The sequence below is a fragment of the Schistocerca piceifrons genome, chromosome 5, assembly GCF_021461385.2.
Source record: "Schistocerca piceifrons isolate TAMUIC-IGC-003096 chromosome 5, iqSchPice1.1, whole genome shotgun sequence".
Taxonomy (NCBI): domain Eukaryota; kingdom Metazoa; phylum Arthropoda; class Insecta; order Orthoptera; family Acrididae; genus Schistocerca; species Schistocerca piceifrons.
The window spans coordinates 301,972,761-302,044,849 of NC_060142.1; the positions used below are offsets into that span (position 1 = coordinate 301,972,761).

Consider the following 72,089-nt stretch of genomic DNA (forward strand, 5'->3'; position numbering starts at 1 on the left):
ACGCAGTATGATTCAGACCGGCTGCCTTGACTATCTTTTATCAAGAAATCGTTATTGGCCTGGTCAGTTTCTTTATTAAAATCAATAAAGAGCTAGGCCCCAGAGACAGAAGTCTCTGCAGCCACCGACACGACAACCCAGCATTCGACTATAGAAGTCAGAATCGTGAGCACAAGCACACAGCTTTGGTGAACAGCAAGAATTTTCTTTAGCAATATCGACAAACCTGGGTGACAGCTTTGTAATCGAAATTAAATAGTGTGATCCTGTGGATTTTATCAACATCCGGACGTCTCCCACGGATCACCTCATTCACCAAAGACGCAATGGTGTCAACTACAAGAGGTCAAAAATATACACAAAATTACTTAGGAATACCGTCGAATTCCAGCGATTTTTGAGATGATGGACCAAGAGTTAGGCGATATATATTATCTCGAGTAAATTCACTTAGAAATTCATCACTAAATGCGGGAGTAGCCACGCGGTGCAAGAGAGGATTACATCCAACAGGAACAAATGTATCAGTAACAAGGACATCATAAAGGTCGGTAAAGTAATTATAGTTCGCTCTGGAAATGTCGTGTTCGGACGTCAGTAGGTGACCATAGGTATGAGTGAGGGACGCGATACATGCTCTTTTTCGACGCGTCCGCAACAGGCTGAGGTGGTATAAGGAGGTCAGTTTATCCTGTAGGAATGAGCGGATTTTATTGCACCCTGAGTCCTTCCATTTGTTGTTTCTTTAAACGAAGAAGCTTCGATTTCACATGGCGGGCATCCATAATCCGTAAGGCAGCTTGTCTGGCACCTCCATGAAGTTGTCGCAAGACGGAATAATAAAATTCCTGTGCCCGACGGATATACGTTGCCCTCACACCACCGTAACACATTAACCCTTTTCGGTGCAACGGTTTTGCATGCCCTGACTGCCATTCCACAGGAGGAAGGTAACAGTTCCGTGAACGTAATCTAAAGGCCAAAACCTCTAGAACGATAATCTCGAGGGAAGGATCCATTAAGAGAGATGTGTTCAACATCGGGTGGAGGGGATACTGTTTCACTCATTCCGGCACATGGTTTAAGGTTACAGTTACGATACAGTGGTCAGTGAGGCAAGTGGGTATCACGTCTATCGCTAACGTTTGTCCACATAAAGAATCAGAAAGATAAAAGCGATCGAGTCTGCTGCTGGAAGTAAGTGTAAAATGCCTTCCCCATGAGGAGAATGGGACGGTGACAGATCAAAGCATCGCATGTTCGTGAAGAGTGCACCAAATCATATAGTTCCTTATGGAAATTATAATCAGGGCGCTGATCCATAAGACGCAAACTTAATTAAAATCTCCGCCCGACCGAAAGTTCTGGGGAGTTTTACAAATTAAACGAATTATATCCTCTTTATAAAAACGCAAGAATCTGTGGAACGGCCAGACCCTGAGAGGCATATAGAAGAATTAAAGTAAGGTCACGAAATGTGCAGCCGATTCCTCGACCGTTATCAAGAACTTCGAAATCAGTCAGTGGTACTCCCTCTCTCTGAAATGGAGCAGTACCGGAGACCCCTCAAGAGCCACACCGAAGAAAGTGTAAAAGAGGAAAATGATTCAAATGGCTCTGAGCACTATGGGACTATCTGAGGTCATCAGTCCCCTAGAACTTAGAACTACTTAAACCTAACTAACCTAAGGACATCACACACATCCATGCCTGAGGCAGGAGTCGAACCTGCGACTGTAGCGGTAGCACGGTTCCAGACTGTAGCGCCTAGAACCGCTCGGTCACTACGGCCGGCCTCGTGTTGCCCCTCACAAACTTGGTTAGGCATAATGACTACGACTTGGGAAATCGGGTCTGATAAAGTTAGCCTTTTACGGTGCCCATAATTGGAATTTAGGTCCGTGACACGAAGCGGGTAATTTGTGCGGAGGTGTCCACACTCATTACGCATAAAACAGGTCCCTTCTTGTCCTGTGTAAATTATATATACCCAGTATCCACACACTTGCAAATGAGAGGAGATATTCGATTTGACAACCATGTCAACGGATCGAATTCCACTACAAGTGGACCAGCGTTCCCAACATATATTCCGTACGTCCCCGAACGAAAGCACGACCGTCTTGAGGAAACCGTCATCATCTTCATGTTGAAGGTTAAACACTCTAACAATCGTATATTTCACCTCCGTGTTCTCCAGAATAACCATTTTATTAGAGCCATAGATATGACTGAAAGGGATTTACACAAAAGACTTGTTGTCCGTGCCGCAAAAGGAGCAGTCTGTCTGAAGCGGGTCAAGAAACTTGAAATAAAACAAAATCGGTGTAGAATCGAAGTAAGCTGGGTGAACCTGTTACTTAGTTACCGTGATCGCATCTACAAGCCAATCACGAATTTCTAACTAATTTTGCTAATCGCGTTGCGTGGGCTTGCCAAAACTAAACCCGACGGTACCTGCGCGAGGAATGTACCTGAGAGCCACGGACATCACGGCTCAAGACAAGGCCGCGTGCCGGCCGTTTGGCCGAGCAGTTCTAGGCGCTACAGTCTGGAACCGCGCGACCGCTATGGTCGCAGGTTCGAATCCTACCTCGGGCATGGATGTGTATGATGTTCTTAGGTTAGTTAGATTTAAGTAGTTCTAAGTTATAGGGGACTGATGACCTCAGAAATTAAGTCCCATAGTGCTCAGAGCCATTTGAACGATTTTGAACAAGGCCGCGTCAAAACTGAGTCTCAAACACGAGACGCTGAGAGACAAACAACGATGTGACGCACACAACGACTCACAAGACACTGAAGACAAACAAGAAACCTCTCGCATCGCTAAGATAGAGGCAAGAACTGACAGTACCTACTCACTTGGCGTGCGAAGCAGGTATGTGAAGCTCGGTTCCGGGCTATTTGAGCCCTATCCACCCTACAAAACATATAAGCGCGCGTGAAATTTTCGAACTCGATTTTTTCGCAAACGGTTGAGAGTTGTGTTTTCCTGTTTACATGTGTTGAGTTCCAGTCGTGCCCTACACATCCTGTCAGTATGTATTGAATCAGTGAGGGCAAGTTCGTGCGGTCACCTGCTAAGAACAAAAATAATCTGCACTAATCAGTAGCACCCGTAAAAGCAAATTAAAAAGAATGGTTACAGAGTACTATCAACGGTACTGGTGCTAATATCAAGTAACATGAGTTACGTGACAAACGGTTTGTAAGAAAGTAAGTATAAATTAACAAAGTAATGGCTGGTCTAAATAAAAAATAGTATTAAGAGAAATATATCAGTAAGTGCATGAGTAAATTATGGCCAACTATGTACTACAATAACATTACAGTCACAGTGACAGAACCGGTGCCTTGAGTTGACAAGTTCTTAGCTTCTAAAGTACAGACCTTAGAGTTCATTTTCGCTGCTAACTGATCTTCTTTCCAGCACTTGTCCGCACCATTATACTTCCAACACTTGTCACTCGTTTTTTAACCTAAATTCGCATATCACACAGTTAAAAATTTTTAATCTTTCAGCAGTGAGATGCTTACATATTGTCAGAGCTGTCTTCTCTAATTTATTCGTCATTATGAAGGTTTATGACCTTTTCCTATGTGACACAAATTTCTCCATTGTGAGTCTAGGTTTCACAGATCAAACATCGTCCTACATCCTACACTACAACTTCTCATTATAGAATGTGCTTCATGTATACTGTTCTCACTTGAAGCTTTCAGTATTTAAAAATTTTGTCTTGATGGTAAGTATTTTCATTTTTCCGACGTACTTTTCAGTGCTGCAGGGCAATATGTCAATCACATAGTCTTCGCCTAGAAGAACTACAGCCGATTTATGGTATCGTTTTACCAAAATTAAAATGCCGTTACTGTCTACAGCCAGTTTCTTTGCCTTCTGACTCCACAAAAAACATAAAAACGACATCTGACATCGAAGTACTCAACAGTACTTTACAGTACTTCTGGAAAGCTGAGTATCAGAAAACCGATCAAGATCGCCGTCGACCGATGCAGAAATTGTAGAAATCATTTCCACTGAACTGTCCTCACTGTTTCCATTCCACCTTGGGTGCAGATACCCTCCAAGGAAGGCAAACTGAGTCTCAAGCCGTATCCAGCCCGTCGCTGTCGTCTGTTTCTCGATGAAGTCCTGATTTATTTCCTCTTACGAAGCCCTTATCCCCAACTGCTTTTCATTTGCAATAAACAACAAGTAAATTTTTTTAATATTATAAGGCCAATATATGGCACTAGATGGTCAACTTTTAAAAATGATTTGCAGAGAATACCATCCTTTCTCTATAAGTGGAGACTCAGAGAGTGAAGAATATATACATACTTCATCGAAAACGTTGTCAAACTCTTTCAACACTAGTGTTTATCACGAGTTATTTTACAAAATTAAGAATTATTTGCTCACTGCACAGGAGTTTTCCCTTACGTCTGGTCCTTGGACGAGTATAAAAAAATATTTGTGTGTGTGCACACATTGCACATTTCACAGACGAGAAGAGTGAACTAAGGACATACCTTTTCCAGCGCTTACAGTTTGCAAAAAGACACACTCTAGAATAATTGTTGCTGCTCTGTTTTACATGCAAAATAGATCACGGACCGGAAGATAATATAACAGACTTGACAAATTTTAAAAGTTTCCAATGAGGTAACTAAAACAATGTCTTCAGAGAAAACAGGGTCAAGATGAAAATCCTGCCAAGATTAATGGGACGGCAACTAAAATGTTTTAAAGATAAAATTAAATAAAGTCCTCAAGAAATAGATTCATTTGTTCATAATTTGCCCGAAGTGTTATAAGAGCGACATTGTATTATCTCCAGCAACGAACTGATTAGTCAGGTAACTTCAGTGGTCTCCATATTCAAAAGACATGGATTTGCATGTGGCAAATCATTACAGAACTGCTGCACTTAGGTTATTGGAGGAATGAAAGCGTTTGTTGTTCAACAAGAACAAACAATCCTAATTTCTCAAACAGATAGCACCGCAATTCGTGAGACTTCTTCCATCTGGGAGGAGTTCGATGAAACTCAGTTCCAAGAAAGTCACGACCTGTGCGTGCTCCAGATCAGCGGTCAACGAGACAACGAAGCATCAGCACCAAAGATAACACAACAATCAATCCAGGAAGAGAGAAGCTAAAAACACGTCAGATGTTAACACACAGTCAGATGTCAAATGACATTTGTCAACACAAAATTTCCAAGTACAAACACTTAAAGTGTGTCACGTGGATTCATATCAACTTTCGGTTTATCCCTTTTATGATTCTCTCGCAGTAACTCAGTAGATTAAAATTACCTTTGTGCTATAGATAACCATTTCGATGCAAGAACTTTAAATAATTTCTAATCTGACGAAGTGTGTTGACATAGTGATTTACATGTAAGACACTAGTTGTATTACATTATTACTCAGCTGACATAACAGCAGTGAAGTGTGAAGAATGGTTTCTACAAAATTGTTGGAGGCAGACTGCTTCCTCGCTTTATAGATACCTACCCACATTCACAAAGACATATATCGTCTCATCAACACTTAATCTCAATATTAGTATACACTTTACAATTTGTGTGAATAACTTATAAGTATGTAGTCATTTTGTGTATGGTATTTGTGTTTTGTTTGCACAATTCCGATCAGGTTAGCCGCGTGGTCTGAAGCGCCTTGCCACGGTTCGCACAGCTCCCCCCGCCGAAGGTTCGAGTCCTCCCTCGGGCATAGGTGTGTGTTGTCCTTAGCGTAAGTTAGTTTACGTTAGATTAAGTAGTGTGTAGGCGTAAGAACCGATGACCTCAGCAGTTTGGTCCCATAAGAACTTACACCACACAAAAGGACAACCACCGTCAAAAGAGCTGACGAAGAATTGAGAAATTATGGATGTTTACTTGCTTGTAGTCCCCTGTGGAATACGACGCATAGCTTGGCTACAGCAATATTAACCTTTCATGTAACTATCTGCATCTGATAGTAACAGCAATAGGAACCAATTAAAGGGAATTAGAAAAAGTTACGATCGTTATGCATTCGAGGAGTTATTCGAGAGAATTGACATCAAATCCAGTTCTAATTTTTCTGAACGACGAGAAAAAATTGATCTTGTCAACAGACATATCGGTTGGTAGATTAAAACTGTGTGCCGGACCGAGTCTCGAACTAGGGACATTCGCCATTCGCGGGCAAGCACTCTACCAACTTTCTTTCTTTTTTTTTGTGACCTGAGAGAAGGGTCGGGGGTAAAGATGGCAGGGGTCGTCTTCCGAGGCCTGGCCTCAATGTCCCATTTCCGCCCTCCCAGAGTCAAAGAAGGAAAGCGGTTCAATAGGATCAAGAGAACTTTCCTGGATAAAAGTCATATATATATATTGAACTCGTTTATGTTTATATTTTTGTTTTTGTTTTTTTTTCTCTTGTTTTTGTGATTCTTAACTGAATTATACAACCGCAAACAGAATCTTCCGAGTCGTCTTCGCGTAATGGTTCAAAATGGCTCTGAGCACTATGGGACTTAACAGCTGTGGTCATCAGTCCCCTAGAACTTAGAACTACTTAAACCTAACTAACCTATGGACATCACACACATCCATGCCCGAGGCAGGATTCGAACCTGCGACCGTAGCAGTCGTGCGGTTCCGGACTGAGCGCCCAGAACCGCTCGCATAATGAATGTAAGGGGGACACCCTCTTAACCGTTTTCTCAGAGGATCAATCGTGTTCCGTGAATCATTTACAAGTGTTCCTTCTGGTACTCGGAACGCCCCAATTGGCAGAAGGATCCCCGTATAATGGAAATAAATAATTCGATAGTCGCGTGCGGTACAATGCATGATGGGGGAACGGTTCATGAGTCGTCGTCAGTTGGACCCACAAGTCCAGAGCGCTTTTGGGCGCAGCTTGCAAAATGTGATACAGCACCATGCCCTTCAGCCAGTTGACGGTGTTGATTCTGGTAGTGGGAAAGTAAACGGTATCTGGGTGTAGGAGTTCGTCTGGCGTGATAGACTCTGGCTGTTGTCGCAACAGGAGCGCCAGCATACGTTGTGCAAGATCCCAGCAGCTGCCTGTCACAGCACACATCAGGCCGTGCGCGTCCGAAGCGACGACTGCACAGTGCGGACACAAAGGGCCGTCAGTGAGATGGATGGAATGGAGGCGCTGGCGTGTGGCTAATTTGCCGTTCACCACCACACACCTTAAGGAACGAGCGCACGTGGACAGGCATGGGGTGTGGACATCAGGCCACAACCTGGTCCAGCGGATGGTTGGGTGTGGTTGTTCGACGTTGTTACGGGATTGTCGTGCTTTATGGATACGGTAGTAATCTCTCGTGCTCGGCGCCCTCGTCGCCGTCATATCCTCGGTCATGTAGCTCATTTCGACCAGGAAAACGTGGATATGGCCAAGAGACGGTGATAAGTGGCCCACGGCAACCGGTGGACGAAGATGCGGCGCGACGATCTGTAGCAGCGTCCTCGTCAACCTGTTGTTGGCCGCGGTCCATGCGAGCGGCATCGTCCGTAGGTAGAATGTCCGAGCGCGGTTGTGCACGTGAGTCACCCGCAGGCCCACTGCCAGGGAGGCCTCGTTAAAGTAGTAAAGCGAACTTTGAATATATGACCTGCACTCGCAAATTGTCCGTAAGCCACCTGGAAATTGTGGGCCATGGCGACTGTTAGCGGAAGAATGTACGCAAAATAATCAAGTTTTTACGGTAGGTAAGTGGTGACGTAACGCGTTCGGAGAATCATATCCATATTGCGGAATCTGCTATCACAGAGCAGCACCGTGTCCTCTGTAGTAGCCGGCGATATGTGGCTCTCGCAGATCGGAGAACCATACTGGAGAACTGCACCCCCAATGCTTTCAGTGAGGAAACCTTGTGGAAGGGGTTGGCCGTCTGGTGTAGAAATCCTCTCCCGGCATCCAAGTATGTCGTCTTGCACATGTTGATGACGCTGCCCGATACCGCGCCGTAGTGACACAACCACTGACGCGTCACTTGGATTTCGTCACCCGACCGTACCAAGAGCACCACGTCGTCAGCAAAGGCAGCACATCGGAAGGTCACGTCTCGAATTCAGATCCCTTCCAGTCGTTGACGAAGGCCGTGCAGTGCAAGTTCGAGGGCCTCCGCGAATAACACTCCTGATAAAGGACATCGCTGTAGCACCGACCGATCAAGAGAGATGTGTTCAGTCTGGTGGCCGTTGACCATAATCCAGGAGCGCGCCCCGTGAAGTAAGTGTAAGATCACCCTTTATTTTTTTTTGGTCATCAGTCTACTGACTGGTTTGATGCGGCCCGCCACGAGTTCCTTTCCTGTGCTAACCTCTTCATCTCAGAGTAGCACCTGCAACCTACGTACTCAATTATTTGCTTGACGTATTCCAATCTCTGTCTTCCTCTACAGTTTTTGCCCTCTACAGCTCCCTCTAGTACCATGGAAGTCATTCCCTCATGTCTTAGCAGATGTCCTATCATCCTGTCCCTTCTCCTTATCAGTGTTTTCCACATATTACTTTCCTCTCCGATTCTGCGTAGAACCTCCTCATTCCTTACCTTATCAGTTCACCTAATTTTCAACATTCGTCTATAGCACCACATCTCAAATGCTTCGATTCTCTTCTGTTCCGGTTTTCCCACAGTCCATGTTTCACTACCATACAATGCTGTACTCCAGACGTACATCTCAGAAATTTCTTCCTCAAATTAAGGCCGGTATTTGATATTAGTAGACTTCTCTTGGCCAGAAATGCCTTCTTTGCCATAGCGAGTCTGCTTTTGATGTCCTCCTTGCTCCGTCCGTCATTGGTTATTTTACTGCCTACGTAGCAGAATTCCTTAACTTCATTGACTTCGTGACCATCAATCCTGATGTTAAGTTTTTCGCTGTTCCCATTTCTACTACTTCTCATTACCTTCGTCTTTCTCCGATTTACTCTCAAACCATACTGTGAACTCTTTAGACTGTTCATTCCGTTCAGCAGATCATTTAATTCTTCTTCACTTTCACTCAGGATAGCAATGTCATCAGCGAATCGTATCATTGATATCCTTTCACCTTGTATTTTAATTCCACTCCTTAACCTTTCTTTTATTTCCATTATTGCTTTCTCGATGTACAGATTGAAGACTAGGGGCGAAAGACTACAGCCTTGTCTTACACCCTTCTTAATACGAGCACTTCGTTCTTGATCGTCCACTCTTATTATTCCCTCTTGGTTGTTGTACATATTCTATATGACCCGTCTCTCCCTATAGCTTACCGCTACTTTTTTCAGAATCTCGAACAGCTTGCACCATTTTATATTGTCGAACGCTTTTTCCAGGTCGACAAATCCTATGAAAGTGTCTTGATTTTTCTTCAGCCTTGCTTCCATTATTAGCCGTAACGTCAGAATTGCCTCTCTCGTCCCTTTACTTTTCCTAAAGCCAAACTGAACATCACCTAGCGCATTCTCAGTTTTCTTTTCCATTCTTCTGTATATTATTCTTGTAAGTAGCTTCGATACATGAGCTGTTAAGCTGATTGTGCGATAATTCTCGCACTTGTCAGCTCTTGCCTTCTTCGGAATTGTGTGGATGATGCTTTTCCGAAAGTCAGATGGTATATCGCCAGACTCATATATTCTACACACCAACGTGAATCGTCGTTTTGTTGCCACTTCCCCCAATGATTTTAGAAATTCTGATGGAATGTTATCTATCCCTTCTGCCTTCTGTCTTCTAAAGCTCTTTTAAATTCCGATTCTAATACTGGATCCCCTATCTCTTCTAAATCGACTCCTGCGTCTTCTTCTATCACATCAGACAAATCTTCTCCCTCATAGAGGCTTTCAATATATTCTTTCCACCTATCTGCTCTCTCCTCTGCACTTAACAGTGGAATTCCCGTTGCACTCTTAATGTTATCACCATTGCTTTTAATGTCACCAAAGGTTGTTTTGACTTTCCTGTATGCTGAGTCTGTCCTTCCGACAATCATATCTTTTTCGATGTCTTCACATTTTTCCTGCAGCCATTTCGTCTTAGCTTCCCTGCACTTCCTATTTATTTCATTCCTCAGCGACTTGTATTTCTGTATTCCTCATTTTCCCGGAACATGTTTGTACTTCCTCCTTTCATCAATCAACTGAAGTATTTCTTCTGTTACCCATGGTTTCTTCGCAGCTACCTTCTTTGTACCTATGTTTTCCTTCCCAACTTCTGTGATGACCCTTTTTAAAGATGCCCATTCCTCTTCAACTGTACTGCCTACTGCGCTATTCCTTATTGCTGTATCTATAGCGTTAGAGAACTTCAAACGTATCTCGTCATTCCTTAGTACTTCCGTATCCCACTTCTTTGCGTATTGATTCTTCCTGACTAATGTCTTGAACTTCAGCCTACTCTTCATCACCCTTAACGGTGCCTGTGAGAGGCCCATGCGTTCGAGCACGGCGTGAAGGAAACTGTGGTCGATACGATCAAAGGCGTGATCCAAATCGTCGGCGTCAATGGCGCCTCGGAGGCGGAAGGCTGCTGCCAGCGCCGTGACATTGCGGTAGGCGCCAAGTGCCCTGTTGATGTTGTTGTCACCGCCTAAACATGTCTGGTCAGGATGCATCATGTGTCCGATGGTGGTCTGACGTCGTGTGCGGAGGATGCGGGTGAAAAGTTTATAATCCGCGTTCAGGAGCGTGAGAAGAAGATTTGGAAACTGGTGTCATGATGCCTTCGAGGAAATCCGTGGGCACGGTAAAATCGTCACGGAGGAGGTCTCGAAACATATGAATCCACTGAGCACCCATCAGGGGATAGAAGGCGCCGTAAAGTTCGTTTGGTAAGCCTTCGGGCCCCGGTGACTTGTTCTGGGTGCCGCGTGCCAAGGCCGCTTCTGCAGTTATGGCAGCCAGCATGGCGTCGTGCTGGGCGACGACTTTGTGGTCAGGCAGACCACATAGGATGTCTCGCTAACAGTCTGTGAGTCCTCGGCACAAAACGTCCTGTAAAGCTGGGCGAATGCCGCAGCGATGGCACACTGCGAGTCGACGCGTCCAGCCTCTACTGCCTCTACTGATGTTATAAGGTGGCACTTGAGGTGGTGTCTCTCTCGGATAACGTGGTATACGGATGCCATTTCGGTTGGGATGGTATCCTGCACCATCGCCCGGACTCGGGCTCCGTCAAACTGTTCCGCGGTGAGACGGAGTAGGCGAGCTTTGAGACGATTAACCGCTGTCTGCCATTCACGTGATGGCGGCTGGGTCGTTGGTTGTCTCAGCGCAGTGTAATAAAATTCCGACGTCGGCCGACACCATCACACTCTGTCACGGCCATATCCCATGAGTGTCCGTCAGAGGGCCGGCTTGGCGCCGTCGAGTCACCAATGTAAGGTGGAAGGATGTGCGTGCAAAGTCCGGAGGCAGTGGTCCCACGTAGCAGCGATCTCCCGCTGACATGTTTCTTCATACAGGTAGAGAGCGTTCAGTGTCCATGGACCACGGCTGCGGTATGTGAGCTGTCGGGGGAGTGTGACCGAGCAGATGTATGTCAAATGGTCGGTGAAGGCTGTCGGCCACAGTTCCGCGTCCCTAGTCGCGGTGCGGAGTCCTCGTGAGACGTATATACGGTCCAGGCGGCTTGCAGAGTGGTCAGTGAAATATGAATAGCCACGGCGGTCCCCGTGAAAGAGACGCCACGTGTCGTGTAGCGCCAGATCTTGCACGAGTGGCCGCAGTGCTGGATATGTAAAGTAGTGCGGTGTTTGGTCTGCTGGATCCAAGACGCTATTAAAATCGCCGCCTATGATGTACTGTTCCGTATTCCCATTCATGAGTGGCGCAATTTCGTCGGAACAAAAGTGCCCCTTTCTTTGCGACGTGATGACCTGGAGGGCGCGTAAAGATTGACAATGGTGACTGCTCCCACCGTGACGGTAACACTTCGAGCAGATATCAGATACGTAACTTCCGATACCTCGATGCCGTCGCGTAATAGGATGGCGGTTCCGCCGGTACCGTCGCTTTATGGGATGCTGTAGGCTATCTATCCACAAACGTTCAATTGCAGCCTCGACGAGCAAGTCGCCAAAGTGGCGTCAAATCGAAAGACTTGCGCGCCTGGAGAACGGTCTACCTGACGGCCCTAGTCACACGACATAAATAAAATTGCAGCTCTGGTTGGACTTCTTGAAGGAGAGTGACATCCAGGTCCGCCGCCAATCCAGGTAGAGAGCGCATTCTCACATCGGACGATAGCGAGAGTAAACCATCCACTTCCAGTACTCCCTGTGGGAACGTCGACTGAAATTAACTCGACATCCACGGAAAAAATGGGTCCATTCAATATCACACTTTGTGCAGTTGCATTTGTGCCAAGTTTATCCTCCAGGCTTATTATGTGTTTGTAGACTGACATGCGATGGCGACGTTGACGATACACACGTTGACGAGACATAAGGCTTCAATGCTGTTGCGGATATAGATGTGGGGCGTTTTGATGACAGAACGTATGCCGTTAACGTTAACGGTAGGATTGGGACATCTAAATGCTGAGTGTCTAGATGCAAATGGCGGCCTCTCGGTGATAATGGTACCTCTTGGCTACCCATCCTTGCGGCAAGTATCTTTAACGGGGCCCTTCTGCGGGTGTTATGCTCTGCCCATGTGGGGCGCCGGTCCCTTGTGACGAAGGAGTGTCAAGGGCGTCTGGTGCGTCTTCTGCCTCCATTTCAGCAGCCCAGTCACCGAGCGGGGAAGGGGTCGGTGACGGAACGCCGTCATGGGCAGTGGGCTCTATCACTTGGTCTTTGTCCTGAGAGGCTTCAGTCATGGGATCGCCTGGGTCGGCTGAGGCCACTGCCCTGTCCGTGGTGTCAGATGTTTGCCTTGGGGCGGTGCTGGTGAGTTCCGTCGGCAACGACGCATCTGAGACGTCGTCGGTAGCGTGCTCCCCGTCTCTGCCCTGTTGGTCGTCTTCCGTCGAGAGGCAGCGTTTCTTATGACGCTTCGTCAACCGTTGTATCCTCCTCCGTGTGTCCGCTCCCGTCGACGGGCTGGTATCAGTACCCCTTGTTGTGTCTGTCAAAAGGCGTCTCGTCGTGCGGAACCGCAATCACGGCGTCGTTGGCGGCTGAGACCGCAATCACGTGGGACTGCAGCATGGGCGCGGCATCTGTGCTCACCGGCCACACTGCTTCCAAGTACGTAAGCGGTAATGCGGTGGGCACAGCTGTCTTTACTGGATCCGCACGTGCCAACTGGACAAGACGGCGCTGGAGGCAGTTGGATCGCACGTGGCCCTCCTGTCCACACCCGGTACACTCCCGCGGTTTTCCGTCATAAATAATGATGGCTCGGCAACCTCCTATGAACATGTAGGACGGCACGTGTTTGCGGAGTTCTATGCGTACCTGTCGGACGCCACTGAGCACACAATACGTTTCAAAGGTGTTCCACTTGTCTTGCATGTAGCTTAGGACCATTCCACACGGCCGCTCTAAGGCGTTGCAGTCATGGACTGTGCGGCTGGTCCCGGCGGAGGTTCGAGTCCTCCCTTGGGTACGGGTGTGTGTGTGTTTGTCCTTAGGATAATTTAGGTTACGTAGTGTGTAAGCTTAGGGACTGATGACCGTAGCAGTTAGGTCCCATAAGATTTCACACACACTTGAACATTTGAACATGGCCGCAACGCGTCAGTAACAAGCGCTGCCGGGACTTCGAACGGCAGTTCGAATGTGAGCACCGCGCGCACACCCATACCCGCGTTGCCCACGGTTACCGTGATTACGTTACCAACAGTGTGGCGAAAGCGGTAGCCGTAGGAGGAACGTAGGAACAGGTTGTCACATGGCTCTTCGTTCTTCATATTGAGATTGACTGTACTGTAAGTGATAGGTGTATGGCTATCAGCTAGTGCGGATCGACATGTATGTCGTCCCTCAGACACCATGCAATTTCATAAGCATTTGGACAAGCGTAGCAGCAGCCGAAGGTGAGTTTCAACGTCGCCTGGCGGTAAGAGAACGCCATATGTAGTGAGAGCTCTAAATCAGACAGCGAACGCAGTGCCTCGCGCAGCGAGTAAACAAACACGAGTAGAACGCTGCTCAGCGCGCCGCACGTCCAAGTCGCGTCACGGCTACATGCCGACTGCTAAACATTTAAAGTGTGTCAGGAGGATAAATGTCAGCTGTCAGTTTATCTTTTTTATGATTCTCTAGCAGTAGCTCAGCACATTACAATTACGTATGTGCTATAAATGACAATTTCGATGCAAGAACTTTACATAAGAATCATCTGACGAAGTGTGTTGACATAGTGATTTACGTGTAAGACACTAGTTTTACTACTTTATTACTGCGCTGACATTACAAAAGTGAAGTGTGAAGAATGGTTTTTACAATACTATTGGAGGCAGACTGCTTCCTCGCTTTATTGATACTTTGGAACACTGCCTACCCACATTCACAAAGACATATATCCTCTCATCGACACTTAATCTCAGTTGTTAGTATACACTTTATAACTTGTGTGAATAACTTATAATAATGTATTCATTTTGTGTATGGTATTTGTGTTTTGTTTGCACAATTCCGTCCTGGGTAGTCGCGCGGTCTGAAGCGCAGCTCCCCCCGTCGGGGGATCGAGTCCTCCCTCGGGCATGGGTGTGTGTGTTGTTCTTAGCGTAAGTTAGTTCAAATGGTTCAAACGGCTCTGAGCGCTATGGGACTTAAATTCTGATGTCATCAGTCCCCTAGAGCTTAGAAATACTTAAACCTAACTAACCTAAGGACTTCACACACATCCATGCCCGAGGCAGGATTCGAACCTGCAACCGTAGCGGTCGAGTGGTTCCTAGTGCCTAGAAGGGTCGCGCTGTTCCAGACTGTAGCGCCTAGAACCGCTCGGCCACTCCGGCCGGCGTAAGTTAGTTTACCTTAGATTAAGTAGTATGTAAGCGTAGGAACCGATGACCTCAGCAGTTTGGTCCCATAACAACTCATAAAAAAAAAAAAGAATTGCACAACCACTGTCAAAAGAGCTGACGAAGAGTTGAGAAATTATGGATGTTGGCTTGCTTGTAGTCTCCTGTGGAATATGAGGCGTAGCTTGGCTACAGCAATATTAACCTTTCATATAACGGTCTTAATCTAATAGTAACAGCAATAGGAACCAGTTAAAGGCAATTAGAAACAGTTACGATCGTTATGCATTGGAGGTGTTGTCGAGAGATTGACATCAAATCCAGTTCTAATTTTTCTGAACGACGAGAAAGAGTTGATCTTGTCAACAGATATTTCGGTTGGTAGGTTAAAACTGTGTGTCGGACCGAGACTCGAACTCGGGACCTTCGCCTATCGCTGGCAAGCATTCTACCAACTGAGCTACCCATGCACGACTCACGACCGCTCCTCACAGCTTTTCTACCAGCAGTACCTCGTCTTCTACCTTCCAAACTTCAAGGGTGCGCTCCTGCGAAACGTGCAGAACTAGCATTCCTGGGAGAAAGGATATTGCTGAGACATGGCTTCGCCACTGCTTGGGGGATGCTTCCAGAATGAAATTTTCGCTCTGCGGCGGAGTGTGCGCTGGCAGATTAAAACAGTGTGCCGGACCGAGACTCGAACTCGGCACTTTGCCTTTCGCGGGCAAGTGCTCTATAAACTTTTTTCCCTTCGTTAGGGTCTCTCATCTCCCCTTCCAGCTCGTCCTTCCTTTCTCCAAATTTGCCTTCCTTGGCTAGCTTGTCTCGCTACGTTCGACAGTGTGGTAAGGCATAGTCTGTAGTAGTTCTCTTCACTGGAATAAACAGTGAGGTTCTTCTCTGATGTAAAAGAAGGTGTCTTTTCAATTCATAAGAAATTTAAATAAGATGTCTCTTCCGAAACTAAACGGTATTCCTCTTCCGAAGAATAAAGAACTCCTCTTTTGAAACAAGGATATGTCTTCCTTCATAATAAACATAAATCTACTTCTAAGAGCAAAGAGCTTCTTCTTCTATAACGATCGTTTCTCCTTTTCTAAAACAAAAAATTCTTTGTTGCTGTTGGAAAACGGGCTTCCCTTGAGCAACGACGCTTCTTTCAAATCAGCGCAGCTCAGGAGAAGTCCTCTGCAGGAAAAGAAATAATGATAAATAAAGAGTACTACTGAGAAAGACCATTTGGAACTTGAACGGAATAATCGTTAATGTAAAAAAGATTATAATAAACGGAAGTGAAGTAGTAGATAAATATCTTCTAACATTTTGGAGGTACCTCCTTCTGACGTCTAACAAAGTTAGCTAGCCTGTTCAAGCACTTCTTGCAATACTTCTTCAGGTTTCTGCTGAGGCCTCCACGGTTCCCTTAGCGGCCTCGTGGCCCACGAAGTCCCTACCTTACTTCACCTCCAGCAGCAATCCCCTGCCTCATCATGCATCTATCGTTTCCTAGAATCTGTCATCCGGTTCCCTGATTTTCAAAAAGCGTCTGTAGCATATTCCCTAACTGTTCTTGACTATTTTTTCTGTGTATTTTGTAGTATTGTGTTCGTAAATATTGATAATGTTCCATGACTTGCTGGCGCCTTTTTGTTAATGACATAAAGAACGAAACTTCCAGATAACGCTACGTTTCTCTTGAGGAGACCATACGTTTTATGGCAGAAGTATGGTATTAATCGTTAAGCCTCGGCCATAAATCCTTTTTAGGAAGGCTATTTGTTTCCGTACATAATCCCAGACCGTTTGGTTCCCGTTGCAGGTGAAACGAAGATTGAAACAATCAGCTGAATTACATTTCTGACGCGAGTTTGTGTTACTTAAACCTATAGAACAAGGTCCGTCATTCGTGAAAATGATGTTTTTTTCAATCTTATACTACGCTTCTTGTACGTCTGTTGACAAGACTTTGTTGTGGATATTGCACCAGATGCTTTTCCAATTCTGGCTCGGATATTTAAGTCCCATTGTATTTTGCTTTCGATTAGTTGAATGTTTACTATTATATATCTGCAAGTTCGTTTGTGTTTCTCCACGATGGTGCCCCCAAGTAGTATAGCTCTACATAAATCTGTCGGATATGCTATAACTTGTAGTTTATTTTACCGATGTGTGTAGGTGGTTTTAAACTTTCTGGTGTGAGTATGTTGAATAGCTTGGATGTTATACTATTTTGCTAGTTCTAATTTAGCCGAACAATTCATTTAAAAAACAGGCCGTATTCTTGCGACGAATATTGGTCAACCCTACGCCTCCCATTCCAAGTTTTAGGGTGAGTGTATCCACAGCCACTCTGAAACTCTCGCCTTGCCCGATGGATTTGCAAACAATTATCATGATGTTTTTTTGATATTACATAAGATATTGGTAATATTTGTCCATTGTATATAGCTTCGGAGAGAACAGCATAGTTAATTACTCTAATTTTTTTGGGTCAAATTTAAATCTCTGATGCGTTTTAGAATTAAAGCCCCTCGAATATTTTCTAATAACTTCCTCCAGTTGAAGGTAGTTGTTTTTAATGGATCTCTGTTAATGGTCACACCTAACGCAATGTGATTTGCCACCTATTTCGCCCGCTGTAGGTCTACGCGTCGAAAGCCATTGAGATTTAAAAACGAGCCTCTAGTATCATTTATTTTGGCTCCTGTGGTGCTGGAGCAGAGCCGAGTCAGTGCTGTTAGTCTTTGGATATCCCCGTAGCTTCCAACAACTACTCCGACACCAGCTGGGAAAAATACTTCAAAAGGTTCAAATGGCTCTGAGCACTATGGGTCTGACCATCTTAGGTTATCAATCCCCTAGAACTTAGAACTACTTAAACCTAACTAACCTAAGGACACCACACACACTCATGCCCGAGGCAGGATTCGAACCTGCGACCGTAGCAGTCCCGCGGTTCCGGACTGCAGCGCCTAGACCGCACGGCCACTGCGGCCGGCGATATTGCTATACTCTCAAGTTCGTTATTCAGCATTGGTCACTCGATGTTCACCTGATATTGTTATACCCTCAAGTTCGTTATTCAGTCTACACAATAAAGGGTCTAAAGCTACGATGTATAAAAGCATTAACAGTGGACTTCCCTGAAGGACGCCATTTTTAATCTCGATCGGTCTTGAGTAATGAGCGTGGATTAAAACTCTTGTTTTTATTCCCTGCAGGAGAGTTGTTAAAATAACAGTAAAATTTACCAGTAAAATCCATTTCTGTAATTGTATTGATTAAATATTCGTGGCTGAGTCCGTCAAAGGCTTTCGAAAACCGATGTACTCACAGACCGTTTTAAAAATATTCTGGCCAGCGAGACATGTTTGATGGAAACCAATTACTGGCCTGAGTCTATCTATCACCGCCCTAGCAGTTATTTTATAATCGAAGTTCATGAAAGTATCTGGCATCATTTTGGTTATGTGTTTTAATTCCGTATTTACTTTCGTACTACACGAATATGTAACAAAAATGGGGGTTTCTATTTTATAAAACGCAGTTGATATCCGTTTGACCTATGGCAGCGCCATCTAGCGGGCCGACCATAGCGCCATCTGGTTTCCCCCTTCAACCTAGACAAGTTTCGTTCTTTGTAGAATTTTCGTTTGAAGCTTATTTCGTGAGACATTTGGCCCGGTCACGATCAATGGACCACCCTGTATATACGGACTATCCTACTTTGCGCATAACTTCTGAAGATTGTATGTCTTACAGACAGGGGGTATTTTGTTTTCCCATACGTCCTTCCCTTGTTTCACTAGGCCCTCCAATTCTTTGGAGTTATTAAAATTTGAGTGTTGATCTTTCCTGTGTATGACACAGTTCCAGTTACCGCCAATAATAACTTCCGCAGGATTTTATTTTAGTAAATACACAATATCATGTTTGAAAGAAATTGGTCCTACCACGAGGTGCACTGTTTCTGGAAGGAACGTAAACATTAACGACAGTTACGTTTAAATGTATTCACCTGATGCCGCGCCCTGAGTCTAAGAAACAAATTTCAGTGACCTCTATTCCTTCCTTGAAGAGAACTGCAGTGCCACATGCCCTTTCTGAGACCATATTTAAAATTTCTCTGTATCCTGCACTAGAAAAGCTTTGAAAATTGACTTCTTGCACTAGCACAACTTCTGTATCAGACTGATCGAGTTAAGTCCTTGAGAGCGGCCGTTTATGTGTCGCATCGTACCTTGTATGTGTTTATAGTAGTAACGTTATACATTTGATCCACTTTAACAGGCTATTCTCACAATAAGATGAAATTCGAGTGGTATCTTCTGTTCTATTACACTGTTCGTTTCTGTGTTCTTACGTACATTCACGTTAGTATTCCTTAATATTCCATTTCAGTTGCCCTACTCGGAGATAGATCATAGCTCTTGTGAGTTAACAAGCATTTCGCTCTCATTTAAGTACATACACAGTGATACGTTCACTCCTACGAAATATTTGAAAGCAGTTTCCTGAACAAGTTCTGGAGTGAAGCGAAGCAAACGCGACTCCAAAATGAGTTTCTGAACGGGAAAACATTTAAATGCGGGCACAGTCGATGCGAGAATTTCGTAAACGTGAACTTGCGAGATGAATGCATGTGAAATGTCCATTGCGAGTGCTTACTGAAATTACGACGTTGAAAAGGCGATTACCGGAAAATTTGCTGTGGAATCCAGTCCATAGTCCTAGCAACTCAATAGATGAACTTTCGGACTTTGTAGAAAAATTTGAACCGGCGCTGAAATTTAAATCGCCAAGTAAGCAGACAAATAGTTTTCAGAGTGGAAGTCATAACTACGGTGAGAGTGATTACTATGAAAGACATCCGGGAAGTTATCAACGGAACGCAAACAGCAGTTTTGATAAGGGAAACGGTAACAGGAACACATCCAATGATAAATTTCAAAGGGGTAATGGGAACGGATACTTTCGTGACAGGGACCGACACCAAGAACGTAAATCTGAGTGACTGGTACCTGGAGAAATGAACCATCGTAATAGGAAATCGGGAAACTGTTTCGCCGCATCTTGGGTCCGGAGATGGCAAAATAAACCGGCGATGAATAGGACGCGAGCAAACGGAAATGTGATAGGTGTTAATAAATCGGTAGAAATGCGTCAGAATATTCAAATGACATTAGTAAGAGATGAGAATCAAATAGGTGAATTTTCAAATCAGATCGTACGTCAAGGGCGTAATCCTAAGATAATGAAAGATAACAATAAAGGCAATGACAACGATTTAGGGCTAAATGATTCGTTTTATGAATGTGGGACAAGAGTGTGTATGAATGTTAATACAATGAAAGGTTCTATGTGTCAAAAGGAGGCTAGGGTGGAGCTGAATTTGGTGGAGTTAGATGGTATAGAAAATTCTTAACAGGTACTAAGCGGCGGTAACGATTATGGTGATGAAGGTGATGATGTTTCAGGTGATATTGTGACAGCGAAAGTGGTTAAGGAGGTTAATAAGGGCGGCGTAGCATTAGTCACCTGTTGATGAATTTGTGTGTTTATCGGCAGATATTGGTGAATTATTTTTGAAGGAAGGTATTAACGATGTTTTATGTGCTGAAGCTACGGAAGTTGAAGCTGCTGATATTGATACTTCAGAGGAAGAAATCTGTGCGTATCTTTCCACTAATAGAGGTGAACTCGAAATTCTGGATCGATCTGTGGATCTCGAATGTCTGTTTGAGAATGAATGTGGATCTGAATTTGATGTGCGATATGAAATTAATGTGGCGCAGGTGCATGTAGGAGAGGAAAAGCTATTGTGCTCAGGTTTAAATTAAAACGCAGCGGCATTTAATGGTAGTGTTGATTCTGAAATTGCACGACGCTGTAGCTATAGTTCATGTGATGTAACGGTAGAGGATGGTGAAACTGTGAACGGTTTAGCCTTCACTTTTTGCTACGTTTCCTCGGTTTTCTGGGTGATCTAGATCTCTCTGAGGACGAATCTGGGAACTTTTCAGAAGACTCCGGTGATGAGGTCGTCAAAGGAAACTTCTCCTCTTTTCCAACATATTTTCTGCTATCGTTCGCCATTCCTTGCCAGGAGATTGCTCCCTACTTGGGAACGACTGACACGTCGAAAATATTGTCTTTCTCTGCTCGTTGTTCAGTCTTAGCGTCTTTCCCTTCAACTCGATGGCTGTAACATCAATATGCGTCCCGTTCCTAGCTCCTACTTGGTTTTGCACCATTACTTGTAGTATTGTCGCATTGGTCTCCCTCAGGTGAGGTCTGGGTGGTCTCCACATCACATCTAGGTGGTTTTTGATCCAAAATGGTAGAGTGACCTGTACTAACAGTAGTGTTCTATTCATTAGTGACGTTTTCTATGGCGTCATTGGACACCTTCAGAGACAGGGTATGGCTAACTACAGTTTTATTTATTTCCGTAATGTAGTGCCAACGCCCTGAACCAAATAAGGTTCCCCCTACTCCTACTAAATCTGTTCCATCTGTCGGGAACGTGATATGACAGCCGCATACGTTATCTTCATCTGAACAACAGGCCCTGCGCTTTTACCTTCAGCACTTGATAATTGCGGGACCCTTCTTCTGCTGTTTTCAGCTCGAATGTGCTCCGTCGAAATACATAAAGCACACGTCCTTAGTTGAACGTCATATATAGCTAGCGCTCGTTAACCGCAGACACCAAAATGCGATGGAATGTGCCTGTGAAGCTCAATTTTTATCTGGCGTACACCATTAAGAAAAGGGAACATCTGGGTTTCTGACCAGTTTTTCTGCGCCTTTTTATAAACTCCTGCCGTAGGGTCTAAGAAAAATGTCACTTTCATCAGCCGACATCTCAAAAGGAAGTTCAAACACCTTGACTGTCCGTATACCCTACCCAGCAAGAGAGACAAGAGCACCAACACTAACAGTGTAATCTGAGTAGTTGGAGCTAGTTATGCCATCGCATTTTTCAACAATGGAAACACACAAATCTACACTAACCGGTTTTACTTAAGCAGCGATAATCACAAAAAAGAAATGAAGACCAACAACATCTGCTTCGGACAACATCTGCTTTGACTCGCGAATGACCATCTGAGCTGCCCAGGCGTGACTCGCGACCCGTCCTCACGGCTTTACTTCCACCAGTAGCTCTTCTCCTACCTTCGAAACTTCACAGAAGCTCTCCTGTGTAATTTCCGAAACTAGCACTGCTGGAAGAGAGGATGTTGCGGAGACACAGCTTTGCCACAGCCTGGGGGATGTTTCCAGAAAGAAATTTTCACAAGTTTCGGAGGAGAGCTTCTGCGTAGTTTGGACGGTAGGAGACGAGGTACTTGCGGAAGTAAAACTGTGAGAGTGGGTCGTGAGTCGTGGCTGCGTAGCTCAGACGGTCAGCCGGCTCTCAGCCATGGTGTGAATCGTAAGTGTTAGGGGCTCTGTGCTGCGCTCCGTTCTGGTGCTGTAGCGCAAACAGATCACCTCGTACGGAGGTGGCGCTTTGGTATAGAAAGCACGCACTACCTAAGGCATACGAAGTAAAGCTTTTCCTGCCTGAAGTAATGCACGTCGATCCACAGGAACATCTCAGTATACATCTTTCGATCACCTCCAGCACAGTTCACCTGAAATTTGTCGTCCAAGCAACGTGCGAACGGCTTATTCGCCGTTCCACCGATGGATATCGTTTCCACCGTTCGCACGGAAACGTGGGTGTACTGACTGTCAACCATGCTGGATGTGACCTCTCAATGTCATTCAATACAATCATGACGACACCGCTCGATCGACGTTAGCACTCGTGGTGTCACTCGCCTTCATAAATGGCAGTGGATGATTGAAAATTCGTGACGCTAGCTCAATGGTTTTCAATTGATTTAAATGTTATTCCCGGCTGACTCTTAATTCAATTACTGCCACGGGGGTGAGGAGAAAGAACACATCCTGGTGATACCAGAATTATGCGTATTTAGATGTTCGATTAATCTGAATGGTTTGCGATGTTCAAAAATGGTTCAAATGGCTCTCAGCACTATGCGACTTAACTTCTCAGGTCATCAGTCGCCGAGAACTTATAACTAATTAAACCTAACTAACCTAAGGACATCACAAACATCCATGCCCGAGGCAGGATTCGAACCTGCGACCGTAGCGGTCGCTCGGATCCAGACTGTAGCGCCTAGAACCGCACGGCCACTCCGGCCGGCTTGCTATGTTCCAGCGATTCTATTCGAACTCTATGCTGATGTACCGACAAGGACCATTTTCGCAGATAAACATGCAAGACGTAATGGATGTTCAGTTTCTCAGTATAGTTCGTCGCACTCACACATTATACATCCGCTGTAACAACACTTTCATGCAATCACATTTTATTGGTGTCTTGGTTGGCTAAGTATTATGACGATACATTGTATACAACTTCCACAGATATTGTTTATCATGTAGTCAAGACTACGTAATGAAGCCAAAATCGGTGATAAAATTGAAATGTAGTTTGTTTATTAACAAATTTCTTTTCACTAACTAAATATGAAATATGAATCGGGATTTGGGGTAATGATCCTATCCTTCTTTTCAGTATTAAAATGCTCGATATCGTTTTCTGAATAACGCGTGTCATATAATGTCCCAATATCGACACGACCTAGGCTATCAATTCGGCACTTAAATGTCTATTCTTCGCTCTCTAAATGTTCGATGTGATTGTCTTTCACACGCAGGGTTCAATTTAACGGCGTATGCACTGTTTTTAGTATTTTAGGTCCCCGTTAATTAATATCTGGTAGTTAATAAGCGAACTATTTTTATGCTGGCGTGTTGTTTGTATCAGTTACCCCCGCAACCGTCCAAGGAGAAGATTCACAATTTCGTAAAATGCAGAATTACGTAAACGATAGCTTTCCGTTGCGTACAACTTTCGTGGGTTCCACAACCATAATAGTTTCCCAAGAGTATTTTTCCCGGTGTGGCCGTGCGGTTCTAGGCGCTTCAGTCTGGAACCGCGTAACCGCTACGGTCGCAGGTTCGAATCCTGCCTCGGGCATGGATGTGTGTGATGTCCTTAGGTTAGTTGGGTTTAAGTAGTTCTAAGTTCTAGGGGACTGATGACCTCAGATGTTAAGTCCCATAGTGTTCAGAGCCATTTGAACCTTTTGAAGTATTTTTCCCAGCTAACACTAAGTTCGAATTATGTTGTTGGAATCATTTTCACTTCACTCGACAATAAACGTCTCTTATCAATTCGTCACACGTATTGTACTTTAAACGTGCTTGAAGAGTCTTTAAATAATCTCCTTAACGAATTTCGCAATCGCGTACTACTTTTTCATCGACTAGCCCGATCGCGATAACTGAAGGTAGAGAGCTCAATAATGTGTTACATGTTCTTTTATATGTATTAAAAACAAACGCGCCCCTATATTTTTCTGTCCAGCTTGGTCTTTGCAACTTTGATTTTTATTAGTTTTCATCATATTGCTTCTTAGTAATACTGTGCAGTTATTAAAGTTTCGTATTACTTTCCCCTTTTTAATTCTTCCAAAATAAAGTCTATTTATCCCCGATTTTAATTAATATGATGATAATTGACACGTCTGCCCGCAAAGTACCGTTATAAGGACTCGGCGTTCGGAACATACGGGACTTCCAGCTGCCATTTGATGTTCCGGTCACGTTTGTCGTGATCACGATGCGGCCTTACTTACAAGTACTAAGTGACATGGACGAAAAGTGACGTATGGTCGAGACGTATCCTGTTCTGAACGGAGTGCGTCAGGTGTGAACCGAACTGCGCAAACACATCCCGTAGTATGTGACCGCTGGTAGCTGTCGAGCGATCGTCATTTATGACGGTCAACCACGGCCTTGCCTGGGGTTCGGGCAGGAAGGGCATGTTCGCTCTGAATGCCTGCAGAGATGCCTTGTACCGTTGACGTCGTAACCGTTGACGTCGCCTCTTACGTTGATCCTGAGAGGAACATCGTGGACGAGTAGGTTGTTCTGTTCCAGTTACCGATACCTGCGGGCCCGGTTTCCGAGCGCACGACTACCTGCATCGGAACAGTAGATTTATCGACAGGAGCGACCATGTCTACTCTCCAGCCGTGTAGTACCAGAAGATCGATTCGAGTTTGACACTGAGATGCGGGAGGTGCCTACTGTTTGTTGTGGATCCACAGGACGTGGATACGCGTTCCCGCAAGCAGAAGTCCCCCAAACGACGAAAGAAGAGGAGTCTGTCCGCATGGACTGCTTCGCGAGATGGTGACACGTTGTAAGCGGATGAGGAAAATACCTATGTGGCCCACGCTGTGGACTTCCCTTTAACGGTTCCTGGTTCCCTGCTGACAACGTCCGCCCAAGGCCAAAGACAATTGACGGTGCTCCACCCACCGAAGCGGATCGAACCGTCCTACTTCGCCTATATCAGTCGATCGTCCGCTCCAAGCTGGATTATGGCAGCTTTGTATACTCCTCTGCACGGCCGTCCATCTTACGCCGCCTCAACTCTATACAACATCGGGGGCTACGTCGTGCGATTGGAGCTTTCTATACTAGTCCCGTCGAGAGTCTTCAAGCTGAAGCCGGTGAACTGCCACTAACCTACGGCGCGATATACTGCTTTGTCGGTATGCCTGTCGGCTATTATCAATGCCCGACCGCCCGTCTTGTCTTATCGTTATCTTCTTGATGGCTCTCTCGACCGTCAATACGGGTTGTATGTATCTGCCCTGCTACCCCCTGGAGTTCACTTTCGTCGCCTCCTTCAGCACCTTGATTTTTCACTCCCTGCAACCTTTAGAGTGGGCGAGAGCCAAACGCCACCTTGGCTCCAGGCTCAGGTTCGTATTCACCTTGACCTCAGCTCGCTCCCAAAGGAGGTTACCCCAGCTTCGGTATACCACTCGCGGTTTGTCGAACTTCGTTCAAAGTTCACTAATACGATCTTCATTTATATAGATGGCTCTAGGACCAATGACGGTGTCGGGTGTTCTTTTATTGTCGGGGCACACAGTTTCAAATACCGGCTCCATGGCCATTATTCGGTCTTCACAGCTGAACTATTTGCCCTCTATCAGGCTGTTCTTCACATCCGCCGCCACCGACATTCTGCTTATGTCATCTGCTCTGATTCCCTGAGTGCCATCCAGAGCCTCAGTGATCCGTATCCGGTTCACCCTTTCGTGCACCGGATCCAACGCTCTCTTCAGTAGCTGGCGGACGACAGTTCTCCGGTTACCTTTATGTGGGTTCCTGGCCATGTCGGTATCCCTGGGAACGAAGCTGCAGATGCCGCGGCCAAGGCTGCGGTCCTCCAGCCTCGGACTGCTTCTTGTTGTGTGCCTTCATCTGATTTTAGCAGGGTCATTTGTCAGCGCATTTTATCGCTGTGTGCGGTAGCGTTCTCGCTTCCCACGCCCGGGTTCCCGGGTTCGATTCCCGGCGGGGTCAGGGATTTTCTCTGCCTCGTGATGACTGGGTGTTGTGTGCTGTCCTTAGGTTAGTTAGGTTTAAGTAGTTCTAAGTTCTAGGGGACTGATGACCATAGATGTTAAGTCCCATAGTGCTCAGAGCCATTTTTTATCGCTGTGGCATGCCGATTGGTCTACACTTACTGAAAACAAGCTTCGGGCCTTGAAACCTCTCCCCACGGCTTGGACGACCTCTTCACGCCCTTCTCGGCGGGAGGAGGTCGTTTTGGCCCGGTTACGGATTGGACACAGCCGGTTCAACCACCGCCATCTGCTGAAGGCTGTGCCGGCGCCGTTCTGCCCATGTGGGCAATTGCTGACGGTACGCCACATTTTAACGTCAGGTCCGAATTTTAATACACTGCGCATTGATCTTGGCCTGCGTTCTTCGTTTTATCCACTCGACAAATCTGTCTAAGCGCATTTGATTATGTTGTTTTCCTTTAATCCCTTGCCTGTTAATGTGCGTTTTATAGTGCTGTCCTTTTTAGTTGCTGTTTTACCATTGTGCCTCGCAGTGTATTCATAATTTAGTCTGGGCGCTAATGACCACTGTAGTTGTGCGCCCTAAAACCACAAAAAAAAAGCACCGACGAGCCCCATGACCATTTTGCGGCTAAGACACCAGATGAACGTCATCCGTTCGCTAACGTACCACACCTCCAGCTTGGTGGTTGGGAGTCCCTGGTGGAGATGGAAAGAATGATGTCAGACTCGAGCGACTGATGCCCGCGTTTGGCGGATCGTCGGACTGACACCTTGTCTCTGCCGATCGGTAATAAATATGGTGCTGTGACAGGCACGGTCAGAGGAGGGACGTGTCATTTACTGGCTTAAACGACTGCACAATACGTCATCGTACTATCCAGTGACCCAGCTGATCGGATAGGTACAGTCAATGTTAATGGTATTAGCTCCATGATCGAAACCCAGCTGTTAAAGGACATGATTCGGATGGTGGACTTTGATTTCGTGTTTCTTCAAGAGGTATGGCCTAATCTGCATCTGGATATTTCTGGATACGTCCTATATCAACTCAGCTACCGACGGTGGTGGTGGTACGGCCATACTATTACGCAATGGCATAGGACCAACGGATATTCAGTATTTGCCATCAGCGCGAAGGGTTGCACACCATCGGCGCAGTCCGCCTAATGAATCTGTATGTCGCATCTGGTACTGTGAAGCGTCGAGAGCGACGCTCTATTACTCTACTGAGATAGCTCCATTATTTCAATGCACTGCAGAGCACTTCATGGTGGGCGGGTGAAACGCCCCCTTAGAAAAATTATAATAACTGTGCTTAAACTGACACACAATATTTTTAGCGCAACGCAATCTGACTTTCAGTAATCCTTACAAAAGAATGGCGCTGAATAACAATAAGCTATACCTTTCATGAATCACTTACCTCACAAAAATCTACGTTACTCGAACTACTGCAATACAGCGAGCGCCAATACTGCCAGCTAAATAAAGGATTCTAAGTACTGAAGGCACTAACTACTGATAGGCATAGTTAGCAAATGAAAGATTTTGGTAAAGAACAAGCAATGTATTTACCTTAGTAGTGTTCAAAAGTCATAATATACAGGGTATTACAAAAAGGTACGGCCAAACTTTCAGGAAACATTCCTCACACACAAATAAAGAAAAGATGTTATGTGGACATGTGTCCGGAAACGCTTAATTTCCATGTTAGAGCTCATTTTAGTTTCGTCAGTATGTACTGTAATTCCTCGATTAACCGCCAGTTGGCCCAGAAGAAGCAAGGTATTGTTGACTTCGGTGCTTGTGTTGACATGCGACTCATTGCTCTACAGTACTAGCATCAAGCACATCAGTACGTGGCATCAACAGGTTAGTGTTCATCACGAACGTGGTTTTGCAGTCAGTGCAATGTTTACAAATGCGGAGTTGGCAGATGCCCATTTGATGTATGGATTAGCACGGGGCAATAGCCGTGGCGCGGCCCGTTTGTATAGACAGATTTCCAGAACGAAGGTGTCCCGACAGGAAGACGTTCGAAGCAATTGATTGGAGTCTTACGGAGCACGGATCATTCCAGCCTATGACTCGCGACTGGGGTAGACCTAGAACGACGAGGACACCAGCAATGGACGAGGCAATTCTTCATGCAATTGACGATAACCCTAATGTCAGCGTCAGAGAAGTTGCTGCTGTACAAGGTAACGTTGACCACGTCACTGTATGGACAGTGCTGCGGGAGAACCAGTTCTTTCCGTACCATGTACAGCGTGTGCAGGCACTATCAGCAGCTGATTGGCCTCCACGGGTACACTACTACGAATGGTTCATCCAACAATGTGTCAATCCTCATTTCAGTGCAAATGTTTTCTTTACGGATGAGGCTTCATTCCAACGTGATCAAATTGTAAATTTTCACAATCAACATGTGTGGGCTGACGAGAATCCGCACGCAATTGTGCAATCACGTCATCAACACATATTATCTGTGCACGTTTGGGCAGGCATTGTTGGTGATGTCCTGATTGGGCCCCATATTCTTCCACCTACGCTCAATGGAGAACGTTATCATGATTTCATACGGGATACTCTATCTGTACTGCTAGAACATGTGCCTTTACAAGTACCAGACAACATGTGGTTAATGCACGATGGAGCTCCTGCACATTTCAGTCGAAGTGTTCGCACGCTTCTCAACAACAGATTCTGTGACCGATGGATTGGTAGAGGCAGACAAATTCCATGGCCTCCACGCTCTCCTGACCTCAACCCTCTTTACTTTTATCTATGGGGGCATTTGAAAGCTCTTGTCTACGGGACCCCGGTACCAAATGTAGAGACTCTTCGTGCTCGTATTGTGGACGGCTGTGATACAATACGCCATTCTCCAGGGCTGCATCAGCGCATCAGGGTTTCGATGCGACGGAGGATGGATGCATGTATCCTCGCTAACGGAGGACATTTTGAACATTTTCTGTAACAAAGTGTTTGAGGTCACGCTGGTACGTTCTGTTGCTGTGTGTTTCCATTCCATGATTAATGTGATTTGAATAGAAGTAAAAATATGAGCTCTAACATGGAAAGTAATCGTTTCCGGACACATGTCCACATAACATATTTTCTTCTTTGTGTGTGAGGAATATTTTCTGAAAGTTTCGCCGTACCTCTTTGTAACATATATATTGAAGGGTCTCTGTTGGACTCCTTTCGTGTTAATTTCTGAAATCTGTTGTCATTTACGACATAAATTCCTCTTCTAAATTTACTGTGGTGTTTCTGACTATCTGGGAGGAGACTGAGCAGTGAAACGTGTTACTTTTACACATAAATAAGAACGATGTGTCACACTACTACACTTTAAAACACAGTTTATATGTAATTCATGTCACACTGTCTCATATGGAACCTACATCCGCTTTCTTTTATATACTGTATATGATAAAATACTGTCATCCCCCTTCCCTTCTGTGTGAGAGGATGAATGAGCAAATGTATTTCTAGTTGCATGCTTGATGGTAGCAGACAAGCTTGTCTGCTAGAGAACAGTAGGACCAACGTCGGAACAGGTAGCTATGCTTTCTGAAAGCAGAGAGGTTTCTATTCTTAGTATGGTCCTGTCCGTCCCTTGTCATGTTGGTATAGGAAGCTGCGTCTCTGCTCACTTCCGTTTGTATCTGTGAGGCACCCTCAGGAAGGGACCATGAGAGTCTGTCCGCAGCGAGCGTCTGAAGCGGTAAGATCTCCGGCTAAGCGTGTGTCTGCTAAGTCCGTAGGACAATGGATTTCTTAAGTTCAGCCTAACTGAAAACTTAATCACCTTTATTTCAAGTTTAGCTCTAAAATATCTAATGTTATTTTAAATTGCAACGTAGTGTGATACGAGTGTGAAGTTCAGAATACCTTCCGGTAGTTGATTTGTCACTACTTTGTGAGTAGAGTGGAACCACGTGTTGATCAGTAACTCTAACTAAGACCATCAATCTTAAATGCGAATGTGCGTGAGATTATAACGTCTCGTCTTGACAATATTTTTCAATATAGCAACTTTTCTTTATGTTCAACCCACGTGGGGTTGTGAGACCAGTACCATGTGCCTATACAATTGTTTGACTCATCACGTTAGTAGTAAGACGATAGTAACGAGTTCGAGGTTTTTCTTTTATAAATTGCGTTTCGATGTAATTTATTTTAATTATCAAAATTATTGTGGAGTTACGCTCTTTGTGTAAACCAAGTTGACCACGTGTAGCATGTGGTGTAATCATCAAAGCAGCCCTCAGCTATTCTTTTTGGGAAGATTTCACAGAGAGTTAGTATGAATTTAGTATACCAGTGTGTGGTAATTTCATGACGAACAGGATTGCGCTATGAACGTAACTTCTTTGGGTGAAAATTGAATCGGTTGGTTGTGGTTAATTTCCTTTTGCATATGTTTCAACGTCCTTCGTGTGTTGTTTTATGAATGCAGTGTTGTATGCAGTCTCCCAATCTTGGCTCCGTGTTTGATGTGTTCCGTAAGATTACAAACTCACATTTTCACAATCCTAAATAAGGCACCAGTTTAGTTGTGAATCAAGTTTAATATGCTGAAATTTTAACGGAACAATGATCAATGTTAAAATAAATGTCCAAATGTAAACTGATTTATCTCTTTTTATTTTAATTCTCTTTCTATATATATATATATATATGTCACCGGTTGTCAAAAGATGACTATTAAAAGATTATAAATTATGTTAGTCTGGTTGGAAATTTGGTAAGCTAGACCGGATACCTGATGAAACAGTTACTCAGTAATGCAAGGTTAACTTCCCCAGATAGCTCACGGCTTTTAACCCGCTTTTATTGTCTTGAATATCAGCACCGCTTTCAGAACAAATTAATGCAACTCCTGGAAATTGAAATAAGAACACCGTGAATTCATTGTCCCAGGAAGGGGAAACTTTATTGACACATTCCTGGGGTCAGATACATCACATGATCACACTGATAGAACCACAGGCACATAGACACAGGCAACAGAGCATGCACAATGTCGGCACTAGTACAGTGTATATCCACCTTTCGCAGCAATGCAGGCTGCTATTCTCCCATGGAGACGATCGTAGAGATGCTGGATGTAGTCCTGTGGAACGGCTTGCCACGCCATTTCCACCTGGCGCCTCAGTTGGACCAGCGTTCGTGCTGGACGTGCAGACCGCGTGAGACGACGCTTCGTCCAGTCCCAAACATGCTCAATGGGGGACAGATCCGGAGATCTTGCTGGCCAGGGTAGTTGACTTACACCTTCTAGAGCACGTTGGGTGGCACGGGATACATGCGGACGTGCATTGTCCTGTTGGAACAGCAAGTTCCCTTGCCGGTCTAGGAATGGTAGAACGATGGGTTCGATGACGGTTTGGATGTACCGTGCACTATTCAGTGTCCCCTCGACGATCACCAGTGGTGTACGGCCAGTGTAGGAGATCGCTCCCCACACCATGATGCCGGGTGTTGGCCCTGTGTGCCTCGGTCGTATGCTGTCCTGATTGTGGCGCTCACCTGCACGGCGCCAAACACGCATAAGACCATCATTGGCACCAAGGCAGAAGCGACTCTCATCGCTGAAGACGACACGTCTCCATTCGTCCCTCCATTCACGCCTGTCGCGACACCACTGGAGGCCGGCTGCACGATGTTGGGGCGTGAGCGGAAGACGGCCTAACGGTGTGCGGGACCGTAGCCCAGCTTCATGGAGACGGTTGCGAATGATCCTCGCCGATACCCCAGGAGCAACAGTGTCCCTAATTTGCTGGGAAATGGCGGTGCGGTCCCCTACGGCACTGCGTAGGATCCTACGGTCTTGGCGTGCATCCGTGCGTCGCTGCGGTCCGGTCCCAGGTCGACGGGCACGTGCACCTTCCGCCGACCACTGGCGACAACATCGATGTACTGTGGAGACCTCACGCCCCACGTGTTGAGCAATTCGGCGGTACGTCCACCCGGCCTCCAGCATGCCCACTATACGCCCTCGCTCAAAGTCCGTCAACTGCACATACGGTTCACGTCCACGCTGTAGCGGCATGCTACCAGTGTTAAAGACTGCGATGGAGCTCCGTATGCCACGGCAAACTGGCTGACACTGACGGCGGCGGTGCACAAATGCTGCGCAGCTAGCGCCATTCGACGGCCAACACCGCGGTTCCTGGTGTGTCCGCTGTGCCGTGCGTGTGATCATTGCTTGTACAGCCCTCTCGCAGTGTCCGGAGCAAGTATGGTGGGTCTGACACACCGGTGTCAATGTGTTCATTTTTCCATTTCCAGGAGTGTATATATATCAGTTCCTGACATCCAGTCTTACAAATTTACTGTCTGTGATGGACACACGCCCAGATCATCCGCTCTCAAAACTCCGCCATCTCTCTCCCCACATCCACCACTGCCGGCGGCTCACCTCCAACTGCGCAACGCTACGCGTTGTTAACATCCAGCTGCCCAAAACTACAATAGCAAACAACAATGCAAACCAGCCACAGACTGCACACAGCACAGCCAGTGATTTTCGTACAGAGCGCTACGTGGCGTTACCAACATAAAAACCTAAACAGCCTACTTACACGGGGACTTAAACAGCGTCTTACGCCCTAAGGATCAGATCTCTCACCATGCAGGCTGTCCAGCCCATCAAGCTATGCTCAGGGACCTCGCTTTGCATGATGCATGGACACAAATCCACGATGACCGACGCAGATATACACATTTCACCAGCCACTCGGCCGGCGGGTTGGGCAGGATTTCCGTTTCCCGAGGTCTTTGGACAACGACTGTTGGTGCCGAGCTGTGCTCCACTGTATTCACAGACCATCAGGCCTTCACCTGCACCGTGGCTCTGCCACGAGAACAGACGAGCCATAGTAGAGGACGCTGGGCTTTTAACGTCAGCGTCTTTGGGAAAGGGCTTGCCGTGTAGCTGTTACTGGTACCTGGCACAAGTGTGAGCGACGGCATCATACCTATGATTCCGCGACACGATGGTGGACACACTGCTCCAAACGAAGGACGACACCGCGCTCTTCGAGGCCGTCACGTGGGAAGAAATGCGCATGGCTCTATCGCGGGGACTTGATGGTCTTCCGCTTGAATTTTATAGCACCTTTCTTGATCTGATGGGGGAAGTGGGAAGTTTCGTGGCAGATGTGCTGCGAGCTCTGGATCCAGGCTTTCGCGTCCTCCCCACCCCCCTCCCCCCGGATTATTGGAGGGCATGATCTCCCTGAGCCAGAACCAAACGGCGGTTGCAGACCGAAAGACCGCAAGGCTTCCGGCCGTTGATATTGGTGTACTCGGATTACTAGCTGTTCGGTCGCATACCTCGTGCTCGTCTTCTCTCTACTGTAAAAGGTGCCATTCATGCCGACCAAACATGTATGGGAGGTGGCAGTAATATGCACGTGGAGTTAAGCTCTTATAGAGACGTGGTGGTGCTCATGTCGGTATGTCGCTTAGAAGGGGCGCTGGTGGCAGTTGACCTAGACCACACATTTGACCGAGTCGAGCACAATTTCTTGCAGGATGCCTTAGAGGAGATGGGCCTGTCCCCAATATCGCCAGGTGTGGTTTTCCATCTCATCCGCGGAGCCTCTTCCACAGTCCTGGTCAATGGCTACCACTTGCCCCCACTCACTACTGAATGCTCAGTTGTACGAGGCTGCCCTCTGTTAGCCTTTCTCTTCGCCGTCGCCTTCGAGCCTGCACTTCACGGTCTACGACAGCGTTGGGAGGTCATTCGTCTCCGCAATGTGCATTTTAAATGTTGTGCCTATGCGGACGATGTAGTTTCCTTGTCGTGATCGGCCAAAGATATTTGAATGGCGATCGCGTGGCTTCAGCGGTACGGCGAGGTGGTCGGGAGCCGTATCAACCTGCGGAAGTCGCACTACGTGGATGTAGGCAAAGAACTGAATATGAGTACGCCAGTGTCCATTACTAAGGTCCCAGCGATGAAATGTTTATAAGTGACCTTCCGTGGGAACTTGCAGCGTACAGCAGCAGCTACATTTCGCAGACTGCTTAATGTGATCGGCACTCAAGTTCGGCTCCATACCTTTCGAATACTTGACTTGATCATGCGGGTACATATTGTCAACGTCTACCTCGCTCCGAAACTTAATCATTACACACACGTTCTCCCAATGGCCGCTACGGTAGCTGCCAAGTTCTAGGCGGCCTTACGTCATTTCGTCAGCGACGATAGGGTGTTCAAGACCCGTTACGAGACACTAACGTTACCCACACACGCAAGCGGCATTGGAATGATAAACATGCACGGTAGGGAGTTCGCTCTCTTTCTGCGGACGATGCATTGCCTACTCACTTTGGACAAGGACACCCTCCGTGATACACTGATTGAGGAGGTGGTGCCTCAGTCCCTCCTGCCGCTGATTCCTGTTGGACATATCGCACCTGTCTGGTCGACAGGAATTATCTGTTGAATGTCCTATCGACCACGCGGGCTCCTAGAACCAAGGATTTCTACGGCTTAATTCAACCTACACTGTCTGCTAATGTGACTGAACGCCGGCATCCGGCGGTTCGCTGGAAGCGAGTGTGGAGTAACATACACTCGCCTTTCCTTCCCACCGTGGTGAGGGTGCTCTGGTATACCACAACAACTGAAAAATTCCCCACCCGACAACGTTTGTACAGTATACATCTTGCCGAGGATCCTTTCTGACCCAGCTGCGCCGCTGTCAACACCGACGTGGCTGTTTCGTTTGTGATACAGCTACCGACTGCTGGCTCCTCACACGGCGCATGTTGGCGCATGTTAGCATTGTCGCTCCTACGGACGCCTCAGTCCGTAGAGCCCACCGAACTGATCCATTCCGACGTCACTTATTACCCTGCTACGGGTTAAGGGTATGGCACTGTCATACGTTTTAGTGAGAGTTGTTAGATTTTTGGCACTATTTAATGAGCAACTACGTGATTTTACGGCGCAAGACGTCTTATGTCTCGCTCTTTGCGATTTACTTGAGGTCGTTTACGCGCCCTCCAGACCATTCGGTTGTACCGGATACAGAACATGTTGGGCTGATGAGAGACATCAACCTTAATTGTAAGGTGTTTCACGCTCGCTGAACGAGAAGTCGACCTGAACGTCACATCATCTGGATGCTGTGAACACCCCCAGAAGGATTAAAAAATTTAGAAACATAACGACAAAAAATGAAACAAATAAAATATGATAAAAGTATCCTACCCTTTCCTTTATCGTTTTTTTCAACAAAACGATCAGAGGCGTATTTAATTTTTGTTCGTGGATGGAGCCTGAAGTGGTGACAAACAACCGTCCTAGATATCATTTAGGGTGAAAGTGGTGATGACACTATATTTCTGTTTTTAGGTTGGATAGGTTATTGAGGGTGGGTGACAGAGGTCAACACCTGAAGTGGACGAGGTCTAGTGAAAAAAGAAAAAAATGTATATAAAATAGGAGAAAGTAAAAAAATTAATAAAAATGAAAAGAAAAGAAAGAAAGTTGCTAAGAGCATTGCCTCGAAAGGAAAAAAAAAGTTGGTACAGCAATTTTTCGCGAAAGGCCAAGGTCCCAAGTTCGAGTCTTTTTCCGGCACACAGCTTTAATCTGCCAGGAAGATTTTTGATGATTGATTTGTTTAAGTAGCTGTGAAATTTCCTAAAGTTTAAGGCGTAATGGACAAATCTATTGTATTCCCAGGCGAATGGTAGGACGGAGAGGCTGCATTCCACAATTACAAATTTGTTGAATCATTATGTGAACATGCACCATAATGATTGTAACATGCATTAATCTTCTGTTGTGAGTGCTCATAATTCAAAATTACCTTCTGTGAAAGGGTTGTCACCAAATAATGTAGTTTACGGGAGGTGCTGTCACTGTTTGTCAAAATAAGACCAAGAGTTGGCAGAGATGGGAATCTATTAAGGATTTTGCTAAAAAAAAAGTGAGGGAAATTTGGAAACAGGTTTTGGGGGCAAAGAAGAACATGAGCATCTATTGTTAGAGTACAGGGGTTGTAGAACAAGCAAGTGGAAGGAAATATTTTGTTTATGGGTAAGAGTATGTGTGTTATTTGAGAGCGTAAGTGATTAGCATATCAGTAGAGGATGATTATAAGAGGAAAAAAGTTTTGTTCACATTGTATGTAGGATTACACTTTTATGTTCATTTGTGTTTGAGTTAGGTATTTCTGGCTTGAGTTTTCTTTTGCATGTCTGTGTAACTGGAGAACTCTTAAAGTGGGAGGAGAGTGATGGGAGTTTCCTGTTCCCAGGTTGCTGGTTGTCGAACTACGACAAAAGAGGAGTCCTTATCTTAGCTGTGTTGCTCCTCTTCACCAGGAGTGCTATGGGTACTACTGTTGGAAAGCGGAGTACTTTTTACATCTCAGGAGGATGTGGGGCTCATAATCCATCGTTGGGCACTCAAGCTGACTCCAAAGACTTGTGAAATGCGTAATTAGATTAAGCATTTAGAATAAGTGTCTATGGATCTACGATGTGAGATGGAAAGGAGAAATTTGCTGATGGAACTAAGGAGTGAGTATGGTAAGTTGCAGCAGTCATATAAGCATCTGCATGGGCCAATGCAATAGCTATTGGAAGTAGTGCTATGCGACATGAGGCAACGGTCTTGCCGCAGTGGATACACCGGTTCCCGTCAGATCACCGAAGTTAAGTGCTGTTGGGCGTGGCCGGCCCTTGGATGGGTGACCATCCAGGCCGCCATGCGCTGTTGCCATTTTTCGGGGTGCACTCAGCCTCGTGATGCCAATTGAGGAGCTACTCGACCGAATAGTAGCGGCTCCGGTCAAAGAAAACAATCATAAGGACCGGGAGAGCGGTGTGCTGACCACATGCCCCTCCTATCCGCATCCTCTGAGGATGATACGGCGGTCGGATGGTCCCGATGGGCCACTTGTGCCCTGAAGACGGAGTTCTATGCGACATGAGAGGGGATGGCTGGTCACAGGGTGTAGATTATTTAAAATGTTTTCGGACTGCAGGTCTTGAGGACATCCAGGAACTAAATACTTCAACAGAGAGAGTGAATAATGTAAGGAGGAATAAGATCACCATGGATTAGTACAATATACAGTTATCCAGTTTCAAATAAGTAGTACACAACAACGCAAGGGTATTGCAATGATTAGTATTAGAGGTGACACACATTGTAAAGATAACAGCAAACCGGATCTGAAAGTTATACAGGCTCGAGTGGACACTTAGGACAGGAGAATGGTAGTTGCAACACTGTTCCAGTCTTTGGCTAACAGCTTTTGGGATGCTCAAACATTGGTAATAGATTTGTAGGAAGCAGTCTTACATACGGCACACAGGCAGCTGAGTCCAGGACTGCTGATGCCCGACCATTTCTTGGTAGGTCAACGGAAAGAGCAGAAAAAGTTGCCCCAGAACTAGAACTTGTAGTTGAACTAGAAAAATCGAATCTACCTCTGTATTACCAACGGTCGAGATCATTGCAGATCTAGGTTGGTTGGTTGGTTTTGGGGAAGGAGACCAGACAGCGTGGTCATCGGTCTCATCGGATTAGGGAAGGATGGGGAAGGAAGTCGGCCGTGCCCTTTCAGAGGAGCCATCCCGGCATTTGCCTGGAGTGATTTAGAGAAATCACGGAAAACCTAAATCAGGATGGCCGGACGCGGGATTGAACCGTCGTCCTCCCGAATGCGAGTCCAGTGTCTAACCACTGCGCCACCTCGCTCGGTGCGCAGATCTAGGACCATATCCGATAAAGTGGAGAACTTTAGGGTTGGTACCAGCACGTGCAGGATGCAGTAGTGCTTAGGTACAGCAAAAGGTCAGGACTGTCCGCGGGACCTACTTGAGCCACAACACCATTTTCAGCCAGCAGTTTCGCACTGAGTGTTTTTTTATAAAAAGTACCGAAGTGGTAGTAGCGAACTGCTACGTGCAGGTAAAGCTCGTGGAAGATGAACGTTTTTATCCGCATGGAAGAAGAGTAATTATTAACGGGACAGACCGTTAGATAATACGGTAGACGTGTCACCTGTCAGCCTCTGTTACAGGGGAAACGAAATTGAACATTACGCATTCCAGTGAAAAACCTGACATATCTTAATGAAATGTTGAATCCTAACACATCTTGTTCTTCAACCCGCTAATAGACAGGCAAGAGAGGCATGTTTCTGCGGAGAAAATGCTTTGACATGTTCTGCAATACTGAGAGGAGCAGCAGGACACAATCAAGATCGCAAGCGTTACTCTATGTGCTCGCTCAATGTCATTCAATACGATCACGACGACACCCCTCGATCGACGTTAGCACTCGTGGTGTCACTCGCCTTCATACATGGCAGTGGACGTTTGAAAATTCGTGACGCTAGCTCAATGGTCATCAATTGATTTAAATGTTATTCCCGGCTGACTCTTAATTCAATTACTGCCACGGGGGTGAGGAGAAAGAACACATCCCGGTGATACCAGCATTAGGCGTATTTAGATGTTCGATTAATCTGAATGGTTTGCAATGTTCCAGCGATTCTATTCGAACTCTATGCTGATGTACCGACAAGGACCATTTTCGCAGATAAACAAACAAGTACGTAATGGATGTTCAGTTTCTCAATATAGTTCGTCGCACTCACACATTATACATCCGCTGTAAGAACAATTTTATGCATTTACATTTTTTGGTGTCCCACAATATTGGTTGGCTAAATATTATGACGATACATTGTATACAACTTCCACAGATATTGTTTATCACGTAGTCAAGACTACGTAATGAAGCCAAATTCGTGGGTAAAATTGAAATGTAGTTTGTTTATTATCACTTTTCTTCTCACTAACTAAATATGAAATATGAATCGGGATTGGGGGTGCTGATCCTATCCTTCTTTCCAGTATTAAAATGGTCGACATCGTATTCTGAATAACGCGTGTCATATAATGTCCAAATATCGACACGGCCCAGGCTATCAATTTGGCACTTAAATGTCTATTCTTCGCTCTCTAAATGTTCGATGTGATTGTCTTTCACACGCAGGGTTCAATTTAACGGTGTATGCACTGTTTTTAGTATTTGAGGTCCCCGTTAATTAATATCTGGTAGTTAATAAGCGAACTATTTTTATGCTGGCGCGTTGTTTGTATCAGTTACCCCCGCAACCGTCCAAGGATAAGATTCTCTTAATGTTCCGCGCATACGCGTTTCACAATTTCATAAAATGCAGAATTACGTAAACGATAGCTTTCCGTTGCGTACAACTTTCGTGGGTTCCACAACCATAATAGTTCCCCAAGAGTATTTTTACCAGCTAACATAATGTTCGACTTATGTTGTCTGAATCATTTTCACTTCACCCGACAATAAACGTCTCTTATCACTTCGTCACACGTAATGCATTTTAAACGTGCTTGAAGAGTCTTTAAATAATCTCCTTAACGAATTTCGCAGTCGCGTACCACTTTTTCATCGACTAGCCCGATCGCGATAATTGAAGGTAGAGAGCTCAATAATGTGTTACATGTTCTTTTATATGTATTAAAAACAAACGCGCCCCTATATCTTTCTGTCCCGCTTGGTCTTTGCTATTTTGCTTTTTACTACTTTTCATTATATTGCTTCTTAGTAATACTGTGCAGTTATTAAAGTTTCGTATTACTTTCCCCTTTTTAATTCTTCCAAAATAAAGTCTATTTATCCCCGATTTTAATTAATATGATGATAATTGACACGTCTGCCCGCAAAGTACCGTTATATATAGTACTAAGAGAAATATACTGTAGGACATAATTATTTGTGATTCGAAGGAAAAGAAACCTTGAGTAGTGTTGGAAAGAGCATTGTTCCGTAACGTATGAAATACCATGAGGGTGCAATAAGGAGATATTCATGTAAATAATTATTGAATGTGTTGCTGGGGTTAGTGGTTAAGAGAGAGCTCAAATGGAAACGGAGGTCTTATGTAGTAGCATAAGGACTAATGGAGCCAATGGGCTGGGAATTGTACAGGCAATGTGTGCTACTTTCAGAGCTTTGCTGCTTGATGTCAGAGGGAACACTGTAAATTAATCTGTGTCTTAACTTTGTGGTGTAGTCTTCCGTTGAATACTGGTCACGAGTTTAGACCTTTGATCCAGATCTCCCGAAAGAAAAGAGGTATCTGATTCCGACGCGTTAATGAATTAAAGCAGTTACATTGCGGCCATGTCTGAGTTAAGCTTGCAGGCACAGATGTGCTGATACGCAATTTCGCAAGCGAGCAAGTTTGTACACCGCAAGGCAATCGAGTTAAGCTGCGTAGTCGTGGTGGCACTACAGAAACACCATGCAGTGATGGGCCTTCATGTGGTATATTTCCATTCAATTGGGACACATAGGTGTTGACCTATACGTTCCTGAAAACAGTGTAACGGCACAACAAAGGTGCAAAGGTGCTACTAATCACTATAAATGCATTTGCTTCTAGCACAGTTATGTGCAGTCCGGCAGCACCCTCCAAAACATCGAGTTCACATCAGTCTCCAACATGCTCTGGGCCAGTCAGCAACCAACACCTGGGCCAGCCTGCAACCAACGCCACTCTGGGCAGCCAACTCCATCACGCCAGTTCACGGTTCTAAGCCTACCCTCTGGACTTAAGCGACGCAATAGGGCGCCATTCCCCAGGTGCCACAGCAGCACCAATCTTCAGCCTTGGAGGGATGTAGTTCGCAGCCAGGGTGGTACTATAACCATCCATCCGCACAAGGACGAGCTTTTCTTCCAGCAGCCGTGGCTGACATTCAGTGGACATATGTGTGGCCAGCAATGTTCACACAGTTCTACTTAGTGCTAACTCAGGCAAATGCTGCTGAATCCACCAACATTTACATTTATTTTTTTTTTGTCAAAATTATCAAATATTACAATATCTATTACGATTCTGGGCCGTTATCATTTAGAACAATGGCGTTGACCTCTGCACCAATGTTCCCCTATAAAATTTGTATTAACCATTTATGTCATTCGCTTCATGAATATAGGATCTGTTACAGTAAAACATTAGCAACACTTTTAACTAATATTTGATTATATTTAGACTAAATATTACCTAGAACATACACATTTTCGTGCGTCGCCACAAAATGGCTTCTTCCACTAACAAGAAACAAAAGGGAGGAGACGGCGATCCTTTTTCAAAAGGAAGAGAGATTACAATAACATTCGCAGATCATATTAGTTGATTACATAGTCTTTGTGATTGTTCAGCAATAATATTTATTTCGTTACGACGTCAGTTCTGTTATATTTGCGAAGTTCATCGATATTATTTTTTCAGTTGTGTGGCATACCGCCACAGAGTCCAACAACGTTCAATTTTGGGTCCACTCCTATGCCTTATGTGTGAATGACCTTCCACTTATCATTCAACAATAATAATTGTTACCGACGATACTAGTGTTATAATGAATCCTGTTGGAGAGAAAGAAAGAAAACAAATGTTACATGGTATTTTCCAAAGAACTAAGTAGTAGTCTACATGTAATGGACTCTCCCTAAATTTGGAAAAACACACTATATTCAATTATAAACACCGAATAGTCATACCAATAATTGGTGTAGCTCATGAGCTGGAGTCAGTAAATTGAGCAGAGTGACCCAAATTGTTGGTTGTACATAATGAAGAAAGCTTGAACAGAAAGAAGCATATAACTGAGCTTCTCAAACAATTAAGTTCGTCTACTTTTGCTGTTCGTATAATTGCCAATATAGGAAACAAACGAATTAACCTCCAGACGTATTTGGTATATTTCCACTTAACAATTCCTTATGGAATAATTTTCTACCGTATTTGATCACTTCAAAATAAAGCACTGACTGCACAAAAGCGAGCAATAAGAATAATATTTAATGTTCGCCCACGGATGTCATATAGGTACCTCCTCAGGAAGCTAGGCATTTCAACTGTGCCGTCACAATACATATATTCCCTAGTGTAATTCATCATAATTAATCCATCAAGGTCAGAAGAACGGTCACGTCCATCCCTAGAACGCTAGATGGAGAAATCTAAAAGAGTGTTCAAAGTGCAACAACAGAAATATTTAATCATCTGGCCAGTCGCGTAATGTATCTGATAGGTAGAAAATCAAGTTTTAAATCTATCTTAAAATGATTTCTCATGGACAATTCCTTTTACTCCATTGAAGAATTTATACTTACAAAACTGGTAGCCAACAAAAAATTTTGTTTTAAATACAGTTGCATGAGTTGGTTTAAAAAATTGTCTCTTTTAATGCCAACTCTAACACTGTATACATATCCCATAAACTGGCTCATCTCACATCCTTTCATTTGATGGATCGTTCGAATTATTTATGGAACATGCAAGTAACTAACCAGCCTCCATGAATATGTTTCCTGAAATAAGCGACAGAGGGGAACCCATAGCTGCACTGTCCATCTGTTCATAGAATTACTGTTTCCATCTTAAGTAGATGATAGTAGAGTAGTAATGCAGTAGGTCGCTAACATCGGGTGCTACACACTCTTCTGAGATATTTGTGGTATCAGATGCTGTTATAAAATTAGTGGTGTCCTTAGTGTAGAATCTGTGTGCCTCAATGGATGCTGAAGCTTCAGAGCCTGTTCTTTCACTAGTTTATAGGTCTGTGGATTAATATTATCAACTAAAGCCTCTTAGTGGACGTTTGGTACTCTATATATCCTTGGTGCCTGTGGAAGTGTGGGGTGAGTTGTCTGGCCATGTCAAAGTCAATTCTAATTTGATTTAGCAGTGATTGTATTGAGGAAGGGTGGAGGATGTGAACTGTGAAAGGTGACAGAGATGGTGGACAAATAGAGGGGAAGAAAGAGAAGAACAGATGGAGGTGGGAGGATGAGTGGACAGAGAAACTGAGGAGGAAGGCTACAACACAGAGGTATGAGATATGTGTAGTATATGTGTGGAACACTTACACAAGCAAAGCTACAGGGTAAAGTCTAATAAGTAATAGTAAGAAATGAAGTTTCGCTCATTCACCAGTTAGCAAAACACCCTGAGAAAGTATATTTGCAACAGTGAGCAATTACATATTAACAATGCAGTCAAATACCTTAAAGAATTATACTGACAGTAATAAACTGAGTGGCTCTAGAAACAACGTGGATAAGTAGTAGTGACTAAGAACTAATGAAGTAAAATTTTCTGTTTATTACTGCTGCTGCTACTGACAATATTAATGGTGATAGTAGTAATAATAATAATAATAATAATAATAATAATAATAATAATAGTGGCAGATATAAAAATAATTTATTGATGTATAAACTGATTATATCTAATATAGCATGCACTAGGGGAAGAGAAGGTTAAGGAGAACGTACCAGGTAATAAAGCTGCAAAATGAGGACGATCTGGTTGGAAAGAAGGGTGTACAGGTGTAATAGGTGCTTACAAGGACTGTGGCAGTCATCACTGTTGGTTCAGATGGTTCAGAAGATAAGTCACTAACTGCCTTTTTAAACTGTGGGTGTTATTCAATTCTGTCATATAATGAAGGAGGATTTTCCACAGTTGGTTTCCTGAAAAAGTCTTCGAGAAAGAGGCTGCACGATGGGGATTTTGCTCTGATGGGAACGGTGTCTCTTCCATGTCGTTTACATAGGAGTATTAACATCGAGGGTGTATATTAGGAAGAGTACACTGTTAAGGCAGTATACGAAAGAAAGTGTATGGGAACCCGTGCTTGCAACCGGGATAGTTATGCAAATTATGGTGAAATCTAATCGAAGAGCCGAACACCACAGACATATCATCACAGGCATTCATAAATAGTTCCAGGCACTGTGAGTTTTCCTGAAGACCTTGCAGGATAACATCGCTGTAATCAATATCTGGATGTATAAGTGTTTGTAGAAATTTCTTTTTCGGGTCAAGAAGGAAGAGGTTTTTATATTTTTGTAGCGCATGGTGAGATGCTGATGTTTTCTTCCACACAGCAATTAGGAGGTCAGTCCAATTTAGATTTTCATCTGTTGTTACTCCTAGACTACTTGATGAGGGAGACAAGTTGATATTTGTCCAATTTGGGATTGAAGACTGTAGGGTTCCCAATACTCAGGACTTAAAGAGCCTAGAATGATTGACCAGTACCATAAGAGTTTGAAACGGGTTGAACTTTAAGCTTATATTCCGTGCCGATGTTAACAGTGCACACAAATCAGTAGTGAAATTCTCGGTATCTGTCTTGAGGTTTATTGGTTTTGCACTTAGATACAACTTGCGGTCATCAGCATACATGTGGTATTTGCAGTAAGAGAAAATTGGTGACACATATTTGACTGAGGAATACAATGACAAGCATATAGAACCCAGTACTGAACCCTGGGGGAGCCTGAAACTACCACCTTCCATTAAAGTGCCGAATGTGATGCATTGCTAGAGAGACATCAGGTACGAGCGAAACCACTGGACTGTAATTAACGAGAAATTTAGGCTGCTAGAATAGGCAAGTAAAATGTCGAAGTCGACAGTGTCAAAGGCTATGCTGAAATCCAAGAAGCACGTGATAGTCGCTCTTGTCCACCCATGGCAAGCTTAAGGTCTTCTGTTATCTTTGTTAGGGCATTTGCTGTGCTGAAATGTTTACAGAAAACCGAATGCTGTTCGTCTAGTGTGTTATTTGTAGTTAAGTAGTTTATATGGTGGATTGTATATTGTAAGACCTTGGACAGTGCAATAAGAATGCAAATAGGCCAGTAATCAATGGTTTCTGTAGAAACGTCCACTCTAGATAGTGGCTTAACGAGCCCCTGTTTCTAGATCCCAGAAAAAAAAACATATTAAAGAGTGGTTGAACACACCAGTTATAGTGGGCAGTAATGGGCCATTAATAACAAACCTCAACATTTGGACTCTGATGCAATCGTGTTGAGCACATGCTGATTTGATAACCCTTGTGGATTTTGGAAGATATAACAAGTCAAAACTTTACACTGAATGATTCATGACTACAGTCATTTACAACAATGAAATAATCAACAAGTCTGTATTTCGTTTGCGGTAGAATTGCTGTTATAGGTTATGTGAAGTACCATTTAAGTTCTTCGACTGGGACAATGGTATCAGCTGCAGCGTTCTCACTTTGTTTACAAAATCACCACACAGGTTTCCGAAAGGACATATTTTCAGTGTCAGTTGTGGGTTAATGTATGGGCATGCCTAAGTTTAGTATTTCTCACAGCTTAATTGACTCTGTTTCACTTCATGTTGAGAAGGAGGATATTCCAATTCCTCAAAATTCCTTGAAATTTTTTGTAATACTGAGATAAAATTATTCCTCAAGGAGACAATAAATATCTCTAGACAAGCTTTCCAATAGGTGTATGCTTCAGCACGCAGGCACACTGTTTAAAACTTGCGCCATCACATTGGCTATCCTCATCGCCACAATTTTCATAGAAAGCTGTTGGTTGAGCTGCAGCCTCAACTGCCACATCTTCTCTATTTTCTATCGGATTATCTTGAGTTTCCATCGCAACACTTTTAAGCATGTGTATGCCTTTGGTTACATTTGGTGTATGCTTGGGCACACCATCACCCATTTTAACACTATCGGCATCAGAGGAGTTATCCTCATGGCCACAATTTTCGTTGGAAACTGTTGGTTGGGCTGCAGCCGCAACTGCCACATGATAAAATTCTTCTCTTCTATTTTCTATCGGATTATCTTGAGTATCCATCGCAACACTTTTAAGCATGTCTACGCTTTTGTTTACATTTGGTGTATGCTTGGGCACACAATCACCCATTTTAACACTATCGGCATCAGAGGAGTTAACCTCATAGCCACAATTTTCATTTGAAGCTGTTGGTTGATCTGCAGCCTCAATTGCCACATGGCGCATTTGCTCTTCTCTGTGTTCTATCAGATTATCTTGAGTATCCATCACAACACTTCTAAGCATGTCTATGCTTTTGTTTACATTTGGTGTATGCTTGGGCACACCATCACCCATTTTAACACTTTTGGCGTAAGAGGAGTTATCCTCATCGCCACAATTTTCATTGGAAACTGTTGGTTGATCTGCAGCCTCAATTGCCACATGGCGCATTTGCTCTTCTCTGTGTTCTATCAGATTATCTTGAGTATCCATCACAACACTTCTAAGCATGTCTATGCTTTTGTTTACATTTGGTGTATGCTTGGGCACACCATCACCCATTTTAACACTTTTGGCGTAAGAGGAGTTATCCTCATCGCCACAATTTTCATTGGAAACTGCTGGTTGAGCTGCAGCCGCAACTGCCACAAGATAAAATTCATCTCCTCTATTTTCTATCGGATTATCTTGAGTATCCATCGCAACACTTCTAAGCATGTCTACGCCTTTGTTTACGTTTGGTGTATGCTTGGGCACACCGTCACTCATTTTAACACTATCGGCATCAGAGGAGTTATCCTCATAGATACAATTTTCGTTGGCAACTGTTGGTTGATCTGCAGCCTCAATTGCCACATGGCGCCTTTGTTCTTCTTTGTGTTGTATCGGAGTATCTTGAGTATCCATCACAACACTTCTAAGCATGTCTATGCCTTTGTTTACATTTGGTGTATGCTTGGGCACACCATCACTCATTTTAACACTATCGGCATCAGAGGAGTTAACCTCATAGCCACAATTTTCATTCGAAGCTGTTGGTTGATCTGCAGCCTCAATTGCCCCATGGCGCCTTTGCTCTTCTCTGTGTTCTATCGGAGTATCTTGAGTATTCATCACAACACTTCTAACCATGTCTATGCCTTTGTTTACATTTGGTGTATGCTTGGGCACACCATCACCCATTTGAACACTTTTGGCGTAAGAGGAGTTATCCTCATAGCCACAACTTTCATTGGAAGCTATTGGTTGAGTTGCGGTTCTATTTTCCAGGTGCAGCATTTCGTTCGTCTTGCCTGCCAGCAGCCTATGATCAGTTTTGTTTTTTAAAATTTTGTTCTCAGGTGGGTCTGTTGTGTCCTTGGGTATTCTGTCTCCATTATCATCATCGATGCCTGTACGCAGGTATGGAGCACAGTCGTTGTCGTTCGTCGTGACCAGCTGTGACGATGTCCTTTTTGACAGATTTCCGTCAGCAGCTCTTTTATTTGGGGGTGCGACGTATGCTGGTTTTTCCAACTGTTTTGCGTCCTGTTATTAAACAGAAAGATTGTTGTAATATCTGAATGCGAAACCACTACATTTTGAAAAATATGTTATAAGAGGAAATATCAATACATCTAATCTATAAAGTGCATAATGTATTTTTTGCTGTTAGTCCATGTTTGCTCACTCGCATTTATTGAACAATTATAGGTTGCAGAGCGTCAGTTGCAACTGTGTTAAATGTCTTATGCAGTCGCAAAATAAGTATTTAGGTACAATACCCGCACAATCTATAAAACCAATTCTGAAATCCTCGTGAAATCGTTTGCATTATGTTAATGAAATTTATGTTAATTCTTGTCTACTATTTAATCAGCTGTACATAAATCAATACAAACAAGAAAAAAATTTTCAAATAGTATGTGATACAGCAATTTCCATGTATATTTGCTTTCAAAATATGTAGATTTGAATTATGACATAATTCTAGATATGAAAATTATTTATTATTTTTATGTTTATTTGATTTTGATTGAATAGCTTTTCTGTGCATTTGACGATCTCTTAAGCTTTCGCTAGGTGGCAAGATATTATATTTGCCACATTATTTACCAGTTTGAAATTGTAATATAAGTTTGTATTGAAGAGTTCAACTTGCATACCGAATCAGGACTTTTACAAATATTTTAAGGATTTAAATTAGATTCTTCACTTTAGGTCACCTCAGAGGAGAATAAATGATTTTGCTGGCCATTTGAAACTGTCTATACAATGAACAGAAATTCTCATTTCTAGATTGCATCAGTGAAACCCAAGGTCAGGGAACAGCATCCCTGATTTGGAGAACTTGAACTAGTTCATTGTAAGCATACTTTTAAAATAAAAATTCAGTATTCATGTGCACAAATGTGAATGGTTTGATACCATATTTTATGTTCTCCTTAACCCACGTGATGGAGATTAATTACTGGTGTGTCTGAATGTAGCTCCAAAATGGTGTTGCTACAGTACGGCAGGCATCTTCCATTAATATCTTTGGCTCATTCAGTCGCTGTGCTACTCACAAATGCATAGCTGGTTGCATAAATACAGTTTTTCTGCTTTTGTGGGACAGCCAACATCAAAGATCTCTTAAATATCATGGAAGGAGGAACGAATAGAATGTATTTTGTAAAAAAAGAAAACGTTACGAACGAAATACTAGCTACGCCAAGTAATGTTATACTGCTTCGGCTTCATATTGAGATCGGCCTGATAAAGATTTAGGTGAAGGCTCCTGATAAACAGAGTGATTTTTTGAATCATTAAAAAATGTTTTTCTCAAGATCACAGAGCCCAAGTGGAAAGAAGCTGTGTTTATCGGACCACAAATCAGAAAACTTTCAGAGTCGTTTCTCTTCAGGATTTTGTGCAACGAAAGAGAAAAGGGTCATGGTCCTATAGTGAAGGACTGTTGTTCCGCTACAAAAAAATGAGGTTAGAATATCACTAAAAACAACTTCTTACCCAGTTTGTTTTTTGAGACGTAGCATAACTTCAGAATGGAGTATAATGGCTTCAAGACTTCTAGTTTTAGTGAAATCCAGGTACCGCATTTTGTATAACTAATGATTCACTAACATACACCCCGGAAGCTCTTTTTTACTGACAATAACCATTTTCGAAAACTCAGCCTATTTTCTACTTCTAAAATCTGTTATTACCCTTTGTGGTATTCTGGATATTTTTAGTTCGAAGATTATGATCAAATGAAATACAAAATTCGCGAAAACATAATTCACGTGAAGTGCTACAAAAATACGACGACAATATCAGAAAAAGTATCAGCAAGCTCCAAAGACAACAAAAACATTTGAGAACAATTTTCTGTGATCACTTGTACCACAACAGTACTGATATCTTATTACGTGGAGCTAATATCCATGATCATATTTAAATATAAGTCGACTAATATGTTAACTGACGTTTATCAAACACCATGCATTTAGAATACGGAAATATGTAATAAAATTATATATTTCTCGATTTCCATCATTTAAGTTCCTATGTGTAACTGGTAGTTCTCTCTCACAACGGTTCTTCAAATGTTTAGACGTTTATTTGATGACATACACGTGAAAATCTACATCCGTCTTGACTGCGTCATTTGCTGTTTTGTACCATTCTTGGCTTCTAATTCAGCCCTATCCCGTAGGATAAAGCGAGGTGGCGCAGTGCTCGATGCCACCGATTGTCACTCAGGCGCAATAAAGTATAAGTTCCAGTCTGTCCATTCAGATTTAGGTTTCCATGGATTTCTTAAATCGAAGCAAATCCAAGGATGATTCATATAGAATAGACAATCCTGATTTCCCTCCCCACCGACCCTCATGTCCATACATTTATATAATTCATGTCGTCGACAGTACGTTAAATGCAAATATCCCTCCAATATTGTATAGCCTCTCTGTTGAATTACTTCGGTTTGCGCGTTGGTTACTGTCTTCTCACAACAGCTCTGAGACTCGCGTCAGTTTTCAGCCTGCCTAACAAGCCAGTTGCAAAATACGGAGTTGGCTGCAGCTGCAGTTGACTCAAAACTCCACGGGTTTTCATAGCATGTGGGCGCTGACAAGACAGACTTTCCTGACCAGCATTGTGAAAGGACGGAGGGCGTTCAGTAAGTAATGCAACACACTTTTTTTTTCATCTTGGCCAATTTCGGTTGAAGGAATAAAGAATTTGTCGGGGGACAGCGTGGAATATTCCCGCTTAGCCCCTATAGTGTCATGAACTTCCGCTGTACACACCCTTCAAAATGACGTCTGTAACGGGCTGCATCCCAAGCAGAGAGCTGCCATTGAGTTCCTTTTTGGAGAAAACAAGAGCGTCGCAGATAATGATAGGCACTTACAGAATGTCAACGGAGACCTGTCAGTGAAAAAAGCACGATGAGTCAATGGGAAAGGCGTCACGTCACGCGGGCCTGTCAGATCACCCGCGCACAGCTGTGACTCGTGCAATGTTGATACGTGCGGACACTCTCATTCGAGTTGATCGAAGGATCACATTCAAACACCTCGCTGCTCAACTGGACGTCACTGTCGGTGGTGCTGACACGCTCGTCTACCATTTGGGGTATTCAAGGGTGTGTACTGGCTGAGTTCCTCTCCACCTGAAAGAAGACCATCAAGGGCACCGAAGGACGATCCGTGCTGTACTGCTTCCGCGTTGAGAGGCTGATCATGTCAGAAGACCATCAAGGGCACCGAAGGACGATCCGTGCTGTACTGCTTCCGCGTTGAGAGGCTGATCATGTCAGGATTTGTCGACCTTCATCACAGCCCATGAAACACGGGTTCATCACTTCTAACCGGAAATAAAACCGCAGTTCATGGAGATTGCCGCTACACCAGCTCTCCTCCGAAGAAAAAGTCCAGAGCCACACCCTCAGCCGGCGTTTTATGACTCTGAAGGGGCTATTCTGTTTGCTATCCTCTCTCGTGGTGCAACAATCAACTGTGAAATGTGTTGCGCTGCACTCAGTGAACTGAAGAAACAACTTCACCGTGTTAGTCCCCACGGATATGCAAACGTCCTCACGACAACACAATTACTCACACAACTTTCACGCCGGAAAGGAGTTCACAAAACTTCACTGGACTTCCTTCCTTGCATTCCGCGGGAAGCAGTACGTGGATGATGAGGAGTCGGGCATACACGCCCTTCCAATAAGGTGGCGTGGGGCTGTCGCATTGAGCGGAGATGATGTTGATAAACAGAGTATCGTAGCCAAAAGAGTGGAGAATAATATGGTGTATTGGAATCCTGAATAAAACAACGTCCTTTAAAAAAAATGTGTTGTGTCACTTACTGAATTGCATTCCTTAATGAATCCCCCTCTTATACAGGGTGATCCATCGATCGTGATGGATGGCGCTGTAATAGTTACAAACACATGGCTCACAATTTCAGACGAACAGTTGGTAGCAGGTAGGATTTTTAAATTAAAATACAGAACGTAGATACGTTTGAACATTTTATTTCGGTTGTTATAATGTGATACATGTACCTTTGTGAACTTATCATTTCTGAGAACACATGCTGTTACAGCGTAATTACCTGTAAATGCAATAAATGCTCGAAATGATGTCCGTCAACCTCAATGCATTTGGCAATACGTGTAACGACATTCCTCTCAACAGCGACTAGTTCGCCTTCCATAATATTCGCACATGAATTGACAATGCGCCGACGCATATTGTCAGGCTTTGTCGGTGGATCACGATAGCAAATATCCTTCAACTTTCCCCACAGAAAGAAGTCCGGGGACGTCACATCCGGTGAACGTGGGTGCCATGGTATGGTGCTTCGACGAACAATCCACCTGTCATGAAATATGCTATTCAATACCGCTTCAACCGCACGCGAGCTATGTGCCGGACATCCATCATGTTGGAAGTACATCGCCATGCTGTCATGCAGTGAAACATCTTGTAGTAACATCGGTAGAACATTACGTACGAAATCAGCATACATTGCACCATTTAGATTGCCATAGATGAAATGGGGGCCAATTATCTTTCCTCCCACAATGCTGTACCATACATCAACCCGCCAAGTTCGCTGATGTTCCACTTGTCGCAGCCATCGTGGCTTTTCCGTTGCGCAATAGTGCATATAATGCCAGTTTACGTTACCGCTGTTGGTGAATGACGCTTCGTCGCTAGATTGAACGCGTGCAAAAAATCTGTCATCGTCCCGTAATTCCTCTTGTGCCCAGTGGCAGAACTGTACACGACGTTCAAAGTCGTCGCCATGCAATTCCTGAGGCATAGAAATATGGTACGGGTGCAATCGATGTTGATGCACCTGATTATCGCGCAATTTGTCTGTTAGTGATGTGCTGGTTAGCCGCGACAGCAGCTAAAACACTTAGTTGGGCATCATCATTTGTTGCAGGTCATGGTTGACGTTTCACATTTGGCTGACCACTTTCTGTTTCCTTAAATAACGTAACTATCCGGCGAACGGTCCGGGCACTTGGATGATGTCGTCCAGGATACCGAGCAGCATACATAGCACACGCCCGTTGGGCATTTTGGTCACAGTAGCTATACATCAACACGATATCGACCTTCTCCGCAATTGGTAAACGGTCCATTTTAACACGGGTAATGTATCACGAAGCAAATACCGTCCGCACTGGCGGAATGTTACGTGATACCACGTACTTAAACGTTTGTGACTACTACAGCGCCATCTATCACAAAGCGAAAAAAGTGATCCAACTAAAACATTCATATTTCTTTACGTACTACACGAATATCCGTTTGACCTATGGCAGCACCATCTAGCAGATCAATCATAGCGCCATCTGGTTTTTCCCTTCAAGCTAGACGAGTTTCGGTCTTTGTAGTTTTTTTCGTTTGATGCTTATTTCGTGCGATATTTGGCCCGGTCACTATCAATGGACCACCCTATATACAACTTACATCCGATTAAGACTCTTTCAATAAAAGACTACTGAGATCGCTTGAGTCCCTTTAGTCAAGATGTCGTATGCCTGTGTGACACGCGTTACTCAGTTTTCATTTTGGAGTAAATTGTCCTCCATGTTTGTTTCTAAAACATGTAAAAAAAAGTCCCACTCCAGTATACTCTAATCAGAAATAGCCTTGACAACGAAATTCTCTTTCCAGATATGACTTTCTTACTAAATTTGCTTTCATACACCGTGTAGGACGTTGCAAAACGCTGTTGCAAGTGCCGTACCTTATACAGCATTGTATACACAACAAACACTTACACACTGCTTGTCAGGATATTAGATTATATTCGACAGTTTAATGGCTTCTGCACAGCAGTGAGTGCTGAACAAAGCGTAATAAATGAATCTGCAGCTACAGTGAACATGATGCGAGACTCACCCCTGCCGCAAACATCTCGGGCTCCATCGCCGGTCCTTTGAGGTTGAACTCAGGGAGAGTGTCGGCGGGCGTCTCCTTCTTCTGTAAGCTGTTTACGTTACACAGCTGATCTCGATTATCTGCAGGAGAATTACGTGCCGTACGCGTTATCCGCGCCCTAAATCTCCCACTTGTTTTTGCAATTGTAATTGTTGAGGAAGATAGTCGTTGGTTCCTGTTAGTGGAAAACAATGTCTGAAAAGCGAAACCATCTGTTAAATATGGAGTAGAAACTAGAAGTAATACACAAACTTGAAAACGGCAGTACTGGTTCCTGAAATCGGGCACTGATTCGCAATGTCGGTAAACTACGATCCGTCATAGTCCGAAAAACAAAGCCAAAATAATACAGTCTCCTGGCATTTCTTACTAGAGATAGACTAAACTGTTAGCTTCCGAAAATTACAACAGTTACTCGAGCTGGCTCTGTTTTCGGAATTTTCGTTAACGATGTTTCAGAGGTTTTCGGTGTTTCGTATAAAATGGAGATCGTGACCTAATGTGAAACGTAATTATCAATGCAGCTTCAGAACGTTACTTTCAAAAATAGAGCGCGCGTCAAATTTCACTGTGCTATTAAAAGTGAAATTTTAATAAGGGCTTATACCAGGACTGAATGCTCTCTCTCTCTCTCTCTCTCTCTCTCTCTCTCTCTCTCTCTCTCTCTCTCTCTGTTTTTCGGTATTACAACAGCTGCTTCTATCAATGTAAACAAACAAAAATAATTATACATGCCTTGCAGCAAATCCCTCATTATGCTTATGATGTTTCATACTTCTTTAAACCTAGCTCCGCGGATCTTCTAACCGGCAGATTCACTGTTAGGTGTGAGTTTTCTAAGGTTTCCTTAATTCGTCGTGCACGTCGTGTACGATAATTTATTAGCGCAAAAATCGCATTTCGCAAACTGCTCTAAAATAGTGAAGTATTTCCACATTTGGCTGTTTCTGGAGTTCTTCATCTTAGTTCAACGTCGGCGGCGAAACCGGACGAAACGTGTTCTTGTAGTGCCTTCGACAAGTGAAACAGGAATGAACTCAGTTTACCCGGAGTTTTGGTTGCCACTAAACGTTAGTATTTCTGTATCATTGAAAATAACAAGTCATTCCATCAGTTATTTCCATGGAAAAGTCAATACTGTGGGGCCACGTGGTTTATCCATGGCTTGATACACGAGACCGTGTTAGATGTAGGTTGATCGGTAAACAGATGGCGCGGTATTAGGAATTACTCACCAGTTATTTCCATGGTACTACGAACATCACGTGGTCATTGTATTCATTAATCGCGGTAAGACAAAGCATGACCGAAGGGTAATTATGGAAGTACGACTTACGTAGGTTGGCAAGTCGATGGCGTACGGTATTTGCCGTTATTGAAATGAATATTCAGTAACAGGTTAGTTATTCCAGTTGAGTTATTTTTTGCCACGTCTGGTTCTCAGTCATTTAAAAGTTTGTCAAAGTGGAGGAGTACGCAGAACTGGATAAAGCCATGTTGAAATGGTTTCAGCACAAAGGAGCAGAGGGTATACAAGTATACGGCCCGATATGAGCCACGCAGGCCGAATTTTCTTCAAAACCTTGAGCCTTGAACGGGATTTTAATGCATCTACAGGATGGTTAACAAGATTTAAACAACTTCGTGGTTTCAGGGAGATTGTCATCCAATGAGAGAAGTTAATTGCGGATAATAAGATTACTTATAAATTTTGTAACAATTTCCACGGATTTACTGCACGAGAAAATGTAGAGTTGGAGCAAAAATTCAATGCAGACGAAACCTAGTTGTTTTGGAAGTGCCCACCAACGGAGATTTGAGCTTTAGGAACAGAGCGTAGTGCACCAGGTTATAAATCAAACAAGAAAAGGAAAGCTGTATTGTGTTGGGATAAAATAAAGTTAATCTTGTTACAGGTAAATCTAAAACTCCGCTCTGTTTCAAAGGAAAAGAAACGCACAATTTACTTATCCATTATTTTCTCCAGATAGGGGTGGACTGCAGAATAAAAAACATTTGAAACATGGTTCCATAATTGCCTTGTGCCACAGGTGCGAGAACATTTAATGTTGAAGTGTCCACCTGCAAGGGCTGTAATGTTACTGGACAGTGTACCATCGTATGAGAAAGAAATTGTTCTCAAATCGATTGCCGAGATGATATTTGTTAATAAAATTTCACAGTTACTGGAACAATATTGTCCTGTCACATTACACCTGATGATATAAAAAGTTCTTAAGCAAATAATGTTGTTTTTTAGTTTCGGTGTTTATTTTTACCTACACACAAACACACACACACACACCCACACACACACACACGCACACACTGACACAGCACAGGTTGTTTGTGGACGTCTCTGACATATTATGTAGATAGGGCGTAGAGTGGCAGCGATGCATTCCATTACTATTGTGAAAAATTTTCCCTTTCTAAACTTGTTCTTGAGATTTTAAGTAATTTGTTTCATAGTAATGCTAAATCTCATGTGATTCATTTAAAACAAACACTGAGGAAAATCACTCCTCCCTTTAAGGTGACGTGATTTATGTAGTTTGTTGCTATGTAAATTAACGTCTCAGTTTAATTTTGCAGAAAGAGAGACACGTAGATGATAGGTCGGTGACTGATGGAGAAATGCGCGGAACATTCAGTAGGGAAGGTTGTTGGCAACTACGAAGTGGTAAGTAAGGCTACTGAAAGCACAGGTAACTGGTAGACGTTTGCATATGAGGTGAGCGGGCAAATTACGTCTTGCTCGAATGTTGTAGAATCTTCGTGATGCTCTTAGTCCACGATATTTGTTAATACAATTTCACAACTACTGGAACAGTATTGTCATGTCACATTACACTTGATACATACAAAAAATTCTTAAGCAAATAATGTTGTTTTTTCTTTCAGTGTTTATTTTTACCTAAATAACACCAGGTCCCAGGGCGTACACACACACACACACACACACACACACACACACACACACTGACACAGCACAGGTTGAGAGATGCTAGAAGAGACGCACCTGCAGGGGAGTTGCCTTTGAAGGTGTTAGTAACTAGGTATCGAGATATCGATGACGTCTCAAAGTAGTTCAATAGATTAATGAGCCCTCCATGTTCATTTGCATGTATTGAATTTCAGATTAAATGCAAAATTTTGGAAAGGGTTCTCGTGAGGTCGACTGCATTGGTCAACATGGAATATCTAGTTTATAAATCTGATGTTGTTATGTGTACTGATCCTTGTGGAGACATATGTACAGGAGCAAGGACAGCTGCCAAAGCTTTGTTGCTCAATCTGTCGGCACACGATAAGTCGCTTACATACCTTAGAGTAATATGAATATTATTCTACGAAATGGTAGTCTCTGTGCTAATAAACAATTTCTGTAACTTCTGATGATGTTCGGGGATCACGCAGAGTGCTCCGAATCGGTTCTTATCAGAAGTTAGGTTTTGATTCACGTATTTATACATAATTTACATGTCGATCAAGCAGTGCTTTATGTCTGTGAATGAGTATATTTTCGACAGAGACAATTTTCAGAACGAAGATAGTTTGCCTTCCTGAACCATGGCGTAGTCACTTTGAGATCGGTAACTGATTCTGGCTCTTGGCTTCGCATTCTAAATGTTGTTTTGGTTGGCTTACGTACAGTACAGATGACCTGTTGGTTGTATAAAGATGTAAGAATTCCTGATATGTTAATTAATCAAGGATAGGCAGGTGAGAATATACTTGCAGTGACAAGGTGAAGTCTATGTTTCGTTGTGCAAGAAAAATCGGAAGAACGCGTATCTGTGCCGGGTGCATTTATCACCTTTCAGATCTAGTGTTTCAGTGTCAATTCTAAGCTACGTTATTAAGTGGTGATCATTTTCGTTAAACTCTGGCTGATATTTAACTTCATCTCTTGGAGATCGTTATGTTCAGAATTATGTATAAGCAAGACTGACTGCCATCGTATAAAGGTGCGACTGGAACTGTAGATGCCTGAGAACGACGTTACGCAGGTGCAGCTTGCAATTTGGTGATTGCTTATCCAACTATGGTATTTTCGTACTGCTGATCGTAAGACGTGTGTGCACTAAGCTAGTAAAACCTGTCATTTTCATAATGCACGCATGCAGTAGTACCGGCTTTGGTGTTTTACTTATCCCTATGACTCTTTGATCCAATATTTGGTGAAATAAAAAGGTAGATAATAATGTCTCCCAATGGTGAAGTGTTATTGAATAATAATAGAAGTGCCCCAATCAAACATGACTGTATGAAGAATGAGATTTTCACTCTGCAGCGGAGTGTGCGCTGATATGAAACTTCCTGACAGATTAAAACTGTGTGCGCGACCGAGAGTCGAACTCGGGACCTTTGCCTTCCGCGGGCAAGTTCTCTACCATCTGAGCTACCGAAGCACGACTCACGCCCGGTCCTCACAGCTTTACTTCTGCCAGTATCTCGTCTCCTACCTTCCAAACTTTACAGAAGCTCTCCTGCGAACCTTGCAGAACTGGCACTCCTGAAAGAAAGGATACTGCGGAGACATGGCTTAGCCACAGCCTGGGGGATGTTTCCAGAATGGTATTTTCACTCTGCAGCGGAGTGTGCGCTGATATGAAACTTCCTGACAGATTAAAACTGTGTGCCCGACCGAGGCTCGAACTCAGGACCTTCGCAGGAGAGCTTCTGTAAAGTTTGGAAGGTAGGAGACGAGATACAGCTTTAATCTGCCAGGAAGTTTCATGACTGTATGAGTTCCGTACCACGCCCACGTACATAGAATGAGTACTAGACCACACTCATAGACTTATTAAATAGAGGAGGGCTCATACTATTTGCAGAAGAAACAATTGGTTACTATAATAATCAGGTCTGTTACCGAAAAGTAGAACACATGGGTCCGCACTGAGATGGTCAAAAGTATCCGGACACCTGGCTGAAAATGACTTACAAGTTCGTGGTGCCCTCCATCGGTAATGCTGGAATTCAATACGGTGTTAGCCCACCCCTAGGCTTGATGACAGCTTCCACTCTCGCAAGCATACGTTCAATAAGGTGCTGGAAGGTTTCTTGGGAAATGGCAACCAATTCTTCACGGAGTGTTGCACCGAGGAGAGGTATCGATGTCGGTCGGTGAGGTCTGGCGCGAAGTCGGAGTTCCAAAACATCCCAAAGGTCCTCTATAGGATTCAGGTCAGGTCTCTGTGCATGCCAGTCCATTACGGGGATGTTATAGTCGTGTAACCACTCCGCCATAGGCCGTGCATTATGAACAGGTGCTCGATCGTGTTGAAAGAAGCAATCGCCATCCCCGAATTGCTCTTCAACAGTGGGAAGCAGTAAGTTGCTTAAAACATCAATGTGGGTCTGTGCTGTGGCAGTGCCACACAAACCAACAAGGGGTGCAAGCCCCCTCCATGAAAAACACGACCGCACCATAACACCACCGCCTCCGAATTTTACTGTTGGCACTACACACGCTGGCAGATGACGTTCATAGGGCATTCGCCATACCCACACCCTGCCATCGGATCGTCACATTGTGTGCCGTGTTTCGTCACTCCACTTAACGTTTTTCCATTGTTCAATCGTCCAATGTTCATGATCCTTACACCACGCGAGGCGTCGTTTGGCAGTTACCAGAGTGATGTGTGGCTTATGAGCAGCCGCTCGACCGTGAAATCCAATTTTTCTCACCTCCCGCCTAACTGTCATAGTACTTGCAGTGAATTCTGATGCAGTTTGGAATTCTTGTGTGATGGTCTCGATAGATGTCTGCCTATTACACATTACGACCCTCTTCAACTGTCGGCAGTCTCTGTCAGTCAACATACGAGTTCGGCCTGTACGCTTTTGTGCTGTTTGTGTGCCTTCACGTTTCGACTTCACTATCACATCGGAAACAGTGGAGATAGGCATGTTTAGGAGTGCTCTCGCGTACAGACGTATGACACAAGTGACACCCAATCACCTGACCACGTTCGAAGTCCGTGAGTTCCGCGGAGCTCCCCATTCTGCTCTCTCATGATATCTAATGACTGCTGAGGTTGCTGATATGGAGTACCTCGCAGTAGAAGGCAGCACAATGCACCTGATATGATAAACGCATGTTTGTGGGAGTGTCCGGATACTTTTTATCACATAGTGTAAATCTCTGAACGCCTAATAGTTGGATAAGGGAATTCTCCACCGACTAAGTGCCACAGGCATGGAACTCCATCCCACAGACTGACATCCAGTAACAGAACGACAAAATGCATTCACGTTTGCATGCCTGCATTCAACGTCCTGGCTGTTTAAGCTATTTTTAATGTACAAGCATTTCAAATTTGCAATGGCTCTTCACGAGCTTACATTAAGCTCTGATCTTGCAATTTTAATCACTAAAATATGTTAGCTAGGCAAATGTATTCCAGAAATTTCATCCTCTACATTAATTACTCTTTGGTGTGGCGACTTTTCTCCGTTAGTGTCATTTCCCTGACGCATAATTAGTGTAAGAAATGAGGACTGCAATCGTAAAATTTAATGCTGTGAACTGATCAGATTGAGATCTAGAGTGCGACGTAGTTCTGAAAGTACACATCATTCAGAAATTTCTGAACCTCTACGGTACTGTTGAAAGAATCGAAAATTGTGCCATTTCTGTCTGTGCGTAGACAATATACAATAGCTAGTGGAACTATGAAACAGGCATACTGGTGGAGCATTTGCAAACCAATACGGGAGACCGATGGCAGCAGAAAACTGAGCTGCAACCAAGAGACTTGCTACTGTATGATATTTGAAACTAGATTTTTTCTCGTATATTTCTCGCATTTAGCGGAAAAAGTTAGCAGTTGCGGTTTTTTATGCCTCTGAAGATTAAAACCTTTCTATATACCTTTCGAAGTTAAAAGAAAAAATAGATACAGCTACCAATGGAATTTATAAAAATACGAATATAGTCCAAAAACAAACACATTACCATTGACATTGATGTTAACAGGGTTCAGATTAAAATAAAGTAGCATACTGTTTCCGCGTTACGGAAAACGGCGTTAATGCACGACAGACAACAGCGTACCAACGCGATTTCTGACTTTACCGTGCGGCGTAAAGTAGGCTGTCGTCTAATTGAACCACCATTCTACCGCATTTACATTAAACTTAATACATGAATTCATGGACGTACAAATGTGTGAGATCAGAGACTACCTGGAGGAAAATAAATGGGAGCGGACGTGGTGGTTCAGGAAGACAGCACCGACATCACAACTGTGGTACGTACACGCAAAATATGTACAATGGTTACGAACGATCCGAATGCAGAGGAGCAATACACGATCGAAATAAACATGAAATTACAATAGCCACAGAAGTGGTAGATTCTGTTCTTTTATTAACCTCAGTCACTACTGGACGCCATACATGGACAAATACAAAATATGAATCAACCACATAACAAAGATGGCAGAGAACATGAACCGTAAAGGAAGAAGCGTGTCTGTGATCTGGGGAAATAACTCTGAGGGCGAGGAAAATGTTTATAAAAAAGATACTCCAAAATAAAGTACAAAAAACTTGGAAACCCAATAGTAAGAATCGAATTACCGCTTTGGGGAAGAGTACGTGAGTAACTATGTGGAAGTCATGAAGAGCAACAAACAATTAACAAACAAACATTCTTGTAATTGAAATTTCCTGGCAGATTAAGACTGTGAGCTCGACCGAGACTCGAACTAGGGACTTTTGTATTTCGTGGGAAAGTGCTCCACTATCTGAGCTACCCAAGCACGACTCACGTTCCGACCTCACACCTTTACTTCTGCGAGTACCCACTCTCTATCTTCCTTCTTCCACAGAAGCTCTCCTGCTTGGGTAGCTCGGATGGTGGAGCACTTTCTCGCAAAATTCAAAAGTCCCAAGTTCGAGACTCGATCCGGCACACACTTTTTATCTGCCAGGAAGTTTCATATCAGCACACACTCCGCTGCAGAGTGAAAATCTCATTCTGGATTCTTAATATTATTAATTTGCTACTAACGCGTGTCGTCTGATTCGGGTATCTTCACACTGGATGATATTAAATGGTGTTAGGCACACGGGGTACCGGTCATACAAAACGTCCCAGCAAATGATTGCCCTCGTCAAATATTGGGAAATATAGTACGTGTCCTTGCTCAGGAATGCAGGGCAATCTAATGAATACAAAAGAGGATCATTCCTAGATGCAGGGTCTATGTCAATAACTGGGGTGAAAGAATTGGAAAGGTAACGGTATGGGGAAGAGATAGGAAAGAAGTAATGACTTCCAGCGGCACAGGGCCTTGCGACAAAGCAGCGGCGAGAGTTGAAAACTTTTTTCCGGACCGGGACACGCACCCGTATGCTCCGCTTCTCTAGAATGGTTATCCTAATCGCCTCGGCCATCCTGACACGATTTCCGTCAGACTCAGTTACCCAACTTCCCGCTCTGTGCACCGCAAAGACCCCCGTCAATTAACCCCTGGTTTACAGATTTCTGGTTCACACAAGTGTTCTGACGTTGTTGTGCATCCGCACTGAAACACTGACGGATGTCGCGCAAGTAGAATTATAGATGTGTATGGTCTCTCAGACATGTCCGACATTTCTATATCATATCTATATCTTCAAAGGTGTTCTACCACGTCAACATGTTGGAAATATACTTGCGGGAATTCACGGTTAGTTTTATGTTTTTCCACTTCAAATCATTCTCTACTTACATTCCTGCAGATTTTATTGCAGCTACTGCTTCCAGTGATCTCTAATTTTGTAATCGTAGAATAAAGGGTCTTTCTGTCGATGTATTCGCTATACGTTCCATTTGTTTACGATGAGGGTCAACTGCCACTACCTGCTCCAAGCATCGATCTTCTTTAGGTCTTCCTGCATTTCGCTACAATATTCTAGCATCGCAACTAATCTCTATTCAACAGCATCATCCGCGAAAATCCTCACGGAAATTCCGACGTTATCTGTTACGTGTTTTATATACATTGTAAAAAGTAATGCAAAGATGGCTGGAGGACAAATGTAAGGATGTAGAGCTAGGTGTAAGATAGATACTCCGACGGGAAAATTAGAGAGATCTTTGCAGAAAAGAGAACCTCCAGTATGAATATCAAGAGCTCAGATGCAAAACCAGTCCTAAGCAAGGAAGGGAAAGTAAAAAGATGGAAGAAATGTGTAGACGGTCTCTACAAGGGCCATGTACTTGAGGGCAATGTCATGGAAATGGAAGAGGACGTAGATGAAGACGCAATGGAAGATATTATACTGCATGAAGGATTCGACAAAAAAAAGGCGCCGGGGTTAGACGTCATTGCATTAGAACTACTGATAGCTTTGGGAGAGCCAGCGATGACAAAACTCTACGACATAGCGAGAAAGACTTCAAGAAGAAAATAAAAATTCCAATCCCAAAGAAAGCAGGTGCTGACAGGTGTGAAAATTACCGAACTATCAGTTTAATAAGTCATGTTCAGAAAAATACTAACACGAATTATTTACAGACGAATGGAAAAACTGGTAGCAGCTGACCTCGGGGAAGATCAGTTTGGATTCTGCAGAAATTTTGCATCACCTGAGGCAATACTGACCCTACGAGTTATCTTAGGAAAGTAAAGGCAGACCTACGTTTCTAACATTTGTAGACTTAGAGAAAGCTTTTCGACAATATTTACTGGAATACTCTCTTTAAAAATCGGAAGGTGGTAGAGGTACGATACATGGAGTGAAAAGCTATTTACAATTTGTATAGAAACCAGACGGCAGCTATAAGAGTCGAGGGGTACGAAAGGGAAGTAGTAGTTGAGAAGGGACTGAAGACAGGGTTGTAGCCTGTCCCCGATGTTATTCAATCTGTATATTGAGCAAGCAGTAAACGAAACAAAAGAAAATTTGGATTGGGAATTAAAATCCATGCAAAATGAATACAAACTTCGAGGTTCGCCGATGACATCGTAATTATGTCAGACACAGCAAAGGACCTGGAAGAGCAGCCGAACGGTATAGACAATGTCCTGAAAGGAGGATATAAGATGAACATCAACAAAAACAATACGAGGATAACGGAATGTAGTCGAATTAAATCAAGTGATGCTGAGGGAATTAGATCAGGAAATGAGACATTTAAAGTAGTGGATGAGTTTGGTATCTCGGATGCAAAATAACTGACGATGGTCGAAGTAGAGAGGATATAAAATGTAGACTGGCTATGACAACGAAAGCGCTTCTGAAGAAGAGAAATTTGTAAACATCGAGTATAGATTTAAGTGTCAGAATGTATTTTCTGTAAGTATTTGAATGGAGTGTAGCCACGTATGGAAGTGAAACATTGACGATAAATTGTTTAGACAAGAAAAGAATAGAAGCTTTCGAAATGTAGTGCTACAGAAGACTCTGAAGATTAGATGGGTAGACCACGTAACTAATGAGGAGGTACTGAATAGAATTGGAGAGAAGAGGAATTTGTGGCACAACGTGACTAAAAGAAGGGATCGGTTGGCAGGACACGTTGTGAGTCATCAAGGGATCACCAGTTTATTATTGGAGGGAAGCGTGGAGGGTAAAAATCGAGAGGGAGACCAAGAGATGAATACACTAAGCAGATTCAGAAGGATGAAGGTTGCAGTAGTTACTCGGAAATGAAGAAGCTCGGAGAGGATAAAGTAGCATGGAGAGCTGCATCAAGCCAGTCTCTGGACTGAAAACCACAACACAAAAAGTAATAATCTTGGGTATTAATAATCGCTTCAGAAGTATTTTGGTTCTTTATTAGTGTACCACTACCGGTTTCGTGTCGTTAAAGCCACATCTTCAGGTGACATATGACTAAAACATTAGTCCGGAAAGCTTTTCCGCCCTATTATTTTAGTCATATGTCACCTGAAGATGTGGCTTTAACCGAAAAGATTCTCCGCACTAATTTTTTAGTCATATGGCACCTGAAGGTATGGCTTTAACGCCACGAAACCGGTAGTGGTACAGTAATAAAGGACCAAAATACAGATAAAGCAATTATTAATACCCAAGATGAATACTTATAGCTATGGTTGCCCCACCTACAGGGTTGTCTACAAAAAGTAATGGTCCTATGACACTTCCCTTGGGCACACCGGAAGTTATTTTCGTCTGAAGACCTGGGCACCTTTATCTACTGTATTCAGGTTCTCGTGAAGGAACAGATGAAGCTCAGTTGCACAGTTTAGTTGTTTCTGGAACCCACGTTGGTTCCTATAGAGGAGATTTTCGGTATCCATAAATGTCGTAATGCGCGATCATAAACCGTGTTCCAAAACTGTACAACAGACAGACGTCAGAGATATAACCCTTAAGTTTTATGTGTCTGTTCGGTGACCATTGCTGAGAACGTAGTGACACATATTGGTTTCCAATCATTAGTAAAGTTTCGCTACTCTACAGACTTATGGCACGCTGCTACTAGGAGAAACGCAGGTTCTTTCGCATACTCCGAGTAGAATGGAACTGGTATCACATAAAGACTAGTGACCTCTCCTCTGTTAATTCGCTTACGGTCGCTTTTCTATGCCTTGGTCACTTATTTCAATATGTGACATTTTGTCATTCGTGGGATGACTTGAAAGAGGAACTACAATGAGATCTTTCTACTGACGGATACTAGGCGCGCGGTTCGGTTTGTTCCCGTCCCTCAGTATTATTTGCATAGACCGAATATCAGCAACTACACCTCCAAGTGTACATGTTGACAAATCTATGTATGTCTGATCCTGTTTTGTATTCATTAGACTACTTACATGCTTCAAGAAGGACACCGCTCAGTGTTTCAGAATATTTGAAGAGGCCAGTTTTGCTGGGACATAATGTACGCTCGGAATCGCAAGTGCCTGATACCATCTAATGTCTGCCAACCTGAAGATACTTTAGTCAGGCGAAACGTCTCGTTGGTAAAGAAATAATAATTACAGTCCCGCAACCAAGACCGTTTCTTTATTGATCGTCTATTACTGTAAGCTGTACCATTTCAGCTATGAGTTGGAAAAAGTTTTTCAAAAAAAGTGGACTCGACTCCAAATGTCACGACTGTAAGATAGGCTGAATATTATGAGCGAGGTACAGCGTCATGGAAATTTACAATTCTTAAATACGCACATCAAAAAAAGTTTTGTATCATCTCGACTCCGAGAGTTCCGGGGCCTGTACAGAAAACTGGAGTAGAGGTCAACGTAAAGATCATTTCCGCCCTTTTTATTGCTCATGAAAACCACACATGTTATGTTGTACCACTATACAGAGAGACCTTCAGAGGTGGTGGTCCACATTGCTGTACACACCAGGTACCTCTAATACCCAGTAACACGTCCTCCGGCATTGATGAATGCCCGTATTCGTCGTGGCATACTATCCACAAGTTCATCAAGGCACTGTTGATCCAGATTGTCCCACTTTTCAACGGCGACTCGGCGTAGATCCCTCAGAGTGGTTGGTGGGTCATGTCGTCCACAAGCAGCCCTTTTCAATCTATTCAAGGCATGTTCGATAGGGTTCATGTCGGGAGAACATGCTGGCCACTCTAGTAGATAGATGTCGTTCTCCTGAAGGAAGTCATTCACAGGATGTGCACGATTGGGGCGCGAATTGTCGTCCATAAAGACGAATGACTCACCATTATGATGCCGATATGGTTGCACTATCGGTCGGAGGATGGCATTCACGTATCGTACAGCCGTTACGGCGCTACCAAGACCACCAACGACGTACGTCCGCCACACATAATGCTACCCCAAAATAGCAGGGAAGCTACATTTTGCTGAACTTGCTGGACACTGTGTCTAAGGCGTTCTGCCTGAGCGGGGTGCCTCCAAACACGATTGCCTCGTTGAAGGCATATGCGATACTCGTCGGTGAAGAGAACGTGATGCCAAACCTGAGCGGTCCATTCGGCATATTGCTTGGCTCTTCTGTACCACGCTACATGGTGTCATAGCTGCAAAGATGGACTTCGCCATGGACGTCGGGAGTGAGGTTGCGCATCATGCCGATCAACTACACACGCCAACTGGTTTTGAGTATTAAGGGGGGCCGTCTTCAGTCCGAATTTTAATAATTACTTAACCGTACAGAAAATCGGCAGAAATTCCGACCCGGAAACACGCGTGGAGGCAACAGTACACTCATGACATACGTTATACAGTCATGAGAATTGTCTCTCCCAATAGAATGGACTGTAATCACGTGTCTGGTGATATTTTAGTAAACATGAGGCATTGTGAGTTGTGACTGCTACGTTTTTAAAGCAAAATGCATTTTTTAGGTCCGGGTATGTGGCAACTGCATAATCTCTAAAGCTCTACGGACGTAGAGAAAACGGGCTGCATATACAAAATCCCTGATTAGTAAATACCTTAAGTTTTTACTAAGTGAAAAGCAAAGACTTTCAGGGCATTGTAACATGTCTTACAACAAAAATACTCTGTCAACGCCATTTATAATGTGACTATAGTAAACTTCTGCGAAGTAAAAATAGTCATTCTGGTATCAGAAGATTTATTCTGAAAACGTAAACTTTTGCTCCAACCAAACAGAATCTACTTCAGTAGATCTTGTTATATGAGACGCTTAACAATGACGACAGAAAATCATTACGAATCTCTAGGACCAAGGAGCGAAGGACTACAGCGAACACAACGGTATTAAATAATAGTACTTAATTGTTTTCTATTTACACAGGACGCCAGACGAATCCAAAAATCACACATTTAGGTTTACACATGCACGCGTATTTTTATTTTGGTGTGGAGAAAATCTGTTTCACAACGGAAGATGACACAGCAGTAAGTCATCCCACGAGCGACAAAATGACACATATTGAAATAAGTGACCAAGGCACAGAAAAGCAACCGTAAACTAATCAACAGAGGAAAGGTCACTGGACCTGATCGATTACCAATTCGATTACACACGTAGTATACGTGTGAACTTTCCTTTCTTCTAGTAGTAACTTACCATAAGTCTCTAGAGTAGCTAATGATTGGAAAACAGTACATGTCATTCCATTCTCAAGAAAGGTTGTCGAACGGACATCCCCCAGGCTGTGGCTAAGCCATGTCTCCGCAATATCCTTTCTTTCAGGAGTGCTAGTTCTGCAAGTTTCGCATCAGATTTTCTGTAAAGTTTGGAAGGCAGGAGACGAGATACTGGCAGAAGTAAGGCTGTGAGGATGGGGCGTGAGTCGTGCTTGGGTAGCTCAGTTGGTAGAGCACTTGCCTGAGGAAGGCAAAGGTCCCGAGTTCGAGTCTCGGTCCGGCACACAGTTTTAATCTGCCAGGAAGATTCAGAGACACAGAAGTTTAGGTCTATATCTCTGGCGTCTGTCTGTTGTACAGTTTTCGAACATGTTTTATGATCGTTTATTACGACATTTATGAATACCGAAAATCTCCCCTGTAGGATCCAACATGGGTTCTGGAAACAAAGAAACTGTGCAACTCAGCTTGCTCTGCTTGCTCACGAGACGCATAACACAGTAGATACAGGTGCGCAGGTCTTCAGATTTAAAATAACTTCGGCTGTGGCCAATAGGAATGTCATAGGACCATTGCCTTTCATAATACGCAGGGTGACTCACGTAACGCGAAACATCCCTTTTATTTAATGATCAGTTACACGCATCAAAACGCGGTTTTTGACAAATGTTAGAGCGTCGAGGGTCACGTATGTTTTTGTCTGGTTAATGTTTTTAGCGCTGGTATCAACTACGATATTGAAGTAAGTAAGGATTTTTTTCTTTTTTCTTTTTTTGTAATGGTACCCTATACATTTTATAACTACATTCGATAACTCTTGAGAAGACTATTACAATGATATACCTTTTGTTAATGTTGCCATTAAAACCAGTCATACAGAACTCGTGAAATGTCCTGAAATGTGAGAGCACGCTGATCGGAAATGGCAAATACTGCCAAGCAGGCGTCTCGGACCAGGCTGCGAAGTTGTATACCGTAAGGTAGGCCAGCGCTACCACGAGAAAACTTTATTTCCTCTGGAACCAACACACGACCTAGATGCAGATTCACTTACGAATGTTGTAAATGGAAATATGACATGCGATAGAACCTATTGTATCACAAAGGGCTTATGGAAACTATTTTCCAAAGATTTACTTGAGCTGACACAGAGAAATCACCGGTTCATTCTTAAAAAAGAAAGAGGTCTTATACGGTACAAAAGCAACTGCTGTGTTAAATATGAAAATGTTGGAAGGGAATTTGACCTACCTTCTCCTGTACATGGCTGTGTGCTTCTTAGAAGTATAATACGTGCTGTCCGTCAACCGTCTCTACCTGCACTGTTCTGAATTACATCATACGGGATACATTCGTTGAACTAAATTTTTTTATTGAAAATACTTTGTAGACCACCTGCCCATCACAAAATAACTGTTCTTGTTAACGAAACGTCGTTTCCTGCTGAACGTAAGCGCGTAATGACAGTGTTACCACCTATGTGCAATACACGCTGTCGACTTATTTGACATTGCAATGCAATTTCGTACACACGTAAATGAAATAAACAATTTACTAACAATGATTTGATAACGACCCAAATCAGATAACAAATTTTGTCTTCCAAAAAAAATAGCTTTATCCCTTATTTAAGCACGTGTCCAAACTGCTGCCCATGGACTAAAAGACATTTGCAATCGCCGTTCGAAAGAACAATGAACACATGAAATTACTGTGGATGATACAGTAGAGGATGCACTGGCGGTTCGACGACACTTATCGTCTTGAGTAGTTGTGGCTCTGTCATAGTGCCTTGAGCGCTCCCCAAAAAAGAAACTGAGACGAGTCAAATCGGCTGACTTCGCAGGTCATTTGACAACAGAGTTTCGTCCTGTCGAATGTCAAGGAAAGTTATCATTAAGTACTAGCGTTTTAACACGGGACAAGTGAGCTGGACAACCGTCGTGTTGCAGCCACATAAACTGTCGAATATCCAATGGTATCTCTTCTAAATGAACAGGCAGAATGTCCGTCAGAACGTGAGTGTACGAAAGTCCATTTAGAACGCCTGAGATGAATTAAGGCCCCATAATGTAATTTCCTGCGATGCCGTACCATACGTTTACGATCCACGGTTGTTGATGTCGCACCTGACAAAGCCAGTGTGGATTTTGGCTGCTCAGTAGTGTATGTTATGCAAATTTACATTAGCCTGGTTAGTAAACGTTGCTTCATCGGCAAAGATCACAAGTAGGAGAAATGTAGAGTCGTCTCTCAGTTGCTGAAGGGCAAACCGACAAAATTCTATCGTCGACTGCCTGATTAAGAGACAGGTGATAGGGATGGAAAATCTGTCGATGCAGGGTGCCAATGGCAATCGTCTGACTGATTCCACATGCCTTTCCAATATGTCTCGTATCACTGTGCGTATTCATTAGCGTCGTAGCCACAACAGTATCTTCGTGTTCTCTGTCAGTTGCAATCTTCTTTCTTGTCCTCTTTTTGAAGTTCAGGGAGAATGTCCAAACTGGCGTCCTAATAATTCATACAATTCCCTGGCACGTCGAACATTGGCGATCGAGGTAGATAAGCCAGTACTGCTGTTCTGTTTTTACGGCATTTCTTTTACATACACTGTATAAAAGTAGTATATCCAACTGCTGGTTGGTGCACATGTCAGCACGCAACGAAAGTTGAAGCAGGAATGAGCGGCCTGCTGTGCAGATATGTAGAGAGGCAAACGTATTGACATTTTGACACAACGTATTACGAGACCTCTGCTTGGCGGTATTCGCACCGCTAATGCCGATTCCAGCCACCGTGCCCTCAGATTGTAGGATATCTCTCAATTTTTTTTTCAACATTAAAAATCGGTATTTCACCGTAATTGTCTTCTCAAGAGCTATCGAATGCAGTTATAAAAAATATACAGCTCAATTTAAAAAACATCCTTACCTTAATGTCTCCGTTGATACAAGTGCTTAGAACTTCAAGCAAACAAAAGAAAAAAAATTCGTGCCCCTTGACCTTCTAATATTTGCCGAAATCCGCGGTTCGATACGTATAGCCGTTCAGGAAAGTAAAGGGGTGTTAGTTCTTACGTGAGTCTCCCTGTATATAAAAGACGTAGTAGATAACGTTGAAATTTCCACGAGGCTTTCCGTGGATGATGCTGTTGAAGAGAGAGAAGCTGCGAGGCTAGAAATCTGTAGCGAAATGCAGGACTACCTAGAGAGGATCAACGTTTAGATCAGGGAATGGCAGTTGACGCTCAACGTAAACAAATGTAGCGTATAGCAAATAAATATACAGAAAGACCCTTTATTCTATGGTTATAAAATTACAAATCAGTGGAAGAAATAACTGGAATAAAATTCGTAGGTTTGTAAATACAGAGTGATTCGAAGCGGAACGACCACATAAAATTAATCGCGAGCAAGAGAGAAGCCACCCGACTGAAATTCGTTCAAAGAAGCCTCAGGAACCTTAGCCCATCAACAGAGCAAGTAGCTTACAAAACACTCGTTCTACCAATACTTGAATGTGCTCTTCAGTATGGAATCTGTGTCAGATAGGACCGATACAGGAAACAGGGAAGATCCAAAGAAGAGCAACACGTTTCGTTACGGGTTCTTCTAGCAAGCACGAGAGCGTCGCGGAGGTGCTCAGCCAACAGCAGTGGCAGAAGCCGCGAGAGAGAAGTGTGTTCATCACGATGCGGCCTGCTGTTAGAGTTACGAGAGCGGTCGTTCCGGGAAGCACAAACCTATATATTCCTTCTCCTACGTATATCTCGCGAAAAGGCCATCGACATAAAATTAGTAAGATTCGAACCCACACGAAGGCTTACCAGCAGTCGTTTCTCCTGCGAATGGAACGGGAAAAGGGGAAAGTCACATTCGTACTCAACGTACCCTCCACCACATACCATAAGATGGCTTGCGGAATGTAGATGCAGAAGTAGATAACATCGATCCACAAAATAAATTAAAAGCAGTTGTAGTCCAGTAAGTCATATCAGGTTTCTCTTTATTCCCAGCAGAGTGAGGAGAATATTGGAACTGAAATGCTTTACCAAGAAATCCCACTGTGAAAGTCTTGCTCCTCTCCCATCACGCTGAGATTTGACTGATGAGGTCAAATATGTACAAATTTGCACCCTGCTGATACGGATGGCCGGTAAAAAGACGTAAAAACAACTGTTTTACAAACCCCTATTACGATCCAGACAATGAAGCACACGCGTGAGAACTTCAAGAAACTCGTTACTTTTGGTTAGTACGGTTTGATGTTATACTCTGAAAGGGTAATAAATTAACAGTTAGTTCTTTCTATTGGCGAAAGGATGATGCCTAAAGACTATCCACATCAGTACAAAACAAAGAAAAGTCCGTAAATTTACAGACGAAATCGGTCCATTGAGCCGTGCGGGATTAGCCGAGCGGTCTCGGCGCTGCAGTCATGGACTGTGAGGCTGGTGCCGGCGGAGGTTCGAGTCCTCCCTCGGGCATGGGTGTGTGTGTCTGTCCTTAGGATAATTTAGGTTAAGTAGTGTGTAAGCTTAGGGACTGATGACCTTAGCAGTTAAGTCGCATAAGATTTC

General features: G+C 43.7%; 1 pseudogene; it reads left to right on the top strand.

Annotated features, from left to right (window-relative positions):
* The first annotated feature begins 37,052 nt into the window (after positions 1-37,052).
* Positions 37,053-37,170, top strand: LOC124799783 (annotated as a pseudogene).
* Positions 37,171-72,089: the final 34,919 nt, after the last annotated feature.